The sequence below is a fragment of the Euphorbia lathyris genome, chromosome 1 (genome assembly GCF_963576675.1).
Source record: "Euphorbia lathyris chromosome 1, ddEupLath1.1, whole genome shotgun sequence".
Lineage (NCBI taxonomy): Eukaryota > Viridiplantae > Streptophyta > Magnoliopsida > Malpighiales > Euphorbiaceae > Euphorbia > Euphorbia lathyris.
This window is the reverse complement of record NC_088910.1, coordinates 101,328,899-101,400,987: the sequence shown is the minus strand read 5'-3', so window position 1 is coordinate 101,400,987 and position 72,089 is coordinate 101,328,899. Positions and strand designations below refer to the sequence as shown.

The 72,089-nt window shown below is 33.4% G+C and overlaps 3 protein-coding genes and 1 pseudogene across 5 annotated transcripts; 3 read left to right on the top strand and 1 right to left on the bottom strand.

Moving 5' to 3' along the window:
• The first annotated feature begins 34,907 nt into the window (after positions 1-34,907).
• LOC136212452 (amino acid transporter AVT1I-like) lies at positions 34,908-38,749 on the top strand. Its single transcript, XM_066002771.1, has 3 exons — positions 34,908-35,173; positions 36,001-36,596; positions 37,426-38,749. Exons 1-3 carry the CDS (start codon positions 35,011-35,013, stop codon positions 37,945-37,947), a joined length of 1,281 nt encoding a protein of 426 aa, XP_065858843.1. The 5' UTR covers positions 34,908-35,010; the 3' UTR covers positions 37,948-38,749.
• A 10,524-nt stretch (positions 38,750-49,273) lies between these two features.
• On the top strand, positions 49,274-57,664 carry LOC136209132 (amino acid transporter AVT1I-like). Of its 3 annotated transcripts, XM_066000514.1 has the most exons (4): positions 49,279-49,539; positions 50,367-50,537; positions 56,096-56,691; positions 57,108-57,664. In XM_066000514.1, the coding sequence occupies exons 1-4, from the start codon at positions 49,377-49,379 to the stop codon at positions 57,627-57,629; spliced, it is 1,452 nt and encodes a 483-aa protein (XP_065856586.1). In that variant the 5' UTR covers positions 49,279-49,376; the 3' UTR covers positions 57,630-57,664. The 3 variants fall into 3 exon arrangements, with proteins under 3 accessions (XP_065856595.1, XP_065856586.1, XP_065856602.1); XM_066000523.1 differs by lacking the exons at positions 56,096-56,691; positions 57,108-57,664 and adding an exon at positions 51,792-53,115 and having other exon boundaries at positions 49,274-49,539; positions 50,367-50,962; XM_066000530.1 differs by lacking the exons at positions 49,279-49,539; positions 50,367-50,537 and adding an exon at positions 54,557-54,920.
• A 3,003-nt stretch (positions 57,665-60,667) lies between these two features.
• Positions 60,668-61,204, top strand: LOC136209151 (amino acid transporter AVT1J-like; the record flags this gene model as incomplete). The annotated part of the gene is made up of 1 exon (XM_066000540.1): positions 60,668-61,204. A coding segment is annotated over one exon (537 nt), but the record flags the coding sequence as incomplete, so codon positions are not given.
• Positions 61,205-66,682: 5,478 nt separating this feature from the next.
• The window catches only part of LOC136209123 (pentatricopeptide repeat-containing protein At2g36730-like), a 13,450-nt pseudogene continuing 8,043 nt past the window's right edge, over positions 66,683-72,089 (bottom strand).

Sequence of the window (72,089 nt, the reverse complement as noted above, 5' to 3'; positions counted from 1 at the left end):
GAAGTTTAAATTTAGGGATCGCCTAAATTGGGTCCAAAGCTTCAATTGCAGTGTGAGGATGGGAAAATACAGGGCTCTGACGCAGAATCGGGTTTTGAATCCTCTAACATCAAGTCTTGGGCGGATCTGGTTGATGACGAGGAAAGTAGCTGGAGTACTGTCAGTAAGAAAAAGCCCAGAGAACAGATTATGTCTAATACGGAAAATCTACCAGCTCGGTCCAAACGAGCCAGTAAACCGCCGGTAAGGTTTAAATGATAGTGCTCTATTGGAACTGCAGGGGTATCCTGAATAGGGACACCCAAAACTTTCTCTTTAATTTATGTTCTTTAAACAAGCCTGACATTCTTTGTCTTGCGGAACCCATGGTTAGCTTTGATTCGGTTCCTAAAAATTTCTAGTCTCAGCTGGGTTTTTCGTTACTTGCTATTAATAATAGAGGCTTGCCTTCTCTCTGGGTTATGGCTACCTCTCGTTTTTTGTCTGCTTCTGTTGTAAAGCTGCATGAGCAGTACATCCTATTATATCTTCAGAATCTGGATGTGCATATTTGTGCTGTGTATGGTAGCGTCTGGTCCAATTGCAAGGCTGTGATGTTTGACAACATTATTGAGCAAATGAATGATAGGGCTGGGAATTGGATTGTTGTTGGAGATTTTAACGCAGTTTTGGGGGCTCATGAAAAAACAGGCAGGGTTCCGGGTGCCAGGTCTTGCAGAGATTTTGCTAATTTCATTGATGAGGGCTCTCTCATGGATTGTCAGGCCAGCGAAGCCTTATATACTTGGTCCAATGGCCGTTCTGACCTGGCTAGAGTGGAAAGTCGTCTTGATAGAGTTCTGCTCTCCTCTGATTTTGGGGATTGGTGGAGTTGTTACAGCTGTGTTGTTTTACCCAGGCATCATTCGGACCATAGCCCAATGCTCTTCAGATGTTCAAATGAGACCAAGTGTCCTGCGCGCTTCAGATTTCAAGCAATATGGACTCACCATACTGGGCTTAGGGATCTAATCAGAAGTTCCTGGATGACTGAGCAACCGGCTCTTCCACCGATGCAGCTATTAGGGGCTAAATTAAAGAGACTACGTCCAATCCTTCGTCAATGGAACCGGGAGGTGTTTGGAGACTTTAACAAGGATATTGCCTTAGTTGAGGGTAAGCTTGGGCAGGTTCAGCGGGAAATGTCGGATCAAGGTCACTCGCCGGAGCTCCAGCAAACGGAATTACGGTTACATGCTGAAATGGATGATCTTCTTCGACGGAAAGAAACATACCTCAAGGAAAAATGTCGTATCAATTGGCTAAAGGGCGAGGATCATAATAGTGCCTTCTTTCATAGAATGGCCACTATCCGCTCGGCCTCTGCGGGGATTTCCTCTCTGCATATTAAAAACAGTGTGGTGACGGATCCTGATAGCATAACTCAGCATACTGCCTCCTTCTACGAATCCCTCTTTAAGAATGACTTACCTTTGAGGGATCTGAATATTGTGCATGAGATTATCCCTAAATCGGTCAGTGATGCGGATAATGCTGAGTTGACCCGTTGTCCGGACCACCTGGAGGTGAGGAAAGCTGTGTTTGCTATGGATGGTAGTAGCTCCCCTGGTCCGGATGGTTTCACTGGGATATTTTTTTAGACTTTCTGGGAGATTGTGGGTTCGGATGTTGTCAGAATGGTCAAAAGCTTCTTTCTCTCTGGTATCATTATCCCGGGCATATGCTCTAGTATCATGACTCTTATTCCTAAGGTTGAATGAGCTATTTCTCTTGAGCAGTACATACCGATTGCAATGAGTAATTTCAGCTATAAAATTATTGCTAAAATCTTGGCTGACAGGCTGGCTATGGTTGCGGCTCAGATTGTTTTAGATAACCAGTTCGGATTCATCCCTGGTAGGAGTATTCATCAGTGTATCGCTCTGGCTTCGGAAGAAACAAATTCACTTCGTAAGCATTGCTTTGGCGGCAACATGGCGATTAAGGTTGACATTAGAAAGGCATTTGATACCTTGGATTGGAACTTCTTACTGACGGTCTTGGAGGCCTTTGGTTTTTCCCCTCAATTCCGAGATTGGATTTTAAATATCCTATCGGCAGCTAGAATCTCTATCATTAATAATGGCACTATCAGTGGTTATTTTAGTTGCTCTAGAGGCGTCAGACAAGGGGATCCACTGGCTCCGATACTCTTTGGGCTTGCGGAAGATTTTCTTAGTCGGTGGATTACATCTCTGAGAGAGAATGGTCAATTGGATCCGATGATATATACGAATTCCATGGCTTTCCCGACTCATCTGCTATATGCGGATGACATTCTTCTATTTTGCAGGGCGTCCAGCCGTAATCTCCACAGGCTACATAGTACCTTTGAAACCTACAGTGCTCTCTCTGGCCAGAAAGTGAACTGGCACAAGTCCAATATCTTCCTGAGCCCTTCGGTTTCTCCAAGACGCGGAGGGATATTGGCGGCTATTATGGGCATCTCTAGAGGGTCTATACCCTTCTCCTATCTTGGGGTTCCTCTCTTCTTTGGTGCTCCAAAGAGCAGACAGCTTTCGGGGTTGTCAGACAAGATCGTGGCAAAGCTCAGTAGATGGAAAGGTAGTTGCTTATCTATGGCAGGGAGGGTCGCCCTGGTGAACTCGGTAATTATTGGGAGCTTTATGCACTCATTTATTGTTTATAAATGGCCTATCGCTTTACTCTCTCGTTTAAGACGGTGTATGCAAAACTTTGTCTGGACTGGCTCTATCGGTAATAGAAAGCTGGTCGCTGTGCCTTGGAAACTCTGTTGTTTCAAGCCTGCAGAAGGTGGCCTTGGGGGTCAAAGATTTAATTTCCCTTAATAGAGCTCTTATGGGTAAAATTGCCTGGGGACTGATCCAAGAAGACTCTCTGTGTTTTCGAACCTTAAGATCGCGGTTCATCAGCAGGATTGGAAAGCCTAGGAACTGGATTTATAATTCTTCTGTCTGGTCCTCTATCAGATCAATTTATTCTGTCATCCGAGATAATTGCTTCTGGTGGATTGGTTTAACCTCAAACTTGAGCTTTTGGTTTGATTCTTGGATTGAGCCACCGGTGGCTACTCAATTGAGCCTCTCTGCGGAGCAGTGCAGGGAGAGGACTGGCTTAGTGGATGATTTCCTCCTGGAAAATGGTTGGATTCTTCCAGAAATGAATGAAGAGGTTCGTATGAGAATTTTTGAAATTAAGCGAGGGGCCGATGCGACTGATCTCTGCATCTAGAAGCCTGCGGTTGGTGGCACTCTCACTGTCAATCTGCTCTATGCTTGGCTTCGCCCGCACACGGAGGTTAAGGATTGGTGCAGATTCATCTGGTGTTTATCTATTCCGCCGGCTCATTCACTTGTCTGCTGGAAAGCCGTTCTAGGCTATCTTCCCACTTTTGATCAGCTTCGGAAGAGAGGGTGCATTATTATCTCTCGTTGCCCTTTGTGTCAACAGGACAATGAAACTATTAATCATCTTTTTCTTAACTGTAACATTGTGCAGCACATCTGGGTTGGGGTTGCGTCCTTATTTGGCTGCCGTTTACCCTTGGGGTCCTCTCTGCAGGATTTGGTTGAAGCAGCTGCTAAGTTCCGTTTCAGCTCTCAGATTTATGAGCTTTGGGCCTCGGCTATGGTCGGTTGCGTCTGGGCGATCTGGTACACTCGAAACCAAATTATCTTTGAAAATGAACCCCTGAAGGCCTCCCTGATTTTGAGAAGAATTTGGCGCTGCATCAGGGAGTCGGCTTGTCTGGGAAAGGGGCACATGTGGAACTCCGCCGTTGAACTTCACGTTCTTAATAAGCTGGGAATTTCAAAACGTCTACTTAGAGCCCCTCGGATTTTCCCGGTCTGCTGGAAGAGGCCGCCCTGTGCTTGGATCAAGCTAAACACTGATGCGTCGGTAGTGAGGGGTACGGCTGGCTGCGGAGGAGTTTTACGATCGGCTGACGGACTGTGGTTAGGAGGATTTGCTTACTCGCTGGACTGCCAGTCGGTACCTATGTCGGAACTCTCAGCTGCAATTAGAGCTGTCACCTTGGCGATCAAGCAAGGCTGGTCGAATATCTGGCTAGAGAGCGATTCAACCTATGTGGTCTACCTTTTCAACAGTAAATGCCGTGAAGTTCCCTGGCAGATCCGTCAGAAGTGGCTAAATTGCATTCATCTTATGAGCTCTGCTAATCTGGTTGCTTCTCACATCTTTAGGGAAGGCAATGCGGTGGCTGACACCCTTGCTAACTATGGCAGACTTTCTTCCAGCTACGCCTGGTGGGATTCAATCCCGGATTTCTGTTGCTATATTTTTTTGAGGGATATTAGGGGAGGGACCATTTTTCGCTTCTCTTAGTTCCTGTAATCTTTTGGTGACTCATTCTTTATTCTTTTTTCTTTGCCTTGAGCCTTAATAAAGGGTTCGGGGGTTCAGTTTGGGGGTGCCAGCCTAGCTGGGATGCCCGTCGCTGCCCTCGGTAATCAGTTTCTTTTTAAAAAAAAATTAGTTTAAGAGTGTAAACATAATAAATATAAAAGAAATAATGGACCAAAATAAGTTTAATATTTTTGGAAAAGTATCAATTTAGATTTTTCGGGGTTCCATCCCCTCTTCTGTAAACCAAAAAAATTTAGACTTTATGTATAAAATAGCATCAATGCATGTTTAATGTTTAGAAAAGAGTATAAATTTAGGTATCGATAACAAAACGTGACATGTCATTCATATTATTCAATTAAGTTATGTCAGTTGTATGTGGAGAGAGAAATCGGAACTTAACAGAGTAATATGAATACATGTCATATTTTGTTATCCAGCCTAAATTAATACTATTTTTTAAAGGGTAATTAATTTATTAGTCCCTATATTTTGACAAAACACACTGTTTAGTCCCTGTATTTTCAAAAATATACGGTAAAATCCTTAACGTTTTTCTCGGTGAACTATTTAGTCATTGCCGTTAGACTCTGATGAAGATTCTGTTAGTCAATTTAGATTTGCGTTCTTCTTTTCCTTTATTTTCATTTCCTTTAAACTCTAATGCATCTGAAATCAACTTTGAGTATTCTTCTTCTTGATTTTCTTCTTAATCGTTCAAATTCGTAAACATTGGGTCTGTTCTTTTTCTTGTTCTCCATACAAATAGCTTCTTTTTCTAAATTGGATTTCCTCTTCTGAAGTTTGAAGGTAAATAGTAAAGGGTAATTTAGTCATTCCGAAGTCATAAACGGTAAAAAATCTAACAAACAGACGGAAGGACTAAACAGTTCACTGAGAAAAAGGTTAGGGACCTTACCATGTGTTTTTGAAAATATAAGGACTAAACAGTGTGTTTTGTCAAAATATAGGGATTAATAAATTAATTATCCTTTTTTAAATGTTAAATCCATATTAGTGTTATTTTTTACGTGAAGTCTAAATGATACTTTCTCGAAAACCTTAACCCTATTTCAATACCTTATGCGGAATCACGCTGTAATTGGTTTATACATGAGTCACGGGGTGGTGGTAGCCTGACTGAGGGACACCACTGCATGCTCTTATATGGAAGTTTCCTTTTCCAAATTTATTATTGTTGTCTTTTATTTACCAACCTATCACATTGACATAGCCTTACCCTATTATTTGTTTAAAACGATTAGATATGTAAATAATACTATTATTATGGAAAATCCTACTATTATTTAGAAATGTTAGATATATAAATAATCCTATTATTTAGGAAAATCCTATTGTTTAGGAAATAGATTATTTCCTTATTATTCCTTTAATTGTAGGCTTAATTGTAGGCTTAATTGTGTATTGTGTTGTGTATATAAACACTTCTTAATCAATGAAAACTTCAAAGGTTATACCTCTATTAAAAACGTTGACCTATCTGTTTTCTACCATATTTATTATTCATCTGTTATTTGATAACATGTAATATGTTCGTTCCTCTTCTAACCTTGTCAATAATTTGAAAAGGGATTAATAGCAGGTTCGAGAGGTGCGAACCTCCGACGAACTCATTCCGACGCTTTTAAGAGAGTTGTAAATAAAAAAAATATTGATAGTTGTAACAGAATATATCTTTTTAAGATGTGTGTCGTCTTTCGATTGGTCACAAGGATCCTTGACCCTTATAACCTCGGTGGTGTACCCGCCATGTGACAGTTATCCTTTATTAACCGTCTCACAAGATCCAATGACTCCACTTCATTCATTGTACTCAGGGGCGTCTCCAGTATTTTAGAGGCTCTAAACAGTTTGCATACATCAATTTTTTACGATTTAAATTTAATATATATGAAATATAATCAATTCTTGACTCAACAATAAGAACCAAATGAAGATCAATTTTTTGGTAATATGTAAAAAATGAAACAATTAATTGCTCCATTATTATTAGATTATGTAAAAATTTATCTCCATGGTTATTGGGTGAAAATTGATTTAATTCTTATGTACAAAACAATCCAATTTCAAGCCTTATTAATGAAAAATGAGTTTTTGTTTCATGTGCAATTTTATGTTCTAGCTATCCTTCAATCTGACCATCCAATAAAGCTTTTCTGTTACCGGAAAAAACTCATCATTCGTTAATGACGTTGAATAGTATCGTCTGGTGAATCTTAGGTTCAAAATTGTACTATTTTGTACATAGATGCTAAATTTGTTTTCCCCCAATAGCCATATGGCTAAATTTGTAATGGATCCCTATTATTGTTAAGAGAAAAGTTGTGAAATAAATTTTGAAATCACTTGTTGTGCTATTTTGCTAAGAGACGACGACTAACAAAAGATGAGACAATTTGTATTACTTTTATCCATTTTCGATGAAGTGTATTCTTGTTTTTCTATATATGATTACTATTAAATTCAGATATCATATAATAATTATTTACGAAGATAATTTTTGAATAATAATTTTTGTATTATAAATTGAAATTAATTTTGAATTAAAAAAAATAAAACTCTTTTTTGGATTGGATGACCTCCTAAGAGCATCTCCAATAGAGGGTGCCCAAAAGAGTGCCAAAACTTGACACATAATCTTAAAATATAATATTTTATTGTCTCTCTAATCCACATCACTTTTGGCAACTTTTACTTAAAAAAGCCTCCAATAGAGGTTGCTTGAAAAGTTGCCACAAATGATTATTTTAATATTAAACAGAATCTTAAATGAAATTTAAGTAAATGTATTGCTTTTAAAAAAATTTACGAAAATGTTAATTGAAATTTAAATTACATCCAAATGTGTTCCTTAAAAAAAATAACTAAATAATATTAAATGAAATATTAAATATAAATAAATATAAATTAAATTGAACTTGCATATAAATTTATTTGAATAGTCATAGTTGCCGGAAATAAATAACTACATAACATTAACCATAATCAATAATTTTAAAACAAATAAATAAATACTAATTAGAATTATTTTGTCATTCTATTATGTTCCGCTTCCTTCTCCTTTATCTTCACTAATTTTTCAAGTGCAATTGCTTTCCGTTCATTAATCTTTATAAATTCAGTATGCGACTAATTTTTCTCCTTTCCTTTTCTCTTTGCCGCCTTTTGACCGGTAGGACGCACCTCACGTACTTCATGGTCACTAATAATGTCCGCGTTGGATGATGACGTATATGTCCCCGATTCGGACACCTTTGTTCTCTTACCACCTTGTGGTTGGTAGACTGTATTCCATTTCGACTCATCCTTTATCAATCTCCAATAATGTACCAAAAGAAAATTTGAGTTATTCTCAGATTTATACAGTTGATGTGCATTCTCAAGAATTTGCTCATCAGACCAACCACTATGATGTGCTTGTTGTACTCGTTTATAACATCCATTAAAACGTGACACCTTTTGATTCACTTTGTTCCAATGGTCTTTGCATTGCTTTCCAGTTCTTCGTTCCCCACCTTTATGGTTGGTGTTGAAGTATTCCGCAATCCGATCCCAAAATTTTGCAGAAGTTTGGTCATTCCCCACGATTTCATCCTTAGATGTATTAAGCCATCCACTTATCAAAAGTATAGTGTCTTCCATGCTCCATTTGAATTTACCTTTTCGGTTTGGTTCCTCTTCATTGTGTATGACCACATTTTCCAACTCTTGATTCAGATCAATACTAGACTTTTCTATGCTTGGCTTATAAATATTTGAAGCCATTTCGGGTTTGTGTGGGGAAGGTGTGTGAAAGTTATATGGTGGTGAATTTCCTAGTGTGACGAATGGGGCATGTTGGGATGAATCAAAAGAGCCAAAATTTTGGCAAGCAAATGAGGACATTGGATAAATTTGAGAATTAGAAAATTTTTGATTGAATTGAGAATATTGAAAATTCGGACTTTGGGGGTTGGTAGAGGAAGAGTTTGGGAAATTTTGATTATGGAGAATATTGAAAATTTGGATTTTGAGAGTTTGTATGTGGAGAATTTGATGAATTTGGATTGAATTGAGCATATTGAAAATTTGGATTTTGGGAGTTCATTTGAGAATTTTGGGAATTCATTTGTACTGTAAAAAAAATAGTGTATAAAATGGTGAAATAGTGATTATTTATATATAGAAGGCTGGAATTGGTTATTGTTACAATTATTTTAAAGAATAAATTACACCAACGGTATAAAACAACGGTAATATATATTTATTGTTCTCTAGTGTTCCAACTACAACTATTCAATTCATGCAGGTGAAATTTCTAAATTTCCACACATACAGCACAATTAATTTAATATTGTAACTAGTTTTTGACCCGTGCGATGCACGGATTCATCTTAATATATAAATATTAACAAAATATAATTTAATAATTACAATTAATGATATAAAGGTGCTATATAAATTAAATATTATTATTTTATTTTCACGTTTAATTTAAATAATCTTTTTATAGATAAATATAATAATATAATTAAAATTAATATATTATATATTATATTATATTTTTTATCAGTACAAAATAATGAATTGACACCTCAGCTCCATCGTTACTGTTTTATATTATATATAGATATGCAGAGAATTAGAGAGATTTTAGGGATTAATTTAAATTATTTAGAACTTTTAGATATATATATGCAGAGAATTAGAGAGATTTTAGGGATTAATTTAAATTCTGTAGAACTCTTAGATATAGTACGGATAAAATAATATTTTTATAAATAAATATAATAATATAAGTAAAGTTAATATATTATATTTTTTATCAGTAAAAAAGAAGGAAGTGACACCTCAGCTCCATCGTTACTGTTTTATATTATATATAGATATGCAGAGAATTAGAGAATTAGAGAGATTTCATGGATTAATTTAGATTATATAGAACTTTTAGATATAATATGCTGAGAATTAGAGAGATTTTAGGGATTAATTTAAATTTTGTAGAACTCTTAAATATAGTACAAATAAAATAATCTTTTTATAAATAAATATAATAATATAACTAAAGTTAATATATTATATTTTATATTATATTTTTTATCAGTAAAGAAGGAGGAAGTGACACCTCAGCTCCATCATTACTGTTTTATATTATATATAAATAGATAGATATGTAGAGAATTAGAGAGATTTTAGGAATTAATTTAAATTATGTAGAACTTTTAGATATAAATATGCAGAGAATTAGAGAGATTTTAGGAATTAATTTAAATTCTGTAGAACTCTTAGATATAGTACGGATAAAATAATCTTTTTATAAATAAATATAATAATATAACTAAAGTTAATATATTATATTTTATATTATATTTCTTATCAGTAAAATATGAAGAAGTGACACCTCAGCTCCATTGTTACTGTTTTATATTATATATAGATATGTAGAGAATTAGAGAGATTTTAGGGATTAATTTAATGTAACGTCCGTGTCTAAAATTCTAATCTTTGATATATTATAATGTAATTTTTATAATGTTAATTAATTACAAATTTAAATATACTATCGGGTTTAATTTAATGTGTTTAGGAGTAAATTAAAAGTTTTGGATAATTTTAAAAGAAATTATAAATAAAAAGGTACCTTAATTGATATTTTATCAATTGTGTTAAAAATTGATTTACGGTTTTATAAATAAAAAATAAAAAAAATTGAGGAGAATAATGTAAATTAAAATTTACTATTAATAATAAATTTTTTACTATTCTTCAATCATCACCATCACCATGTGCATTTACTATCCAAAATCAAAATAAAATTAATATAGGTATTGATATTCTTATCATGATAAGAATTAAAAAACAACAATAATAATAATAATAACTAAAAACATGTTTTATGACACATTACTTATGACATGTCAATATTTAACTAATCCAAAATCCAAATGTCACTATTTTAACTATACATGTATACATGTGTCATAATTATAAACTCCATTATCTTACAAATGATTTTTATGTTGCCATATATATGGCTAGGTGTAGGAAAATTATATTTTTAAGGTCTTTTATAAGTTTATATATACAATTGTGGGGGTTAATTATCAAAAAGGGGAGGGAGTGATTACAAATAAAAATAGAAATAAAGCTATTATGTTTGAAAGTGTTCGGTTCGACGTCATGTACCGACGATGTTTCACCTACGAATTTTTGATGACCGATGACATTTCAGTGACGAATTCTCGGTGATCAATGATGACATTCGGTAACTGTATTCTAGATTCAAATTATTTTAAAAATGTTTTAGGTACGATTTTGTATAAGTTTAGTTTTGGTAGTTTCCCTGAATTTTAACAGGGTTAAAATTAGTAATTTATCAAGCCTATGAGTTACTAAGAAAAATACAATAAAATTTAGACAGTTGTCCTTTAAGGTGAAAGTTAATTCGGTATTAATGAGCTTTTAGCAACGTCATAAGTTTAAACGTACAATCGGTCGGAATTAACGATGTCAGTTTAAATAGTCAAAATCCGAATATTTATAGATTTGGACAATTACAACAAATTTGAAGATAAAAATTAGTAATATTAGACTCCTAGCAGTGTCACGAGTCTAACTGAACCTTCAGTCATAATTAACGATATCAGTTTAGTGTGACAGTTTACAATTTCGGTGACGAACATAAATAGTCTAATAGAAATGTTCCGTTTAAAATTTTATTCTATATAATAATTAAGTGACGTTAATTTATCGAATTAAAATAAGTTATAAAATTAGAAGGAGTAATACCGATATTTGTCAATTAGGTCGGTATAAAGTTAAATATAAAATTGGTACGTGAATACATGAATTTGAATATAAAATTAGTTCAAATAGACTTATGATAATAAACGAGTCTAACGGTACGTATATTCGGTCTAAAATAGCTGTTCGGGGTGACAGATAAAAATAAGTTTCAGTTTTAAATGATTTACGTGGTTTTGAATATATTTTATTAAATCGTTTAAGATATATTGTTTAAAATATTTATATACTTTTGATTTTGATTATTTGAAGAATAATTATTTATTATCGTGGTATTTTGGAATTTTGGTCGAGAAAATGAATTCGATGATCTTATACGAATTGTTTTTAGATTGAGATAGTTATTGCGGTTGTTATTATTTTAGATGATTTTCATGAGTTGTATAGTTTGAAAGATAAATAAAATGTTTTGTCCATCTAGGATTGTCCGGGGTAGGAGTTGTAAGTTGTAAGACCATACCTAAGGACGGTATGGCCAGAGTGCATGTCACGTTCGGGTCTAAATTTCTAGAATTTATACCTAGACATTAATATATATTATAATTATTAGGTGTATGATTTTTATTTGGTGTTATAGGAAAAGTTTGGAGTTAATTCGATGGTTTTATGTGTCAATTAAAAGTTTAGAGTAATTTTTAAAAGATTATAGAAAGATGGAGGATCAAACGTGATATTTATCAAACTTTTCTAAAATATTACAGAGAACATCGGATGATCACCATCATCATCTATATCTTTTCCTTTTCGATTCCTTTTATATTTATCAATTTTTTCTAAACCGTTTCTCCACCGTTTCTTTGATTTACGGAGATTCGATCGTCCGAATCACTCGAAATTTAAAACATAGTACCCTTATGTATAGATCTAAGTCCTAACCGAAGAGTTTTTGAGTTTCGGCGGTGTTTAGAGAGGAAACGTCTTAGACAGAGTTTAGAGGCGAATTGAACGATAGTGTTTTCTTCAATTAGTAGCCAAGGTAAGTAACTATCAACTATATTTGGAGTTTTATGTATATAGATATATATAATCAAAGAATTTTCAGAATTTGATATTTTAGGGTTATGCAGGAATTTTGTAAAATTGAGATTTTTCATGATTTTGCTTTTTAATTTGAAATTACGGTTCAAATGAAACTATTGATTATGCTTCTATGTGAATTTCAGATTTTACTTGATTATGTTGATTTAAGGTTTAATTTGGTTGATTTACGTATATACATATATGTTTTTGGTTTCAATATATATTTATATTGAACAAAATGAATTTGATGATTTCTTACGAATTGTTTTTGAATTGAGAAATCTGCTATGGTTATTGTTGTTATTATTTTGGATTGAAGTCCAAATATGATTTTTATGATACAAAATGGCTAATTGAAGCCAAATGATTTATGGTTATGAAATAGTTTGGAATTTGATTGTGAAAGGAAATTTAAGCACGTTATGATTTAATGATTTTATATCCATCGAGAGTTATCCGGATCGGTGGTTTTATATTTGAAGACCATGTTCAGTGAGGGACATGACCTGTGTACACAGTCTGAAGACCTATTGGGTATGGCAACGAAGTGTTGGGTAAGACCATATGGGATAGACAATGTTAAGAGACGTCTCAACTATATATGTGGTTATGGATTGATACTTAAGGGGATAAACTCGAGGATGAATTCAATGTTTTAAGTTCATTTGGATTATGTTTTCGGTTATGATTGATTTTGATATAAAGTTTTACGTTTGATTGAATACGAGTTGGTTTGATAAAACACTTATTTGATTACAAGTTGGTTTGATAAAACATTTATTTGATTACGAATTGGTTTGATGAATCATTTATTTATTTTGATTCGTTTTGAGAAGGTACATTATATATAAAGTTATATGAACTTAAGTTTTGAGTATATTTTATAAGGTTTTGATTAAATCCTTTATCAATGTATATATGTAGCTATGTTAAGTAAAATTGGTTTTTATAGCTGATAGTTTCTTACTGAGATTTTTGTCTCACGTTTTTAAATGTTTTAATGTTTTTAGGTAAGAAAGTACAGGATATAGAGAAGGTTACCGACCGTTTAGGCGGGGTTTGGAAGTTGGCTGCTTATTGTGAGAATTATGGTTAGAACTTTGGTAGTTCAATTGTAATATAATGGCGTTGGATAATTTGGAGACTCTTAAGTATTGATTATGATCTTTCTATTTCACGCCCGATTCCGATTGAGGTCGTTTAGGGTCGGGTGTGACAGTGCACGGCTGGTAGTCCTAACGTTAGGCAAGGCGAGATATGAATGAGATATCTCGATTATTGATATGATTGATGTTATGATAAGCTACACGGGTGGAATTCGAGGATGGACACACACGCAAATTTTGTATTACATTTTGATAATGTTTGATGATTTGAATTATAATGTTTTACGATTTATTTGATTATGAGTTGGTTTGTTAAAGCGGTTTATTCGATTTGATTCGTTTTGATAAAACGTTGTTTGATTTGATTCGTTTTGATAAAACGTTATTCGATTTGATTCGTTTTGATAAAGTGATTTATATATATTAAATTATATAATAATAAAGTGAGATATACAATTATGTTATTAGCGAATCAATCAACGTGTCAATAAGTTAAAATGAGTTCATAAGTTAAGAGAACTACCTAATTAAGAGAACTACCTAAAATAGGTAGAACTACGTGACTTTGATTCCCGATTTAAAGATTAAAAGACGTTCGAGATACGTAGGAAGTTCGATAGAATTATCGAGTTCAAGCCAAATAATTAATAAAATTTTAGGTAGTCTTTATGAAATTTTTAGCTATTAGAAAATAAGTTCGGCTTTCAGGCTGTTAGGCGTTCATTATCCTATTTTCGTTCATACCCGATGCCGTTTAGGATCGGGTGTGACATTTAAATTATGTAGAACTTTTAGATATAGATATGCAAAGAATTAGAGAGATTTTAGGAATTAATTTAAATTCTGTAGAACTCTTAAATATAGTACGGATAAAATAATCTTTTTATAAATAAATATAATAATATAACGAAAGTTAATATATTATATTTTATATTATATTTTTTATGAGTAAAAAAGGAGGAAGTGACATCTTAGCTTAATCGTTACTGTGTTATATTATATATAGATTATGTAGAACTCTTAGATATAGTACGAATAAAACAATCTTTTTATAAATAAATATAATAATATAACTAAAGTTAATATATTATATTTTATATTATATTTTTTATCAGTAAAAAATGAGGAAGTGACACCTAAGCTCAATCATTACTGTTTTATATTATATATAGCTATGCAGAGAAATAGAGAGATTTTAGGGATTAATTTAAATTATTTAGAACTTTTAGATATAGATATGCAGAGAATTAGAGAGATTTTATGGATTAATTTAAATTCTGTAGAACTCTTAGATATTGTACGGATAAAATAATATTTTTATAAATAAATATAATAATATAAGTAAAGTTAATATATTATATTTTTTATCAGTAAAAAAGAAGGAAGTGACACCTCAGCTCCATCGTTACTGTTTTATATTATATATAGATATGCAGAGAATTAGAGAGATTTTAGAGATTAATTTAGATTATATAGAACTTTTAGATATAGATATGCTGAGAATTAGAGAGATTTTAGGGATTAATTTAAATTTTGTAGAACTCTTAGATATAGTACGAATAAAATAATCTTTTTATAAATAAATATAATAATATAACTAAAGTTAATATATTATATTTTATATTATATTTTTTATTAGTAAAAAAGGAGGAAGTGACACCTCAGCTCCATCGTTACTGTTTTATATTATATATAGATATAGATATGCAGAGAATTAGAGAGATTTTAGGGATTAATTTAAATTATGTAGAACTTTTAGATATAGATATGCAGAGAATTAGAGAGATTTTAGGGATTAATTTAAATTCTGTAGAACTCTTAGATATAGTACGGATAAATTAATCTTTTTATAAATAAATATAATAATATAACTAAAGTTAATATATTATATTTTATATTATATTTTTTATCAGTAAAATAGGAGGAAGTGACACCTCAGCTCCATTGTTACTGTTTTATATTATATATAGATATAGATATACAGAGAATTAGAGAATTAGAGAGATTTCAGGGATTAATTTAGATTATATAGAACTTTTAGATATAGATATGCTGAGAATCAGAGAGATTTTAGGGATTAATTTAAATTTTGTAGAACTCTTAGATATAGTACGAATAAAATAATCTTTTTATAAATAAATATAATAATATAACTAAAGTTAATATATTATATTTTATATTATATTTTTTATCAGTAAAAAAGGAGGAAGTGACACCTCAGCTCCATCGTTACTGTTTTATATTATATATAAATATAGATATGCAGAGAATTAGAGAGATTTTAGGAATTAATTTAAATTATGTATATATATGCAGAGAATTAGAGAGATTTTAGGGATTAATTTAAATTCTGTAGAACTCTTAGATATAGTACGGATAAAATAATCGTTTTATAAATAAATATAGTAATATAACTAAAGTTAATATATTATATTTTATATTATATTTTTTATCAGTAAAATATGAGGAAGTGACACCTCAGCTCCATTGTTACTGTTTTATATTATATATAGATTACTGTTTTATATTATATATAGATATGTAGAGAAATAGAGAGATTTTAGGGATTAATTTAAATTATTTAGAACTTTTAGATATAGATATGCTGAGAATTAGAGAGATTTTAGGGATTAATTTAAATTTTGTAGAACTCTTAGATATAGTACGAATAAAATAATATTTTTATAAATAAATATAATAATATAATTAAAGTTAATATATTATATTTTATATTAGTAAAAAAAGAGGAAGTGACACCTCAGCTCTATCGTTACTGTTTTATATTATATATAGATATGTAGAGAATTAGAGAGATTTTAGGGATTAATTTAAATTATGTAAAACTTTTAGATATAGATGTGCAGAGAATTAGAGAGATTTTAGGGATTAATTTAAATTCTGTAGAACTCTTAGATATAATACGGATAAAATAATCTTTTTATAAATAAATATAATAATATAACTAAAGTTAATATATTATATTTTATATTATATTTTTTATCAGTAAAATAGGAGGAAGTGACACCTCAGCTCCATTGTTACTGTTTTATATTATATATAGATACGGATAAAATAATCTTTTTATAAATAAATATAATAATATAACTAAAGTTAATATATTATATTTTATATTATATTTTTTATCAGTAAAATAGGAGGAAGTGACACCTCAGCTCCATTGTTACTGTTTTATATTATATATAGATATGTAGAGAATTAGAGAGATTTTAGGGATTAATTTAAATTATGTAGAACTTTTAGATATAGATATGCAGAGAATTAGAGAGATTTTAGGGATTAATTTAAATTCTTGTGAACTCTTAGATATAGTACGGATAAAATAATCTTTTTAAAAATAAATATAATAATATCACTAAAGTTAATATATTATATTTTATATTATATTTTTTATCAGTAAAAAAGGAGGAAGTAACATCTCAGCTCCATCGTTACTGTTTTATATTATATATAGATTTTCCATACAGAGCTCCAACTACACAACAACAATTAAGTTCAGCAGTAAATAAGAAATTAAAGGTTTTTTTATGGTGCTACGAAGTGTTTGAATTTAAAAAAGAAAAATTTAGTTCAGCAGTAAATAAGAAATAAAAGGTTCCACATTTTATTATTTCTAGGAGAGGGACCACAACTTTTGTATTAAAAAATAATAAACAAGGTTGCCAAGAGGTTACCCAAAATTGGCAACTTTTCTTGGCAATTGATAGGGATATTTTACCCCTATCTTTTAGCGTGATTTACGAGTTAATTTTTGATGAAATAAATAAGTTTAATTACAAAAATAGAGTTTTTTAATAAAATAACAAAATAAAAATAAATTCCGTACTTTCAGTTAATTTTCCTTATGTTTGATTAATATTAGAAAATAAAACGTCAAGTTAACTCGGCTCTCGAGAATTGTATTTCAGGTACGAGCAAGGAGTGGAAATCTACCAAAATACGCGGGGCGTGGAACACTTAGTCAGAAATAATTGCCTTATCCGCAGACTCCACGTGGGATCCAACCATTGATACGCGGGGCATACCCCAATCCACACGGGGCGTAGATGCAATGATGAGCCCAATCATAAACGTCAGACTGCATTGTCCCCCGAAGTCAACCATCGGTACGCGAGGCGTGTTTCAGGATACGCAAGGCGTAAATGGTGTATTTCAAGCAATAAAACGCCAGGAGCTCAAACACGCGCGATGTATATCACTATACGCGGGGCGTGGTTGAGACAACAAGACCCGGATTAAGTCCACATGCAGGAAATTATTGAAGGAATGAGTCATTATGATCATGTTGCTCTATGCTTTGCTCCATGCTTGTAGGAATGGGAAATATGCACAAAATCATGTTGCTCCATGCTTTGCTCCATGCTTGTATCTTGTGGAATTATGATTTTGCCCCTAGCTTGATGTGTATAAATAAGAGTGACTAGCACTCATTTGAGACACCCCTTTTGATATACAACTTTTGTATAATTTAAGTTCTTGTTATTTTAGTTTTAGATTCAGATTTTAGTTAGCAAAACGCTCCCACCTTGAGAGCTTGTTCGTTTATTCCGGCATTCCGTCAAAGTTCCGTTCCACCTCCATCCACCAAGCTCGAGAGTTCCACCTCCAAGTCCTAAGAGACGGTCTTGAGTCCGGTTAGCTAGTTCCGAGGGCCGATTCTTCCCTCTCTACTTGCTAATTAGCTTGTACTCTTCCTATGTACTAGGCTTGGTTGTATTCCGCATTTACGCTTTCCATATTTATAACATATGATTTGCAATTTCCGTTTCTATATACGTGTTGATGTTTATTGCTTGTTTTGATACTCGTAATTGATTATTGTGTAGGGGAACGCGATTTCCGACGCCATCCGGGCTATCTTTAGGGATTCATATAGGTGTTGCCTTACCGAAAGTGACGCTCCGGAAACCGTAGGAATTGACAAGCCACGGAACTTACAGGCCCTAGTTTCTGATCCCCAGCATTAGACACGCCTTGACTAGGAACCACGTAGTCTAAGTACTTCACGGGTTGGTCAAACTACACATAGTCGTCTTTGCAAGAGTAAATCGTTAATCGAATATATTCAGAGTTATTGCTTATTATATTTATAACTTATCGTCACCCATATCATTCCGTGGAGTTTTCCGTTACATAAATCTGTCTCACCAATAGTTTAGGAGTAGCTTGTAGTTATCCCTCAAACCAACCTAAAGTATTTACCGCTTAAATAACGTATAAAACCGAGTCGTTTAATACTTGCAATTATAAATCCCGTGGATTCGATACCCGGTCTTAACCAGATTATTACTTGATACGACGGGGTACACTTGCCCCTAAGTAGTGACGTCTAGTAAAGATAGAGCATTTAAAAAGATCATATCCATAGTCATAATGCACTTAACGTAATATACATTTCATCGTAGAAAACACTACGCTAGACGGATCTCGCATCAGCAACCACAATCACTCCAATAGTGGGCACCCTTTAAAGGTTGCCAAACCCCATGCCACATCAGCTGGCACTCTTTTAGGCACCCACTATTGGAGATGCTCTAAACGGGGGGCCCTAGGCGGCGAACAATAGATATTAATCCACATGGTCTGAAGGTACTTTAAGTATTCTTTAACTGAGGTTAGGCAATTCTCCTTATTCCCTTGCGAGTTATCGGGTTGGAGGAAGAATATAGATTTATGTTTACTATATATAATTATGGAAGCAGAGAGAAATGAAAAGAAGTGTTTTAGAGGTCTTTTTGATGAGTTGTCAACGTAGTAAAAAATCAGATTAAAAATATTTAATTAATTAAAAATAAATATTTAATTAATTAAAAATAACAAATTTATATTTATAATATATTAAATAATTACTAGCCTATTAATTAAAATAATAAAAGAAAGCAAGAGTTACGGGAAGATGAAAAAACACAAAGCAAAGGAAATCCAAAAGTCACAAATAAAATTCTATATAAAGCATGATAGATGGTATTCCACCATTATATTCATTGGTCACGATAGATAGTATTATATTTCTGAAGGTAAATATTCGATTTTTTTTCATATGTTGTAGTTATTTTGTTCTCAATTATGTTGTTGTTTTATTTTTATTAAACAATAGTTGTTATAGTTTCATCTTTCAGATTCATTTCTGTTGTTACCCAGGTTCTATACCTCTCGCTATCTTATCAATGTTTTCTTTTTTATTTTTCTTTTTTTTTCCAAAATGATAGTTTCAATTGAAGAAATCCGACAAAAATCGAAGATGCATGAACAACTAAAACCGGAAAACACAAAAGTGTCAAAAATTACAAGAAATTCTTATGTTTCTCAAGGTAATTATTCGATTTTTTTTTCATATGTTGTAGTTATTTTTGTTCTCAATTGTGTTGTTGTTTTCTTTTTATTAAACAATAGTTGTTATAGTTTCGTTTTTCAGAGATGAAATTCCATTTTTGTCGTTACCCAGGTTCCATACCTCTCGCTACCTTATCCATGTTTTCTTTTTTATTTGTCTTTTTTTTCAAAATGACTAAAATAAAGATTTTGTAAATTTGTATTCTTTTTTAGTATATGTTGCTAGGTGTTATCGTTTCGATTGCTAACTCTTAACTAAAATTTAGATTTTCGGCTTTATATGAACTCAATTTTTGGCTTTCTCAATTGTGATGTTGTTTTATTTTTGTTAAACAATTGTTATTATAGTTTCATTTTTCAGAGATGAAATTTCATTTCTGTCGTTATCCAAATTCCATACCTCTCGCTACCTTATCCATGTTTTCTTTTTTATTTATTTATTTTTCAAAATGACTAAAATAAAGATTTTGTATATTTGCATTCTTTTTTAGTATATGTTCCTAGGTGTTTGTTTTTTTTGATTGTTAACTCTAACTAAAATTTAGATTTTCGGCTTTTTATGAACTCAATTTTTAGTTTAATTGAAGTTAGATTAATTTTTCTAATTCGGAACATGTTGAAATCCACTCATTTTTTTAGTTTGAGTTTAGCTAATTGATATGGATTGTATTTTTTATTTTTATGCATTTTGGTACAAATAGATATAAAGTTTCACACGATAATTGTTCATTGAAGTTTGAGACATATTAAATAAAATATTAAAGAGATATTGGAATATTATACTTACAATAAAGTTTATTTCAATATAAATTATGTTATATTATTATTATTATTATTATCAAGAAGTTATTTTTTCCCAATTTTCTAGACAAGGAGATTGTAAGCGTCTAATACGCTTGATAAGATGTTTATTCTTGAAGAATGTGGATTATGCTAGATACGAATTCAAAATCAAGATAAATAAAAATAAATTTTGATGTTCAAAATCCTAAAAATGTACATTAATTATGGATATTGAGATAATTGCTTTTGCAACATTGGCTTATATAATTTTTAACTATTATATTATGGTTCGTATAAAATTATTAGTAATTCAAGAGTTTTTAACAGATGAAAATGAAATATGATCATAGGACAAATTATTGAAAAATATTAATTAAGAAAATATTATTATTTGAATCTCTTCAAATTCTCAAATGTTGAGCATAATGATTCTAATTAATATAATTAATTTCACATATTAATTATAAAACGTTTTTTTTTGTACTGAGTGGTTACAATTGCAATTCAATTCTATTTAACTAAAATTAATTTATGGACTTAATACTTCATTAAGAAAAAATAAAATGTTTAATTAATGGGTAAAAAATATTTTCACTCTCCTCTTTATACGCTTATGTCTCGACATTCTCTCTTATTTTCAAAAAAAAAAAAAAACCCGAGAGGAAGCTGGTTCTCTCCTAATTATCTTTTTCGTCCCTTCATTTTTTTTCAATTCTTTTGTTTGTTTTTCTTACTTACAAAATTCAAGAATATATAATTATTAGAAAATATTAATGAAGTCAAATAAGTGATATATGCGAGTATGACTGATATTCTATATAGTGAAAGAATGAAGAACAAATTGATCGAATGTCTTGATGAGATATTACGAGATGTAAATAGGAGAAATCATCATCTTAAACTGATTCAATTAGATATATTGGGTTATTGTAGCAGAATGAATAATTGAATTCGAATACTTGGTGATCATGAAATTCCATCAACCAAAATAATTATCATCAAGATGAATTTGTGACTAATTCTTACGAATTTTATTTTTTTATATGTAACATATTGAATTGATAAAGTTTCTTCATATGCAACATTAGAAAAATATTGATTGTAATAGTTTATAGAATAATATATTGATGTTGCTTCCATTTTAACATAGATTGTAATTCTTTTGTACCGTAGATATAATATTTAATTTTAATTGTAGTTTAATTCAAATTTTGTTTAACCTATATTGTAATTCTTTTGTATCGTAAATATAATATTTAATTTTAATTATAATTTAATTCAATTTTTGGTATTTTATTATATTCTAATATATTTCTTAATTAATCTGCTATTTTATTATTATTGTTTCACAGAATATTTGGAATATGAAAATGTATTAAAATTCCTAAAAAGTACAAATCATTGAATTTTGTAAAAATAAATAAATCATTCATCTTTAATTAAAATTCTATAAAAAAAGTAGTCAATTATTTTTAAAATTAATTTAATTTGAATTATTATTAAAAAATATATATTAATTTCAAATATACATAATAGAAATTTTTTTCATGGCATGATATAAAATTATTTAAAAGTAAATATATCAATTTATTTATTTATCTAAATTATATAAAAGTTTGATACCCCGTGCATCGCACGGGTTTTCGACTAGTATTCTCTAAAAATATATTAAAAAATATTGCCAAGGGTTTAATAACATTTGCAGTCTAATCTATTAAAATTGTCAAAATCTCAACCAGTTTAAATACTAAATTAATAGTTGTATTCATGTAGTCTATGCATAATTTTTCTGTTAAGTATGTAAATTTTTTATTTTATTTTTATAAGTTAACTTTTTTTTTTTGACAAAGTTAACTTATTCACATATTTTGTGCATGTATTAAATTTTTATTAATATGTTGCTACATGTATTATCCTACGTGTCAATGTGTCAATTTTTATTGATATATTTCCACATGTATAATTTGTGTCAAATTTAATGAAATTGTTAACATATATTACCACATTAGTTGAGATTTCACTTATTTTTTTTTATAGTTCATAAAATAAGTATTGCTAAATAATAAATAAGTAAAGATGAAATTTTTGGATGGATGCCATAAAAATAACCTAAAGTACACATATATATATGCTATTAAAGTTACTCCATCAATATCATTTACAATCTTCATTAAATTAAATGTTAATAAATGTCACGACGATAATGCAGTGGATTGGTTGGGGTTAGTATTTAAGTCTTTGTTTAGGAATTTATTTTCGATTTTTACTGCCACATTTTGGTTAATATAGTTCAAACAGAATATGAGATTTAGAGAAGGAGAGAGAGGTGAAGTCAGCAATTGCGTTGCTCGAGCCGAGTCTCTGGTGAAGGAACGAACTTCAGCGTGGCAAGTGTTGATGATTGAGTAAAACAAGTTGTTGTCTCGCTTGTGAAATGGTAGCCCCCTTCGCCTACGAATTTAAAATGAATGTTGATGTTTCGTTCGGTTAGGATGGAAAAGTATATGGCGGTAGAGCGGTAATCCGTGACGAGAAAGGACAGGTTATGTTGGCTCTTAGGATTCCATTAGGTCCATGTGTGAATCCAGAAGTAGCAAAGCATCAATATTGAGGGAATGTCTTGAAATTGAAACTGCAGCTGCATTATTGATGGAGTCAAATGCTAAAACCTAGTTGATATGTTGAATGAGGAGCTAATCTTGCTGATGTTGCGTTTCTAGTAGAAAATATTGCAGAAAATGAAGCTCAATCCCATGAACTGAGCTTTACTCATATCAAGTCAGTATAAGAGTTTGCGTGATTGGGATCAATGCTCGATGATTTTCAAATTCTAATTGAAAAAATTCTTAATTCAATTTTATCTTCTATAATTGAGAATCTTATGTTGGTTATTAAATAAATGTTTAAACGTATAAATTAACTTTTATAATAAGAAAAACCTATACATTAATTAATTTGTCTATGCATCACCTTATCATTTCAATTTTAATAATAATAATAGAAATTAGTTTGATGGAGGGATATATGTACTATCTTCTTCTTAAAGACGTGGGTTCAAATATATTCGAATTAATTTTATTGTAAATAAATAATAATAATAATAATAATAATAATAGTAATAATAGCTGCAAAAAGGTCTGTAAGAAAGTCTCCCGTATGAGGAGTTAGGGTTTCGACAAATCCACTGTTTGATTCATCCCTTGGCTGCTGTTCACCCAAATCCCCACCGATTTCCCTTACTTTTCTGCCTTTCACTATGGTGTTGCAAATAAACATGGATGAGGATAGCTTGGAGACAGGTCTGGAATTAGGGCTCACGTTGTCTGCGGCGGATATTGTCACAACGCAACCTACCCAGCGATGGTGTATCCTCGGGACACTCCTGACTGAACGAATAATCAGAACCCATAATTTATCTAATATTCTGGTAGACCTGTGGCAGCCGGCAAAAGGGATGAGCGTGGAAATCTTAGGCCCGAATCTGTTTAGGTTCGATTTCTACCATCCATGGGAAAGAGAGAGAGTTCTGAAGGGAAGTCCTTGGACGTATGATCAACATCTGCTACTGCTTGCTAAAATGGAATCAGATAAGGTGCGTGGAGACGAGGACCTGAATAGGGCAGACTTTTGGATATAAGTTCATCAGTTACCTTCAGGGTTCATGCTAGAAAGAGTGGCGGTTTTGATTGGTAATTTACTCGGACAATTCATTGAGTCGAATCCTAACAATTTCAATGGAATTGGACGAGTGTATATGCGTATCCGTGTGGCTGTTGATGTCCGGAAATGTCTCAAGGATTCAATGCCAATTGGGAAGGAAGGTGAAGATCCTCATATTGTTCTATTTAAATATGAGAGGCTACCTGTGTTTTGTTTCTACTGTGGTTGTCTTGGGCATGCAGAGAGATTTTGCTCGAGAATCCTTGAACATCCTGATCCGGCAAATGCCATCCGCCCATACTCTGCGAGTTTTCGTGCTCTTCCCCATCAACTCCAACCGCAACAGACATCGAAGTGGCTAATCCCACAACAGGTTTCATCTAATGTTCGCCAGAGACATAATCATAATTCTGAAACATATGGATCAGTGGCTGGGGGATCCTTTGTTACAGGGAAACCGCAGGGGTCTATCTTGGGCAGGGTATCTATGTATGAAAATCAAGCTAATACCTGTATTGCTGGAGATGCATCTGATGAGGGGATTTTTGTGTCTGATCAAAAGAGAAGATGTCAGGAAAGCTCTTCCATTTTACAGGATATTGGGATGGAAGGGGTAAAAACTGACAATGGTTCCGACCCAAAAAATGGAAATATAGCGGGTTCTGCTGCGCAGGCCCGCGAAGGGAGATGAGTACACTCAGTTGGAACTGTAGGAGAATTGGCAACCCCCCAACAGTTCGAATGTTACTAGACCTAGTGTCCCGTTTTCGCCCGGAGTTTATATTTTTAATGGAGGTTAAATGTAGTCGATCGAAGATTGAGTTAATTAAAAAGAAGCTTTCATATTCAGGTCTTTTTTATATTGATCCTGTGAATTGTAGGGGGGCTTGGTGCTGCTGTGGAAAGTGAATGGTTCTGTTAACTTACTTGGATCTTCCAGTAATTACATTGATGTTCGTGTCTCATTATTGGGTTTGCCAGAGTATTGATTAACCGGTTTCTATTGTTTTCCTGAACGCACTCACCGCTCCGACTCTTGGAACTTGCTAAAACATCTATCAGGGGCGTACAGGATTCCTTGGCTTATCATTGGCGATTTTAATGATTTGTTGGCTCATTCTGAAAAACGGGGAGGTAGGCGCCACCCGTCATCACTGATTAATGGTTTTGCTGATACGATTGCTAGTTGCAATTTATTTGAGGTCCCTATGTTTGGTCACAAATTTACCTGGGAGAAGAGTCGTGGTTCGGATAATTTTGTTGAAGAAAAGCTTGATCGCGGGTTTGCCTCTTCTTCTTGGATGTCTCTTTATTCGAAGGCAAAATTTTTTAACGAGGAAGCTCATTGTTCAGATCATTCGACCTTGTTCTTGCAAATCGCATAGGGTACTTTTGCATGGAAGCGGAGATTTCGCTTTGAAAAATCGTGGCTGTCTGAACCGAACTGTTTGGAAAAAATCGAGGAGGCATGGAATAGTGGTCTTTCCCTTGACATTGTTGAGAGACAAGACATGTGCGGGGAGAAGCTGTTTGAATGGGGAGAGGTGATCAGAAAAAGGTTTAAAGCAGAAATTGCAAGGTGCTGGACTCAGATTTATATTTGTCATTCTTTTTGAATGATTTCTTGCTATCTTTGTCATTTTTGTGGAACAACCTTTTCATCTTTCTGATGAACATGGTCATTTCTTCATCATCCGATGAGCTCCCATCGATAGAGTCAGCTTTTATGACAAGAGACTTTTGCCTTTTATCTTCAGACTTTTCTTTCACCTCAAAGTTCTTCATTGAGATCTCGTGGGTTAGCAGAGATCCAATGAGCTCATCATACTTGTAGGTGGTCAAGTCCTGAGCTTCTTCAATGGCAGTTTTCTTTGCCTGCCAGCTCTTGGGAAGACTCCTCAGTATTTTCTTCACTTGTTCTTCCTCAGTGAAGTTCTTGCCGAGTCTCTTGAGCTCATTGATTATGTTGGTGAATCTTGAGTTCATCTTAGAGATGCCTTCACCATCGTTCATCTCGAACAACTCGTACAACCGTATGTGTTGGTTCACCTTGGATTCCTTGACCTTGCTGGTTCCTTCGTAGGTGACCTCTAGCTTCTTCCAGATTTCTTGTGCTGACTCACAACCTGAAATCTTATTGTATTCTGCAGCATCTAAAGCACAGTGAAGCATGTTTATAGTCGAGGCATGATTTTGTAGTTTCTTGAGGTCATCCTCTGACCACTTAGCCTCTTCCTTAACAACTTTCACGCCGTCAACAGTTTCATAGGGAACAAATGGGCCTTGAACTATAAATAGCCATGCACTCATATTTGTTGTCTGAATAAAATTTTTCATCTTGTTCTTCCAAAAGGTATAGTTAGACCCGAAGAACATTGGAGGTCTAGTGATAGATAATCCCTCGAGGAGTATCTAAGTTGTTTGTTTTCCAGGGAGGAAACGAGTGCTGTTTTCAGCCATTACAGGGATCAGCTCAAGATAGCTTTCAGGTAGAGCACAAACCTTTTACAATAGTCACTGAGTATACAAGAGTACCTTCCTCTCTTCTTCTACTCAATACTATCTCTACTCAATACTATCTCCTTTCTAAACTCTAGAAATGATAAAGTCTTTGTTCTAACAGATTGAAGAACACTTTAGATGAATTAACAATCTAGGCTTTTACACAAAGAATAAGAGTTGGTGTAAGAATTGCTTTGCTTTTCAAGACAGAAACTTCAAGTTGCTATTTGGTCAGTGTTTCGACTTGGTGAAGATCTGCGTCGAATGAAGCATTCGAGAGGCCTATTTATAGTGACAGCTGAGACTCCAGTCATTTTGAATTTCGAAATAACCGTTGGAGGGAAACGACTTTCCGTCGCTTTCACTCGGTCAGTGCTCATCGTCTTCGGCCAATAAGAACGTTGCATCTTCTATCTTCGCCAGGGATCAGTTGCTTTTGTTCAAGTTCGTCAGAGTGTCTCCACATTTAAGGAAAAGTCTTCCAACAGCTTTCTGCATCGTCTGAATATTTCTCAAAGTGGAAAGACTTTGTCTCCAAGTGTTCAGGTCAGCTGCTGACCTGACTTCCTTGTCTCTTGACTCAGCAGCTTCGGCATGAAGCAATTGAGAGTCCTTCTCGATCCTTCTTGCTGCTGGGCTGAGCTTTGTTATGCTGGGCCGCAAGGCTTAAATACATTGACTGGGCTTTGACCTTCTCTTGTTGGCTTTTGAGCCTTGATCTTTTAATGTCTTTGGATTCTTATAATTTAATTAACTCAACATTGAACAAACACATTAGTAAAAGTAAATCAAAGCATTTAAATTTTATGTGTTAAAATAATTTCTCATGGGAATTTAAATCTAACTTAGATAATTTTGTCAAATCAAAATCATTGTGAAAATTGTGTTTCAACAACCATATCTAGTATATTCATCAATAAAGGTGATGGAGTAGTAGGCATCACATTCATTGGACCACAAACATCTAAATGGATTAATTGTAAAGGGTAGTTGGCTCTAGTAGCCTTTTCGAACGGTTTTCTTGACATCTTTCCTTTTAGGCAAGTCTCACATGGTGGTAATTTGACGTGATTCAAACTACATAAGAGGCCTTCTTTAGCTAATCGATTCATACGATCTTGGCCTATGTGATTCAAACGCGCATGCCATAATAATGCATCTTTATCAATAGAAGAAGAAGAGACAATATTACGAGAAATGGATTTATTATAAGTACTTAACTCAACATCCATGGCAATCAAACCATTCGTAAAATAACCAGATCTATAAAAGGTATCTAGCAAACACAACTTCAAGCTATTATCGTTAAAAAACAAATTAAAACCCATGTTCATCAATTGTGAAACAGAAATGAGATTTCGACGAATCTCAGGAGCATAAAGAACATCATGTAGGAAAAGAGTCTGGCCTCCTCGTAGAACCAGCCTACAAGTACCAATTCCTCGAACTTCGACCTTCGAGTTGTTTCCTACATACATCCACTTTGATTCCTCTGGCAAGCGGCGGAAATCTACGAAGGCTTCACGATCCTTCGTCACATGGTTTGTTGCACTTGAATCAATTATTCATAAAGGATCTAATTCACTCTTCTTGTTTATTTCTCTCTGCTTCTGTTATTATATATAGTATAAATATGAGGAATGAATAAATAACTTTTCAATTTTGATCCAATACTAATATGCAGTGAATGAATTCAATTTATTATAAATTATATATATATATATATATATATATATGGCTTTTTAATTTTCCTTTGTTACTATTTTGACAACTCATCAAAAATACATTTAAAACTCTTTTTGTTTATTTCTCTCTACTTCTATTATTATATATAATATATATATGAGGAATGAATAAATGACTTTTCAATTTTGATCCAACACTAATATGCGAGGAATGAATTCAATTTATTATAAATAAATATATATAAATGATTTTTCAATTTTCTTTTGTTATTATTTTGATAACTCATCAAAAAGTACGTTTAAAACTCTTCTTGTTCAGTTCTCTATATTTCTGTTATTATATATATATATAGCATATAGATAAGAGCATCTCCAATAGAGGGTGTTTGGAAGAATGCTTGGATTTGATAACTTTTGAAGAGTGTCATCTATTGGAGTGATGGCGAGTGTTTGAAATTTTGAACCAATGTTGTTACTTTTTGGCAACCTTCTAACAAATGTGCTTAACTCTTTTTTAATATAAACAAATAATTTAGTTGTCAAGTCCATTTTTGTAATATTTATGATGAAGTTAAATTATATATAAAGTAATGGTGCTTTCTATGGTTACTTTGTCAATAAAATAATAGGTTGTGAGATTATTATGGTAATTTTTAGAGTTGTTTATTATTATAGTGTTTTTTTTAATAAAAGTTATAAAAAATGATATGAATAAATTAGAAAATAAAATATTATATTTTAATATAATATGTTAATTTTAGTCTTGTAACAAAGACATGCTCTAAGCAAAGCATTGTGTAGGGCAGAAGTTGGCGAGTTGGAATATATATCTCTAGAAATCTGCAATAGAAATTGACTCTGCTGCCACGTGATTTCCCCATCATATATTATATCAGTTTATTTGGATGCAAGTTCTATAATAAAACTACTCTATTATAATATACTCCATGTGATTCTTGGAAAATCTGTATTATAATATACTCTATATCATTATCTAAATTCAACCTTAAAAAAATATAAGATATGGGGTCATTAGTCTAAAATGGACCTAATATTCGAAATATCTTTTACTGTTTCCAAACAAAATTGTGGTTACCATTATTTTAGCAATTTCCCCATTTGTGTTAAGATCGTCTTGAATCTGCTCCGAACACAAGTTTTGAATAAATTGGTCGCGAAAAGAAATAATTTAAGGTATAGACTATGCTTACTTTGTGTTGACTGACATTTTTATTAATCCTAACATGTTATAATCATTTAGGTGTACCAATCACTCATATAATTACATTTTGCTTAAATTTATTGGTAGATATGATTAAATAAAAAAAACAAATACAGAAAAGTATAAACAATAAAATTAGAAACTAAAAAACATAATTATACAAATATGAGATCCATATTAACAGTCTTTTTAAGACAGATTTCGTCGCTATTAATGATTATCTCCCAAAATACAACAGATTACGCAAGTGTATATTTATTAATCACTTCATCCTAGATTGGCGGGCCCTCAATCATGCATACCACATAAGGACAAAGGTCAAACACATGGCCATGGATACCACATTCGAAACAAATATTATGAAAACCTGGGTAAATTACATACGTGGTGTACAACCTTTACTCGCAATCACACTTTGGTGTACAACCAAAATTTTGTCACACTAAACTGTACAATGTTCCAGTGACCTCTCACTAAAGTGTACAACCGGTTTTTATAACCGGTCATGTTGGTCAACCATGACACATCATCAATTTGACCACTTTAAAAAGTCAAAAATTTACACTCTATTATAAAATTACTAAAATACCCTCATCCATTTCCTTTAACTCCTCCCTCACACTCTTTTCCTTTCTCTCTCTAAATTCTCTCTCCACCTTCTCTATACCTCCTCCCATACCTGTAATCCGCCACGATCTCAACCTCTCTGATTCTGATATTAGCAACGCCGCCATTGCTTCCTTCGTCGGTTCCATCTTCTCTCTGTCTCTCTCAAAATAAAATAACCATACCCCGTATCTGTAACTCATAAAGTAAAAAGTTTCTATTACACATAAAAAAAAACCAGCTGCCAATTTCTCATGATCCCACTTCGATCACATCAAAATCCATTGAGGTTTAGTTGAAGGCCTGTTAATGTCGTTTTAAGTTCTAATGCCTAAATCCCAGTTGAAGAACCATCATTGAATCGAAGATGAGACTATACCTGACGCTCAGCTCAAACCAGGGATTATTCGCCGTCGCCAGAGTCTCGACAGATCCAACAAAAAAGCAGCAAATGTAGTAGCTAAGATTAATGAGTTGAAATCAGATAGGAATTGAAGGATTCGAACACGATGAGAATTTTGATCCACTTTATAAATCTGGATCTTGTATCTTTGTTGAATATTTTGAAATTTTAATCTAATATTGGGTCTTTGAAAAGATGAAATGAGTAATCAAATGGAGATTTAATATATATGATTAGAACTGATAAAAAAATGAGGTGTGTGAAGGAAAAGCTTTGGCCTTTTGTCAATGATTTTTTACTGTTCTAATGGTTTTAAAGTAGAGGGAGAGACAAAATGCTTGTTGCAATTCATGGAGTTAACTAGAGAAATTTAGAAAGAACGGAGGAGTTAAAAGAGTTAGATAGAAAGAAATAGACAAATGAAGTTGCAAAGAAAAATGGAAGGAAGGACAAGGATGAATGAGGAAGAAACATCAATAGCTATAAAAGTAATTAAATTATTAGGGGACAGATAGAGAGATTAAAAGCTTTTAGAGAGAGGGAAGAGTTAGATAGAGAAATAGAGTGAGTTTTTTTTTTCAATTTGGAAGGGATGAGTGCATTTTAGTAATTCCATATTAGGGATGTGAATTTTTGACTTTTAAAGTAGTCAAAATGCTGATGTGTTAACGTTGACTTGCGTTAACCGGTCATTTTTACCGGTTGTACACTTTAGTGGGAGGTCACTGGAACGTTGTACAGTTTCGTGTGACAAAATTTTGGTTGTACACCAAAATGTGATTACGGGTAAAGGTTGTACACCACGCATGTAATTTGCCCATGAAAACCTTTATAAACAATTCAGTAAGTTTTATATCGTAACCTATTTTTGGAAAGAAGAGGCTTGGCCAAATCAACTTCCACACGGACTTTAGTAAATTTTCCACGTTCTACCTCAACCATTTTCTTGTTAACATGGCGAACTTTGCCAGCAAGATTACCCAATCAAGCAATGAACTTCTCATTATGATACTCAACATGTAATCTTGGAAAATGAACGCAAGTTAAAATCTTTTTCACTTCATCATTTATGGGGTCAAAATTTGGAATCCAAGGTTGAAGAACGACACAATGGGTGTCAATGAGATAAAAATCACCTTCAATAGCCATCTTGTAATCGTCATGATTAGAGAATTTTACCACTTAAAAATCATGCTCAAGATCAATAATATCAGTGATACCATACCTGACCTAGAACTGCTTCAATCGGAGAGATAAAGAACGGAACACAATTCGATGTCCCAATACATTTACAATTAAAGACTATCTGCATTTACCCCATAAAGATCGCTTCTCTTCAGTCGAAAGATGAACAGTGGAACATTTAGGATCGTCTTACTCATCTCCGTCAAAATCAGAGTCAACCACAGCATCCTCAAACCATCCATCGAGGTATCAACCTTTCCTTGTCTGGTGGTGAGAGTGTACCGGTAAATATTTTTTATGTTTCAAATGGAATAAATAATAATAGATTATGTCTACATTTAACCAATTAAACAATAAATCACGTTTTTCTAAAAAAATAAAATAATAAATCACGTTTTTCTAAAACAAAAATAAAAAATAAATCACGTTTAACTGAATTTTTTTTGTTTAAAAGTTCAAAATTAACACCCAAATTGGGGGAAAAAGAAATCCGAGGAGACAAAACTGTTATGACATGTGATTTGGACCACCATACTAGTTCACCACCTCATTTTTGGAAGTATTCAGATTCAGTTCAGCAAATGTCTGCCTCACAGTCCTCGGTGGAAGCTCCGTTGGATTCCTAATCTTTTTTTTTGTTGGCTTTGTTAATATTTGGGTAAATAATTATAAGGTTTTTGAGTTTTTATTTAATACATTAGTCAGTCCTTCTATTTTTAGAAATAATTATATAGTCACTCAGTTTTTGTGTTCATCAACTTCTTAGTCTTTATGTTTAAGTCAATAGTCAAATTATACCAAATAAATTTTAAAATACCAAAATTACCCTTTACTTTATGTTTTAATAATAAAACATCTATTTTTTCTATTTTATGTTTTTTTCTCTTTTTTTTTCTTACATAATTTCTACAATATTGAGTAATTAATTTATTGAATTTTATATAATTATAGAACTGTAACTTAGCAGCCTAAAATTTATTAACTAAAAAAATGAATGAAAAATATTTCAAAAATTATCAAAATAGGAGGAAAACTATATAACTTTTGTAAAAAGTAATCTTTATTTATCTCTAATAAATTTTATAAATGGAGAAAAATAATATGATTTTTTTAAAAAAATAATTAATATTTAATGTTAGTTTAAAAACATTATATTAAAAAATAAAAATTTAAGAGAAAAAAAAACATTTTTAATGATTAGTATATACAATTATATAAATTTTGGTGTATATATACTTCATAAACTTTATTAAAACTATTTACATTAAATTTTGGTATTAAAAGGTAAGTTTTTTTATGCAAATAATTAGGAGCAATTTGGACTTTCATCTACAAAAACAGATGGAAGGACTAAAGAGTTGATTAAAATAAAACTTAGGGACCTTATAATAATATGGTGTACCTACTAATATGTTAAGTAAAAACATAAAGACTTTATAATTATTTACTCTTAATATTTTGTTTAATTACGTTAAATATTATTTAGGTAAACCAAGGAAAATTTTGGGATAAGTTAAAGCCTAATATACAAATAACCTCCTAAACTTGTTCAAATGTTGCAACTGTCTCCCTTAACTTTCAATTGTAACAATTTACCTCTTAAACTTGTCCAATTGTAAAACATAACCCCAAATTGAGAATTTTTTTACCCCGTACTTGGAGCAACCGTAAAAATGTTTCCCTGTATTCGTATTACGCCAAAAATCTGATTATCACACTCCACGAACGTTGCAACTTTTGTATTTTACGTGTTTCTTCAATTGCAGTCCATGTCAGCAATTTGGGGTTATGTTCACAAATGGCCAAGTTTGAGGGGTTACGTTTTACAATTGGACAAGTTTAAGGGATAAGTTGTTCCAATTGAAAGTTGAGGGGGGCAGTTGCAATATTTGGATAAGTTCAGGGGTTATTTATGTATTATGCCTAAATTAAATAAAATAAAAAAACAATAAAGAACACTCGGTCATGAAATTTTGAGAATTAGGACTTTTTTAGAACAAAAGGATATTTTTATTTTTTATTTTATAAAAAAATAAAATTTTAGTAATACTTGATATTTTTATTCAATCAGTCTTATCTGATATGATATTTTATCATTAAATTCATTACTGATATAAAAAATTCCTCTGAATTTAACATGTTAACATGAATTTCATTCTAAAATTGAAAACTGCATGTATCATTTTGTAAAAATAAAAATAAAAATTATAAAGTGGGAAATTATAAAAATAGTAATTCCTAACTGCAAAATTGATTTTCCTAAACATCAGAAAAGAAAAAAACCCCACTTTTAGCATATTTATAACGGTTTTGATATATGCAGCCCTTAGGACTGCATATAAGCATTAAATACAAATAGAATATTCTTTTGTATTTTCAAGATGTTTATTTATTATGTATTGAACTTTTAAATACATCAAAATTCATCTAATGCAATCATAAATTTTTTTAAGTTTTCTATATTTGTATTAATTTTTTATTTTTTAAAAAGATGTCTGCATTTATTATTTCAACAGGTTATTTGTAACTGTGTTATTAACAGAATAAAAGTTACAAATAACCTGTCGAAATAACACAGTTACAAATAATCTGTCGAAATGATAATGTTTAAGTCTGACAGATAAAAGTTACACACAAAAAACTGTATATAACCGGTCAAAATACAATTAACTGTATGCAGATACAAACATTATCATTTTAACAGGTTATTTGTAACTGTGTTATTTCGACAGATTATTTGTAACTGTGTTATTAACAGAATAAAAGTTACAAATAACCTGTCGAAATAACGCAGTTACAAATAACTTGTTGAAATAATAAATGCAGACATCTTTTTAAAAAATAAAAAATTAATGCAAATATAGAAAATATAAAAGAATTTATGATTGCATTAAATGAATTTTGGTGTATTTAAAAGTTCAATGCATAATAAATAAACATCTTGAAAATACAAAAGAATATTCTGTTTGTATTTAATGCTTATATACAGCCCTAATGGGCATATATCAAAACCGTATTTATAATATACTATTTACCAAAGCATTTATGATTTTTCCCGAAATACTTATATACAGAAGAGAAGAGATTACATGAATACAAAAACTGTTTGATTTTTTGCGCCGAAGACACGTTATGGGAACAGAAATAGGGCCTGCCTCGCTACTGATATTATATAAGAGTGCTGAAAATTGAAAACATGTCCACCTTTTATTAGGAAGGAGCCTGCCTGACTTTATCTTTTTCCGCATCCCTTTTGTTTTTATATTCTCCGCTCGCTTATCTCGTTTCTCTGTAATGGAGTCCAGGCCTGAAGATGCTTCATTGTCTGCGCCTCTTATTGTTGATGAAAATACACACAAAGACAAACTACAAGATTCTGAATCTTTCTATCATAATTCCACTAAAACGGGTGCCTCCTCTTTCAAAACCATTGTTAATGGCCTTAATGCTTTATCAGGTTCTTCTTCATTACACCCTTATTTCATTCTTTCAAAACTTCCTGTTGAGGTTTATTATTATTAACAAGGTCTAGAAGTGTTTTAAAATCGTGAGGTTCAAATGGTTCAATTTGGATAAAAGCTACAATATCTATATTTATATAGGATATTTAATGTTAGGTTGTTACAATTGATATTTTAGTTCGTAGACTAGCTAGATGAAAGCTAATGAGCCATGATATGTCGTTCAATACTGTGTAGTTATCGCCAGCTCTAAGAGCAACTCCTTCGATTTTAAGGTTTTAGTTTATCCGCCTTATTGCCATATTTTAGGTGCTACAGGTCATTGTTGTCTGGTTTGCCTATGTAGTAGATAAAAATAAAAGTTATTGTTGTGTCAAAACCATTAAAATTAAGTACTTCATTTACATGAGTTCGAATTCTGGTGAAATTTCAAGACATGATACGATAATACTGTTCAAGTCCAGAGACAATTCGTGAATTGCGGTGTTTATTAATTTAAACTTTTAGTTCAAATGATTTCTTGACCGACTCAAACAAACTAGTTATATATAACTCGAATACTAATTATATACATATTGTATGTTTTGGTTCAAGACTAACTTTCAGGGGTTCGCGGGTTTAAAGCACTTGGAACATGTATTGAGAACACACCTGAATCTAGTTATTTCTTTTACATTTCTGATGAGAGATTCATTTCATTTTTGAACAATTATCATCTTTTAAGATCGTTAATCACTTAAACCTTCCATCCCGCCGCCACCTCTAATAACTTGGTCTTTACATGATGGTTGCTTGACATGTATGTATGTGTTAAACTTTTCAGGAGTAGGGATACTTTCAACCCCATATGCATTAGCATCAGGAGGATGGTTAAGCTTGATTCTTCTCTTTATCATAGCAAGTGCAGCCTTCTACTCTGGTTTACTCATTAAAAGATGTATGGAAGCAGATTCACATATCACAACTTATCCAGACATAGGCCAAAAAGCTTTTGGTAACAAAGGAAGAATCTTAATTTCTGTTTTCATGTGCACAGAGCTCTACTTAGTAGCAGTAGGCTTTCTGATTCTGGAAGGAGATAACTTGCACAACTTATTCCCAAATGTGGATATTGTTAACATTGGTGGAAAAAAGAGCTTTATTCTCATAGTTGCCCTTGTTATCTTACCTACTGTGTGGTTGGATAATCTGATCATACTTTCTTACGTATCGGCAAGTGGAGTTTTAGCTTCTGCTATCATTATTGCTTCAATTTTCTGGGCTGGAGCAGTTGATGGAGTTGGATTTAAACAAAAGGGGAAACTCATTAATTGGAATGGAATTCCTAATGCTGTGAGCTTATATGGTTTCTGTTATTGTGCACATCCAGTTTTTCCTGCCCTCTACACTTCCATGAAAAAGAAGCATCAATTCTCCAATGTAAGTTAACAATAAACATCTCAGTTTTCTTTTCCCTTTGAATCCAAACATTTCAGAGGATAAGTGGAATCAGAGGGGGCAATGTGGTGTTGTTGCAACCCCGGCCACTAGGAACCACCCCTGAGAATGGTGATTTCGTGTTCAATCCTACAATTTCGATGTGCAATTTGCACCCGGAGATGCCAAATCCTTTATGGACTTGACATCTCTTGTTTTTTTCCACCACAGACAAAAAAGATGTCAGGACAATAATAGGAGGCTTATAAAGTTATAAAGATGTCAGGACAATAATAGGAGTTTCTTGAACATTTCAAATAATCTGATTTTGTGAACTTATAAAGTTCATCCTAAGTCTTTTAAAATTGCTTAAAGTTACATGATTAACCCCTTACATCCGGGTGATAAAGCAAGAGAGAATTTGGATAAAACTGAAATGTATATCACTTTATGCAAGTTTAAGCGGCCAATAAATCAATAGATCACTCTAAGGAAGTTGAAGAAGTTAAGGGTAATAAACTTTTTTGACCAAATTCAGGGACCTATTATCTATAAGTCAATAATATAATTAGCTTTGTCCTAAACGAGGCTTTTTTGATCTTCCGTTGGATTATTTAATTATCAAACAACTAGTTAACTCAAAAGTTAAAGTGTGCATAATAAGGGCAAGTTTACTTGAAATTTAATTAATAAATAGAATTGAAACTCCAAACTCATGTCTTGTCCAGTTATGAATACAAAATTGCTCTGCTGAGCTTCCAATTTTACACTAATTACACGTTTTTTGGGGCCAAAATTATATCTAACACTTCATTCTCCTATTACATTACAGGTCCTATTGATATGTTTCATTGTGTGCACCTTGAGTTATGCATCAATGGCTGTGATAGGGTACTTGATGTTCGGATCAGATGTTGAATCTCAGATAACCTTAAACCTTCCTACCAAAACATTGAGTTCAAAAATAGCAATATACACAACTCTGGTGAATCCCATAGCCAAATATGCCCTGATGATTACGCCAATTGTGAATGCTACTAAGAACTGGTTTCCATGTATTAGTAGCAACAAGAAGAAGCCATTGAACATGTTCATGAGCAGTGCACTGTTACTAAGTACAGTGATTGTAGCACTTGCTCTTCCCTTTTTTGGTGATTTAATGTCCTTGGTTGGAGCATTTCTGAGTGTGACAGCTTCAATTATAATCCCATGTTTATGTTACCTGAAAATATCAGGAATTTATGGGAGGTTTAGTTGTGAGTTGGTATTAATTGGGGGAATTGTGGTTTTAGGTGTTATGGCTGTAATTTTTGGTACTTATACTTCTGTTTTGCAAATTGTAGGGCATCTGTAGTTTGTAGAGCTATTGACTTCTTAATACTAAGTAGGATCTTAACTTGAGTAGAAAGAATCTGTGATAGTGCTTGGTTCTCCTTTTTATGGTTAAGTACATTGTACTTATTGTTACTAAAGTTTGGGAGAGTGTAAGAGAATTGGGTTGTAGGCAGATTCAGCCCTCAGTAAAGACTAGGTTATGAGGAGTTTTCATGAAGTAGTAATGAATGGAATATATCAACGTCGGTTGAGAGCAGAAGTCGAAATGGTATAAGGAATACTATAGGAGATAGGGACTCTTTTGGCGTTGAATCTCTGACATCTTGCAATTCACCTTAGTCCATCAGACTAAGGAGTTAGACATTTAGCCTATGGAAAAGAGAGGCGAATGTCTTCATACGGTAGCATGCTATGGACACTTTGGTATCCGAGATAGCTCATACTTTTTGTCCCTTCTGAGACGAGTTTTTCTATACAGGAGGCCTTCCGGAACGGAATGCCGATATGCATTGACGGGACGCGTTACGCATATAGGGGATAAAACCCTCTCAGTATCGGTTGGATGACAGAAGGTTTGGGGAATGTTTTGACGCCAAATGTATATTTGGGATAGTCCAGATTTGTTCTTGTGACATTTGTTATTTCAAGAAGTTTATTAAATTTCATTTTTTTTTCAATAAAATTATTTTGTCCAATTCAGATAGAAAAGGACACCGTTATAATAACGTAGTAGTTGTGTTGAAAAATATTAACGTTTACTTATGATTCGAAGAGTTACGTGGCAAAAGAAAATATAACTTTTATTTTTTGAGTTATCATGTGGTATGCAAATGAAAGTTATATGACATATGTAAAATAATTCTTTGCTTTAATACATCAGTTGCTCTCTGAACTTATTTAAAAAGTTTGATTGGCCTCCTGAACTTACATGACGTCTCATTAGCTCCATAAACTTGCTTAACGTGTCATGATTAAGTCCCTAAATCTATAAAAACGTCATAAAGATGTACAAAATAGAAAGTTAATTTGTTTTAAATTTTTATCATAGATTTAGACAAATTGCATTGTATATCACTTTAAACAAGTTCAGATGGCAAATGGATCACTGTAAGCAAATTCAGAGAGTTAATAGACGATTTTAAAAAAATCCAAGTGACCAATAAGTTATTTTAAACAAGTTGCGGGACGAACATACACCATATAAATTAAGGGATCAATCAAGGTTTTAAGACAAGTTGACAAGCAACTAATGTATTAAGCCTAATTCATTTCAATATGGGCATCACGTCATATTCTAGTAACTTTTTCTTCTAAATTTGTTCGGAATAATTTTATTAGAATAAAAACTTAATGAATTATTGAAATAAAATGAAATTTAGTTCTTTTGAAATAGAAACCAAACATCAAATTTACTTGTGTTTGTGTTTGTTTGCAATACACAATAAATAAACTGGTTTGAAGCGGTGATGTCTTGTTCTCAAACTATCAAATATCAAGGATGCGTCACTTTATCTATTTTTGTATGATTCATGGTTTTGTTATCCGGACAAGACATCAATTAGAGCTGACTTGCCTCAATCAAATGACTCGAATTAGATCGGATGGCAGAGAAGTAGAAGAAGGATATACACAGACTCCAAATTTAAAGAGTTTAACTTTTTTTATTATAATTTATCCAGAAAATTAATCGCTTTAAGAGTTTTAAGGATCCAATCTTTTTTATTGTTATTTTACCATATCTAAACTGATTCGGTGGAATTTAAAAATAAACATTTTTTAATCTTTATGGGGTGTTTGTTAGAAGGAATATAGAAGGTGGGATATGGATAAAAAACACGAGATAAGTTATCCCGTGTTTGTTTGAGAGATAGAAGAGTGAGACAGATGAGGGATAAGTTTCTTATCCCTCAAATCCTATACCCAGGAGGGGGTGGTATAAGAAGATGGGATAAGCTCCTGCGATTTTAATAGGATGGAAAAATCCATCTTATCTCTCAAATTAACCTTATGTAGTTTAAATAAGGTTAAAATAGTAAAATGTATTATTTTATCTCCATTCCTATTCCACGTACCAAACATTGAATAATAATTCTCAACTATCATATTTTTATCTTTATCCCAACCATTTATCTTTATCTCTATTCCAACTTTTATACTTATCCCAGTAGAATACCAAACCGCCAGTTAATTCTTACGAAGCTGATATCAAAATTTTCCCCCAAAAACATAACCCCACCTTTTAGAACTTTTATTAGGTTGATATTCTCGATTTAGAGTTTTTTCCATTGATCACAGGCAATAACAAATTGTTGAACCTTTTGTTGTTTGCTTTTCTTAGCGCCGAACATGCATGATGATGAAATGCTGAAAAGTGAAAAGATGTTCACGTTTATTAGGAGGCTTAACTTTATACTGTTCTGCAACACTTTCCATTTTATCTTCTCTCGCTTATCTCTTCAACTCCACCGCTTTCTCTGTATGGCTGCGCAATTCTGCAGCTCAATGGTGTCCAGGCCTCAAGATGCTTCTTTAACTGCGCCTCTTTGATCAAGATAGTCTAACACACAAACTAAAATGGGTGCCTCCTCTTTCAAAACCATTCTCAATGGCCTCAATGCTTTATCAGGTACTTCTTCATTTTTTTTTTCTTTCATTTGCTTGAATTGGATTGATTTTCATCGTTTGAAAACTTTCCTGATTTCTCTTATGTGCAAAATAAAAGAGGTTAACTTTAACTAACTCTGTTTAGAGTAGGTGGCACCTAGATAGAATGAGGTTTAATAGGTTAGATTTGGGCAAAAAGGGATGAGCCAAACGAAAACTCCTCTTAGATAACTTTAACTTTATATTTCAGATTGTTAGGATTGGTATTGGATACAAGTCTCCAGGTATAATCTGTTGGTTCAAGGATGAGCCGAAGAACATTGGAGGTCTAGTGATAGATAATCCCTCGAGGAGTATCTAAGTTGTTTGTTTTCCAGGGAGGAAACGAGTGCTGTTTTCAGCCATTACAGGGATCAGCTCAAGATAGCTTTCAGGTAGAGCACAAACCTTTTACAATAGTCACTGAGTATACAAGAGTACCTTCCTCTCTTCTTCTACTCAATACTATCTCTACTCAATACTATCTCCTTTCTAAACTCTAGAAATGATAAAGTCTTTGTTCTAACAGATTGAAGAACACTTTAGATGAATTAACAATCTAGGCTTTTACACAAAGAATAAGAGTTGGTGTAAGAATTGCTTTGCTTTTCAAGACAGAAACTTCAAGTTGCTATTTGGTCAGTGTTTCGACTTGGTGAAGATCTGCGTCGAATGAAGCATTCGAGAGGCCTATTTATAGTGACAGCTGAGACTCCAGTCATTTTGAATTTCGAAATAACCGTTGGAGGGAAACGACTTTCCGTCGCTTTCACTCGGTCAGTGCTCATCGTCTTCGGCCAATAAGAACGTTGCATCTTCTATCTTCGCCAGGGATCAGTTGCTTTTGTTCAAGTTCGTCAGAGTGTCTCCACATTTAAGGAAAAGTCTTCCAACAGCTTTCTGCATCGTCTGAATATTTCTCAAAGTGGAAAGACTTTGTCTCCAAGTGTTCAGGTCAGCTGCTGACCTGACTTCCTTGTCTCTTGACTCAGCAGCTTCGGCATGAAGCAATTGAGAGTCCTTCTCGATCCTTCTTGCTGCTGGGCTGAGCTTTGTTATGCTGGGCCGCAAGGCTTAAATACATTGACTGGGCTTTGACCTTCTCTTGTTGGCTTTTGAGCCTTGATCTTTTAATGTCTTTGGATTCTTATAATTTAATTAACTCAACATTGAACAAACACATTAGTAAAAGTAAATCAAAGCATTTAAATTTTATGTGTTAAAATAATTTCTCATGGGAATTTAAATCTAACTTAGATAATTTTGTCAAATCAAAATCATTGTGAAAATTGTGTTTCAACAACCATATCTAGTATATTCATCAATAAAGGTGATGGAGTAGTAGGCATCACATTCATTGGACCACAAACATCTAAATGGATTAATTGTAAAGGGTAGTTGGCTCTAGTAGCCTTTTCGAACGGTTTTCTTGACATCTTTCCTTTTAGGCAAGTCTCACATGGTGGTAATTTGACGTGATTCAAACTACATAAGAGGCCTTCTTTAGCTAATCGATTCATACGATCTTGGCCTATGTGATTCAAACGCGCATGCCATAATAATGCATCTTTATCAATAGAAGAAGAAGAGACAATATTACGAGAAATGGATTTATTATAAGTACTTAACTCAACATCCATGGCAATCAAACCATTCGTAAAATAACCAGATCTATAAAAGGTATCTAGCAAACACAACTTCAAGCTATTATCGTTAAAAAACAAATTAAAACCCATGTTCATCAATTGTGAAACAGAAATGAGATTTCGACGAATCTCAGGAGCATAAAGAACATCATGTAGGAAAAGAGTCTGGCCTCCTCGTAGAACCAGCCTACAAGTACCAATTCCTCGAACTTCGACCTTCGAGTTGTTTCCTACATACATCCACTTTGATTCCTCTGGCAAGCGGCGGAAATCTACGAAGGCTTCACGATCCTTCGTCACATGGTTTGTTGCACTTGAATCAATTATTCATAAAGGATCTAATTCACTCTTCTTGTTTATTTCTCTCTGCTTCTGTTATTATATATAGTATAAATATGAGGAATGAATAAATAACTTTTCAATTTTGATCCAATACTAATATGCAGTGAATGAATTCAATTTATTATAAATTATATATATATATATATATATATATATATGGCTTTTTAATTTTCCTTTGTTACTATTTTGACAACTCATCAAAAATACATTTAAAACTCTTTTTGTTTATTTCTCTCTACTTCTATTATTATATATAATATATATATGAGGAATGAATAAATGACTTTTCAATTTTGATCCAACACTAATATGCGAGGAATGAATTCAATTTATTATAAATAAATATATATAAATGATTTTTCAATTTTCTTTTGTTATTATTTTGATAACTCATCAAAAAGTACGTTTAAAACTCTTCTTGTTCAGTTCTCTATATTTCTGTTATTATATATATATATAGCATATAGATAAGAGCATCTCCAATAGAGGGTGTTTGGAAGAATGCTTGGATTTGATAACTTTTGAAGAGTGTCATCTATTGGAGTGATGGCGAGTGTTTGAAATTTTGAACCAATGTTGTTACTTTTTGGCAACCTTCTAACAAATGTGCTTAACTCTTTTTTAATATAAACAAATAATTTAGTTGTCAAGTCCATTTTTGTAATATTTATGATGAAGTTAAATTATATATAAAGTAATGGTGCTTTCTATGGTTACTTTGTCAATAAAATAATAGGTTGTGAGATTATTATGGTAATTTTTAGAGTTGTTTATTATTATAGTGTTTTTTTTAATAAAAGTTATAAAAAATGATATGAATAAATTAGAAAATAAAATATTATATTTTAATATAATATGTTAATTTTAGTCTTGTAACAAAGACATGCTCTAAGCAAAGCATTGTGTAGGGCAGAAGTTGGCGAGTTGGAATATATATCTCTAGAAATCTGCAATAGAAATTGACTCTGCTGCCACGTGATTTCCCCATCATATATTATATCAGTTTATTTGGATGCAAGTTCTATAATAAAACTACTCTATTATAATATACTCCATGTGATTCTTGGAAAATCTGTATTATAATATACTCTATATCATTATCTAAATTCAACCTTAAAAAAATATAAGATATGGGGTCATTAGTCTAAAATGGACCTAATATTCGAAATATCTTTTACTGTTTCCAAACAAAATTGTGGTTACCATTATTTTAGCAATTTCCCCATTTGTGTTAAGATCGTCTTGAATCTGCTCCGAACACAAGTTTTGAATAAATTGGTCGCGAAAAGAAATAATTTAAGGTATAGACTATGCTTACTTTGTGTTGACTGACATTTTTATTAATCCTAACATGTTATAATCATTTAGGTGTACCAATCACTCATATAATTACATTTTGCTTAAATTTATTGGTAGATATGATTAAATAAAAAAAACAAATACAGAAAAGTATAAACAATAAAATTAGAAACTAAAAAACATAATTATACAAATATGAGATCCATATTAACAGTCTTTTTAAGACAGATTTCGTCGCTATTAATGATTATCTCCCAAAATACAACAGATTACGCAAGTGTATATTTATTAATCACTTCATCCTAGATTGGCGGGCCCTCAATCATGCATACCACATAAGGACAAAGGTCAAACACATGGCCATGGATACCACATTCGAAACAAATATTATGAAAACCTGGGTAAATTACATACGTGGTGTACAACCTTTACTCGCAATCACACTTTGGTGTACAACCAAAATTTTGTCACACTAAACTGTACAATGTTCCAGTGACCTCTCACTAAAGTGTACAACCGGTTTTTATAACCGGTCATGTTGGTCAACCATGACACATCATCAATTTGACCACTTTAAAAAGTCAAAAATTTACACTCTATTATAAAATTACTAAAATACCCTCATCCATTTCCTTTAACTCCTCCCTCACACTCTTTTCCTTTCTCTCTCTAAATTCTCTCTCCACCTTCTCTATACCTCCTCCCATACCTGTAATCCGCCACGATCTCAACCTCTCTGATTCTGATATTAGCAACGCCGCCATTGCTTCCTTCGTCGGTTCCATCTTCTCTCTGTCTCTCTCAAAATAAAATAACCATACCCCGTATCTGTAACTCATAAAGTAAAAAGTTTCTATTACACATAAAAAAAAACCAGCTGCCAATTTCTCATGATCCCACTTCGATCACATCAAAATCCATTGAGGTTTAGTTGAAGGCCTGTTAATGTCGTTTTAAGTTCTAATGCCTAAATCCCAGTTGAAGAACCATCATTGAATCGAAGATGAGACTATACCTGACGCTCAGCTCAAACCAGGGATTATTCGCCGTCGCCAGAGTCTCGACAGATCCAACAAAAAAGCAGCAAATGTAGTAGCTAAGATTAATGAGTTGAAATCAGATAGGAATTGAAGGATTCGAACACGATGAGAATTTTGATCCACTTTATAAATCTGGATCTTGTATCTTTGTTGAATATTTTGAAATTTTAATCTAATATTGGGTCTTTGAAAAGATGAAATGAGTAATCAAATGGAGATTTAATATATATGATTAGAACTGATAAAAAAATGAGGTGTGTGAAGGAAAAGCTTTGGCCTTTTGTCAATGATTTTTTACTGTTCTAATGGTTTTAAAGTAGAGGGAGAGACAAAATGCTTGTTGCAATTCATGGAGTTAACTAGAGAAATTTAGAAAGAACGGAGGAGTTAAAAGAGTTAGATAGAAAGAAATAGACAAATGAAGTTGCAAAGAAAAATGGAAGGAAGGACAAGGATGAATGAGGAAGAAACATCAATAGCTATAAAAGTAATTAAATTATTAGGGGACAGATAGAGAGATTAAAAGCTTTTAGAGAGAGGGAAGAGTTAGATAGAGAAATAGAGTGAGTTTTTTTTTTCAATTTGGAAGGGATGAGTGCATTTTAGTAATTCCATATTAGGGATGTGAATTTTTGACTTTTAAAGTAGTCAAAATGCTGATGTGTTAACGTTGACTTGCGTTAACCGGTCATTTTTACCGGTTGTACACTTTAGTGGGAGGTCACTGGAACGTTGTACAGTTTCGTGTGACAAAATTTTGGTTGTACACCAAAATGTGATTACGGGTAAAGGTTGTACACCACGCATGTAATTTGCCCATGAAAACCTTTATAAACAATTCAGTAAGTTTTATATCGTAACCTATTTTTGGAAAGAAGAGGCTTGGCCAAATCAACTTCCACACGGACTTTAGTAAATTTTCCACGTTCTACCTCAACCATTTTCTTGTTAACATGGCGAACTTTGCCAGCAAGATTACCCAATCAAGCAATGAACTTCTCATTATGATACTCAACATGTAATCTTGGAAAATGAACGCAAGTTAAAATCTTTTTCACTTCATCATTTATGGGGTCAAAATTTGGAATCCAAGGTTGAAGAACGACACAATGGGTGTCAATGAGATAAAAATCACCTTCAATAGCCATCTTGTAATCGTCATGATTAGAGAATTTTACCACTTAAAAATCATGCTCAAGATCAATAATATCAGTGATACCATACCTGACCTAGAACTGCTTCAATCGGAGAGATAAAGAACGGAACACAATTCGATGTCCCAATACATTTACAATTAAAGACTATCTGCATTTACCCCATAAAGATCGCTTCTCTTCAGTCGAAAGATGAACAGTGGAACATTTAGGATCGTCTTACTCATCTCCGTCAAAATCAGAGTCAACCACAGCATCCTCAAACCATCCATCGAGGTATCAACCTTTCCTTGTCTGGTGGTGAGAGTGTACCGGTAAATATTTTTTATGTTTCAAATGGAATAAATAATAATAGATTATGTCTACATTTAACCAATTAAACAATAAATCACGTTTTTCTAAAAAAATAAAATAATAAATCACGTTTTTCTAAAACAAAAATAAAAAATAAATCACGTTTAACTGAATTTTTTTTGTTTAAAAGTTCAAAATTAACACCCAAATTGGGGGAAAAAGAAATCCGAGGAGACAAAACTGTTATGACATGTGATTTGGACCACCATACTAGTTCACCACCTCATTTTTGGAAGTATTCAGATTCAGTTCAGCAAATGTCTGCCTCACAGTCCTCGGTGGAAGCTCCGTTGGATTCCTAATCTTTTTTTTTGTTGGCTTTGTTAATATTTGGGTAAATAATTATAAGGTTTTTGAGTTTTTATTTAATACATTAGTCAGTCCTTCTATTTTTAGAAATAATTATATAGTCACTCAGTTTTTGTGTTCATCAACTTCTTAGTCTTTATGTTTAAGTCAATAGTCAAATTATACCAAATAAATTTTAAAATACCAAAATTACCCTTTACTTTATGTTTTAATAATAAAACATCTATTTTTTCTATTTTATGTTTTTTTCTCTTTTTTTTTCTTACATAATTTCTACAATATTGAGTAATTAATTTATTGAATTTTATATAATTATAGAACTGTAACTTAGCAGCCTAAAATTTATTAACTAAAAAAATGAATGAAAAATATTTCAAAAATTATCAAAATAGGAGGAAAACTATATAACTTTTGTAAAAAGTAATCTTTATTTATCTCTAATAAATTTTATAAATGGAGAAAAATAATATGATTTTTTTAAAAAAATAATTAATATTTAATGTTAGTTTAAAAACATTATATTAAAAAATAAAAATTTAAGAGAAAAAAAAACATTTTTAATGATTAGTATATACAATTATATAAATTTTGGTGTATATATACTTCATAAACTTTATTAAAACTATTTACATTAAATTTTGGTATTAAAAGGTAAGTTTTTTTATGCAAATAATTAGGAGCAATTTGGACTTTCATCTACAAAAACAGATGGAAGGACTAAAGAGTTGATTAAAATAAAACTTAGGGACCTTATAATAATATGGTGTACCTACTAATATGTTAAGTAAAAACATAAAGACTTTATAATTATTTACTCTTAATATTTTGTTTAATTACGTTAAATATTATTTAGGTAAACCAAGGAAAATTTTGGGATAAGTTAAAGCCTAATATACAAATAACCTCCTAAACTTGTTCAAATGTTGCAACTGTCTCCCTTAACTTTCAATTGTAACAATTTACCTCTTAAACTTGTCCAATTGTAAAACATAACCCCAAATTGAGAATTTTTTTACCCCGTACTTGGAGCAACCGTAAAAATGTTTCCCTGTATTCGTATTACGCCAAAAATCTGATTATCACACTCCACGAACGTTGCAACTTTTGTATTTTACGTGTTTCTTCAATTGCAGTCCATGTCAGCAATTTGGGGTTATGTTCACAAATGGCCAAGTTTGAGGGGTTACGTTTTACAATTGGACAAGTTTAAGGGATAAGTTGTTCCAATTGAAAGTTGAGGGGGGCAGTTGCAATATTTGGATAAGTTCAGGGGTTATTTATGTATTATGCCTAAATTAAATAAAATAAAAAAACAATAAAGAACACTCGGTCATGAAATTTTGAGAATTAGGACTTTTTTAGAACAAAAGGATATTTTTATTTTTTATTTTATAAAAAAATAAAATTTTAGTAATACTTGATATTTTTATTCAATCAGTCTTATCTGATATGATATTTTATCATTAAATTCATTACTGATATAAAAAATTCCTCTGAATTTAACATGTTAACATGAATTTCATTCTAAAATTGAAAACTGCATGTATCATTTTGTAAAAATAAAAATAAAAATTATAAAGTGGGAAATTATAAAAATAGTAATTCCTAACTGCAAAATTGATTTTCCTAAACATCAGAAAAGAAAAAAACCCCACTTTTAGCATATTTATAACGGTTTTGATATATGCAGCCCTTAGGACTGCATATAAGCATTAAATACAAATAGAATATTCTTTTGTATTTTCAAGATGTTTATTTATTATGTATTGAACTTTTAAATACATCAAAATTCATCTAATGCAATCATAAATTTTTTTAAGTTTTCTATATTTGTATTAATTTTTTATTTTTTAAAAAGATGTCTGCATTTATTATTTCAACAGGTTATTTGTAACTGTGTTATTAACAGAATAAAAGTTACAAATAACCTGTCGAAATAACACAGTTACAAATAATCTGTCGAAATGATAATGTTTAAGTCTGACAGATAAAAGTTACACACAAAAAACTGTATATAACCGGTCAAAATACAATTAACTGTATGCAGATACAAACATTATCATTTTAACAGGTTATTTGTAACTGTGTTATTTCGACAGATTATTTGTAACTGTGTTATTAACAGAATAAAAGTTACAAATAACCTGTCGAAATAACGCAGTTACAAATAACTTGTTGAAATAATAAATGCAGACATCTTTTTAAAAAATAAAAAATTAATGCAAATATAGAAAATATAAAAGAATTTATGATTGCATTAAATGAATTTTGGTGTATTTAAAAGTTCAATGCATAATAAATAAACATCTTGAAAATACAAAAGAATATTCTGTTTGTATTTAATGCTTATATACAGCCCTAATGGGCATATATCAAAACCGTATTTATAATATACTATTTACCAAAGCATTTATGATTTTTCCCGAAATACTTATATACAGAAGAGAAGAGATTACATGAATACAAAAACTGTTTGATTTTTTGCGCCGAAGACACGTTATGGGAACAGAAATAGGGCCTGCCTCGCTACTGATATTATATAAGAGTGCTGAAAATTGAAAACATGTCCACCTTTTATTAGGAAGGAGCCTGCCTGACTTTATCTTTTTCCGCATCCCTTTTGTTTTTATATTCTCCGCTCGCTTATCTCGTTTCTCTGTAATGGAGTCCAGGCCTGAAGATGCTTCATTGTCTGCGCCTCTTATTGTTGATGAAAATACACACAAAGACAAACTACAAGATTCTGAATCTTTCTATCATAATTCCACTAAAACGGGTGCCTCCTCTTTCAAAACCATTGTTAATGGCCTTAATGCTTTATCAGGTTCTTCTTCATTACACCCTTATTTCATTCTTTCAAAACTTCCTGTTGAGGTTTATTATTATTAACAAGGTCTAGAAGTGTTTTAAAATCGTGAGGTTCAAATGGTTCAATTTGGATAAAAGCTACAATATCTATATTTATATAGGATATTTAATGTTAGGTTGTTACAATTGATATTTTAGTTCGTAGACTAGCTAGATGAAAGCTAATGAGCCATGATATGTCGTTCAATACTGTGTAGTTATCGCCAGCTCTAAGAGCAACTCCTTCGATTTTAAGGTTTTAGTTTATCCGCCTTATTGCCATATTTTAGGTGCTACAGGTCATTGTTGTCTGGTTTGCCTATGTAGTAGATAAAAATAAAAGTTATTGTTGTGTCAAAACCATTAAAATTAAGTACTTCATTTACATGAGTTCGAATTCTGGTGAAATTTCAAGACATGATACGATAATACTGTTCAAGTCCAGAGACAATTCGTGAATTGCGGTGTTTATTAATTTAAACTTTTAGTTCAAATGATTTCTTGACAGACTCAAACAAACTAGTTATATATAACTCGAATACTAATTATATACATATTGTATGTTTTGGTTCAAGACTAACTTTCAGGGGTTCGCGGGTTTAAAGCACTTGGAACATGTATTGAGAACACACCTGAATCTAGTTATTTCTTTTACATTTCTGATGAGAGATTCATTTCATTTTTGAACAATTATCATCTTTTAAGATCGTTAATCACTTAAACCTTCCATCCCGCCGCCACCTCTAATAACTTGGTCTTTACATGATGGTTGCTTGACATGTATGTATGTGTTAAACTTTTCAGGAGTAGGGATACTTTCAACCCCATATGCATTAGCATCAGGAGGATGGTTAAGCTTGATTCTTCTCTTTATCATAGCAAGTGCAGCCTTCTACTCTGGTTTACTCATTAAAAGATGTATGGAAGCAGATTCACATATCACAACTTATCCAGACATAGGCCAAAAAGCTTTTGGTAACAAAGGAAGAATCTTAATTTCTGTTTTCATGTGCACAGAGCTCTACTTAGTAGCAGTAGGCTTTCTGATTCTGGAAGGAGATAACTTGCACAACTTATTCCCAAATGTGGATATTGTTAACATTGGTGGAAAAAAGAGCTTTATTCTCATAGTTGCCCTTGTTATCTTACCTACTGTGTGGTTGGATAATCTGATCATACTTTCTTACGTATCGGCAAGTGGAGTTTTAGCTTCTGCTATCATTATTGCTTCAATTTTCTGGGCTGGAGCAGTTGATGGAGTTGGATTTAAACAAAAGGGGAAACTCATTAATTGGAATGGAATTCCTAATGCTGTGAGCTTATATGGTTTCTGTTATTGTGCACATCCAGTTTTTCCTGCCCTCTACACTTCCATGAAAAAGAAGCATCAATTCTCCAATGTAAGTTAACAATAAACATCTCAGTTTTCTTTTCCCTTTGAATCCAAACATTTCAGAGGATAAGTGGAATCAGAGGGGGCAATGTGGTGTTGTTGCAACCCCGGCCACTAGGAACCACCCCTGAGAATGGTGATTTCGTGTTCAATCCTACAATTTCGATGTGCAATTTGCACCCGGAGATGCCAAATCCTTTATGGACTTGACATCTCTTGTTTTTTTCCACCACAGACAAAAAAGATGTCAGGACAATAATAGGAGGCTTATAAAGTTATAAAGATGTCAGGACAATAATAGGAGTTTCTTGAACATTTCAAATAATCTGATTTTGTGAACTTATAAAGTTCATCCTAAGTCTTTTAAAATTGCTTAAAGTTACATGATTAACCCCTTACATCCGGGTGATAAAGCAAGAGAGAATTTGGATAAAACTGAAATGTATATCACTTTATGCAAGTTTAAGCGGCCAATAAATCAATAGATCACTCTAAGGAAGTTGAAGAAGTTAAGGGTAATAAACTTTTTTGACCAAATTCAGGGACCTATTATCTATAAGTCAATAATATAATTAGCTTTGTCCTAAACGAGGCTTTTTTGATCTTCCGTTGGATTATTTAATTATCAAACAACTAGTTAACTCAAAAGTTAAAGTGTGCATAATAAGGGCAAGTTTACTTGAAATTTAATTAATAAATAGAATTGAAACTCCAAACTCATGTCTTGTCCAGTTATGAATACAAAATTGCTCTGCTGAGCTTCCAATTTTACACTAATTACACGTTTTTTGGGGCCAAAATTATATCTAACACTTCATTCTCCTATTACATTACAGGTCCTATTGATATGTTTCATTGTGTGCACCTTGAGTTATGCATCAATGGCTGTGATAGGGTACTTGATGTTCGGATCAGATGTTGAATCTCAGATAACCTTAAACCTTCCTACCAAAACATTGAGTTCAAAAATAGCAATATACACAACTCTGGTGAATCCCATAGCCAAATATGCCCTGATGATTACGCCAATTGTGAATGCTACTAAGAACTGGTTTCCATGTATTAGTAGCAACAAGAAGAAGCCATTGAACATGTTCATGAGCAGTGCACTGTTACTAAGTACAGTGATTGTAGCACTTGCTCTTCCCTTTTTTGGTGATTTAATGTCCTTGGTTGGAGCATTTCTGAGTGTGACAGCTTCAATTATAATCCCATGTTTATGTTACCTGAAAATATCAGGAATTTATGGGAGGTTTAGTTGTGAGTTGGTATTAATTGGGGGAATTGTGGTTTTAGGTGTTATGGCTGTAATTTTTGGTACTTATACTTCTGTTTTGCAAATTGTAGGGCATCTGTAGTTTGTAGAGCTATTGACTTCTTAATACTAAGTAGGATCTTAACTTGAGTAGAAAGAATCTGTGATAGTGCTTGGTTCTCCTTTTTATGGTTAAGTACATTGTACTTATTGTTACTAAAGTTTGGGAGAGTGTAAGAGAATTGGGTTGTAGGCAGATTCAGCCCTCAGTAAAGACTAGGTTATGAGGAGTTTTCATGAAGTAGTAATGAATGGAATATATCAACGTCGGTTGAGAGCAGAAGTCGAAATGGTATAAGGAATACTATAGGAGATAGGGACTCTTTTGGCGTTGAATCTCTGACATCTTGCAATTCACCTTAGTCCATCAGACTAAGGAGTTAGACATTTAGCCTATGGAAAAGAGAGGCGAATGTCTTCATACGGTAGCATGCTATGGACACTTTGGTATCCGAGATAGCTCATACTTTTTGTCCCTTCTGAGACGAGTTTTTCTATACAGGAGGCCTTCCGGAACGGAATGCCGATATGCATTGACGGGACGCGTTACGCATATAGGGGATAAAACCCTCTCAGTATCGGTTGGATGACAGAAGGTTTGGGGAATGTTTTGACGCCAAATGTATATTTGGGATAGTCCAGATTTGTTCTTGTGACATTTGTTATTTCAAGAAGTTTATTAAATTTCATTTTTTTTTCAATAAAATTATTTTGTCCAATTCAGATAGAAAAGGACACCGTTATAATAACGTAGTAGTTGTGTTGAAAAATATTAACGTTTACTTATGATTCGAAGAGTTACGTGGCAAAAGAAAATATAACTTTTATTTTTTGAGTTATCATGTGGTATGCAAATGAAAGTTATATGACATATGTAAAATAATTCTTTGCTTTAATACATCAGTTGCTCTCTGAACTTATTTAAAAAGTTTGATTGGCCTCCTGAACTTACATGACGTCTCATTAGCTCCATAAACTTGCTTAACGTGTCATGATTAAGTCCCTAAATCTATAAAAACGTCATAAAGATGTACAAAATAGAAAGTTAATTTGTTTTAAATTTTTATCATAGATTTAGACAAATTGCATTGTATATCACTTTAAACAAGTTCAGATGGCAAATGGATCACTGTAAGCAAATTCAGAGAGTTAATAGACGATTTTAAAAAAATCCAAGTGACCAATAAGTTATTTTAAACAAGTTGCGGGACGAACATACACCATATAAATTAAGGGATCAATCAAGGTTTTAAGACAAGTTGACAAGCAACTAATGTATTAAGCCTAATTCATTTCAATATGGGCATCACGTCATATTCTAGTAACTTTTTCTTCTAAATTTGTTCGGAATAATTTTATTAGAATAAAAACTTAATGAATTATTGAAATAAAATGAAATTTAGTTCTTTTGAAATAGAAACCAAACATCAAATTTACTTGTGTTTGTGTTTGTTTGCAATACACAATAAATAAACTGGTTTGAAGCGGTGATGTCTTGTTCTCAAACTATCAAATATCAAGGATGCGTCACTTTATCTATTTTTGTATGATTCATGGTTTTGTTATCCGGACAAGACATCAATTAGAGCTGACTTGCCTCAATCAAATGACTCGAATTAGATCGGATGGCAGAGAAGTAGAAGAAGGATATACACAGACTCCAAATTTAAAGAGTTTAACTTTTTTTATTATAATTTATCCAGAAAATTAATCGCTTTAAGAGTTTTAAGGATCCAATCTTTTTTATTGTTATTTTACCATATCTAAACTGATTCGGTGGAATTTAAAAATAAACATTTTTTAATCTTTATGGGGTGTTTGTTAGAAGGAATATAGAAGGTGGGATATGGATAAAAAACACGAGATAAGTTATCCCGTGTTTGTTTGAGAGATAGAAGAGTGAGACAGATGAGGGATAAGTTTCTTATCCCTCAAATCCTATACCCAGGAGGGGGTGGTATAAGAAGATGGGATAAGCTCCTGCGATTTTAATAGGATGGAAAAATCCATCTTATCTCTCAAATTAACCTTATGTAGTTTAAATAAGGTTAAAATAGTAAAATGTATTATTTTATCTCCATTCCTATTCCACGTACCAAACATTGAATAATAATTCTCAACTATCATATTTTTATCTTTATCCCAACCATTTATCTTTATCTCTATTCCAACTTTTATACTTATCCCAGTAGAATACCAAACCGCCAGTTAATTCTTACGAAGCTGATATCAAAATTTTCCCCCAAAAACATAACCCCACCTTTTAGAACTTTTATTAGGTTGATATTCTCGATTTAGAGTTTTTTCCATTGATCACAGGCAATAACAAATTGTTGAACCTTTTGTTGTTTGCTTTTCTTAGCGCCGAACATGCATGATGATGAAATGCTGAAAAGTGAAAAGATGTTCACGTTTATTAGGAGGCTTAACTTTATACTGTTCTGCAACACTTTCCATTTTATCTTCTCTCGCTTATCTCTTCAACTCCACCGCTTTCTCTGTATGGCTGCGCAATTCTGCAGCTCAATGGTGTCCAGGCCTCAAGATGCTTCTTTAACTGCGCCTCTTTGATCAAGATAGTCTAACACACAAACTAAAATGGGTGCCTCCTCTTTCAAAACCATTCTCAATGGCCTCAATGCTTTATCAGGTACTTCTTCATTTTTTTTTTCTTTCATTTGCTTGAATTGGATTGATTTTCATCGTTTGAAAACTTTCCTGATTTCTCTTATGTGCAAAATAAAAGAGGTTAACTTTAACTAACTCTGTTTAGAGTAGGTGGCACCTAGATAGAATGAGGTTTAATAGGTTAGATTTGGGCAAAAAGGGATGAGCCAAACGAAAACTCCTCTTAGATAACTTTAACTTTATATTTCAGATTGTTAGGATTGGTATTGGATACAAGTCTCCAGGTATAATCTGTTGGTTCAAGGATGAGCCAGACGAAAACTCATGGAACCTCGTTCAATACTAAGAACAACAAGTATCAATTTAGATTTCACATACAAAATAGTACTAAAATAGGTTTAACTTTAAAAAATGATACCGATTTAGACATTGATAAGAGAACGTAACACATGATTCATATTACTCTGTTAAGTTCTATAAAGAGAGAAATCAGAACTTAACAGAGTAATATAACACATTTAGTTATCAAGACTTAAATTGGTACATTTTTTAAACGTTAAGCTTATATTAGTGAAGTTTAAATTGATACTTCTCCGAAAATCATAGACCTATTTTAATACGTTATCCTTTTAATTTATTCGTGCCTCATTATCATTTATTAGAGTTCCTCCATGCTAATGCCCTGACCCCACTCTCAAAAGCAGGTCATTACTCACCAGCTTGTGTGTGTGGTTCATATCCGTGAGACATAATAATGAAAGTTTTGTTGTGTCTTAACTATTGATTTAAACTTTTAGTTCAAATGGTTTTCTTAGCATGACATGATATCAGAGACTTAGACTAAGTGGTCGATGCTTCAAGTCCGAAGGGAATTAGCATGCATGAGTATGTTAGAGATAATAATAAAACTTTTCCGAACCTTAACTCTTAGCTTATGTTTTTCATTCAAATGGTTCCTTGACAAGACTAAGTCTTGGAGTTCACGGGTTTAAAATGCATCTGTTTTTTTATTCGAAACACACCTTTAGTCTAGTCATTTCCTCTACATTTGTGATGTGAATTCATTTCATTTTTGCGTGATCATCATCCTCTAGGACTGTTAATTACTCAAAATTTTCACCCTGGCACCACCCATAATTACTTAGTCTTTACATCATGCTTGCTTGACATGTATATGATACGTATTAAACTTTTCAGGAATAGGGATACTTTCAATCCCATATGCATTAGCATCAGGAGGATGGCTAAGCTTGATTCTTCTCTTTATTATAGCAAGTGTAGCCTTCTACTCTGGTTTACTCATTAAAAGATGTATGGATGCAAATTCAGATATCACAACTTATCCAGACATAGGCCAAAAAGCTTTTGGTAACAAAGGAAGAATTTTGATTTCTGTTTTCATGTGTGCAGACCTCTACTTAGTAGCAGTAGGTTATTTGATTCTTGAAGGAGATAACTTGCACAAGTTGTTCCCAAATGTGGATATGGTTAACATTGGTGGAAAAAGGAGCTTTATTATCATAGTTGCACTTATTATCTTACCTACTGTGTGGTTGGATAATCTCATCATACTTTCTTATGTATCTGCAACTGGAGTTTTTGCTTCTGCTATCATTATTGCCTCAATTTTCTGGGCTGGAGCAGTTGATGGAGTTGGATTTAAACAAAAGGGAAAAGTAATTAACTGGAATGGAATTCCTAATGCTGTGAGCTTATATGCTTTCTGTTACTGTGCACATCCAGTGTTTCCTTCCCTGTACACTTCCATGAGAAAGAAGCATCAATTCTCCAATGTAAGTTAACCATAAACATCACAGTCTTTCTTTCCCTTTGAAGTAGAGGGGGGTGTTGTCGCAACCCCAGCCGCTAGGAACCACCCTTGAGAGTTGTGGTTTTGTCTTCAATCCTACAATTTCATGTTTGCAATTGACCAAATGTTTGCAACACAGGCCCATATTATCATGTCCTACAATTTAATCAACAAATGGGGTTGTCAGGAATCGAACTTGACCATTTGGTTAGGGAGGTTCTGATACCATGTCATGAAAACATTTGAACTAAAAACTCAAACTAGTAGTTAAAGATCCACTTCATATTAATATCTGACATCCTACGATTCAATTTAGGATTGATCCATTATCAACTTCAGAGCTCAGTTTGCCGCTTGATTCATTTTTCTTATATCTAACACTGAATTCACCTATTACAGGTCCTACTCATATGTTTCATTCTATGCACTTTCAGTTATGCATCAATGGCTGTGATAGAGTACTTAATGTTCGGATCAGATGTTGAATCTCAGATAACCTTAAACCTTCCCACCAAAAAATTGAGTTCAAGAATAGCAATATACACAACTCTGGTGAATCCCATAGCCAAATATGCATTGATGATTACACCAATTGTGAGTGCTACTAAGAATTGGTTTCCATGTATTAGCAGCAACAAGAAGAAGCCATTGAACATAATAATTAGCAGTTCACTGTTACTAAGTACAGTGATTGTAGCACTTGCTCTTCCTTTTTTTGGTGATTTAATGTCCTTGGTTGGAGCATTTCTGAGTGTGACAGCTTCAGTTATAATTCCATGTTTATGTTATCTGAAAATCACTGGAATTTATAGGAGGTTTAGTTGTGAGTTGGTATTAATTGGGGGAATTGTGGTTTTAGGTGTTATGGCTGTAATTATTGGTACTTATACTTCTGTTTTGCAAATTGTAGGGCATTTGTAATTTACAGAGCTACTCACTCAATTTCTTAATACTAATTCGGATTCTAACTTCAATAGAAAGAATCTCTGATAGTACTTTTTATGGTTAATGAAGTTTGGTGTCAAAAAGTTCATTGAAGGATTAAATTTTAATGAAGTCATTTTGATGGATTCAGACAGAAAAAGACACTGTAATAGTAACATGGCAGAAAATTGATTGTTTTGAAGTCCCAATTCACATCCAAGAAAAAAAAAAAAAAAAAAAAAGCTGATTTGCAGTGGGGACGTATCATTCTGAGACTATCAGATATGAAGGACGTGTCACTTTATATATTTGTATGATTGATTGTTTTGTGATCTAGAAAGGAAACTTGAAAAAGTTGATAAATCTTGTACAAAATTCTTTTCAAGAAAGGGACAAAACGGTCAATTCAAGCAGCATCATACTGGTGTTTGCAAACGACTAATCAAATGGATGACACCTCCTTTAACCGACATTCTCACGTTCTCCAGTAGTGAAACGAACGGCAATTTGATTACTTCTTATTGTTTTAGGATATTCTGCAAGGAAATGATAAAGATACTGCCTTTTTTTTTATTGTTATTTATTTCCTATGGATTCTAAATAATGATATATGGAGTTATCAATCCTTATCCTAGTTGCCTATTAGGATACAATTACTGTTTTTTCCCTGAATATATCAACCACCTGGGTGCCCTTTGAGTTGGAGTTGGATTTCTTCACTAATAAGTTGCACAAAAGATAATATAAATATATACACATTAATTGATGCAGAAAGGGATTGATACAAAGAAATAATGAAAGGTTTTAACTCCAAACTAATAAAGAAAGGGACTATAAATGAGTCAAGACACTTATAAACGGTTCAGTGTTCAGCACTCGATCATGTTTAGTTCGATTTATAAACAAGTCGAGTTTGAGCAAGACGAAACTCGGTTCGAAAGCTTGCGATTATAGATTCATAAACATTCTCATGAACAAACTTAATTGTAATGTTCATGAATATATTCGTGTGCAAGCTTGGTTCAACGTAGTTTTGTGTAAACTTTAGTGTTATAGATTTCAAAACTATATAGTTTTGTGTTAAAGAAATTTCAAATCAATATAATTAATGAGTTGTTCGCGAACGAAGTTCATGAACTGAATTAACAAACTTTTGGAAACAACTCACAAACAGAATGTCGAGGAGTTTGTGACCAAAATATAAATTTAAAAAGTAAATAAGTATATGGACCAAAACGAAAAATAAAAAATAAAATAGAGATTAAAGTAGAATTTAGAGAATTTACTAGATTAGAGAAGTTTGTGATAAACCTAAAACTAACTAAGGGCAAATGAAATGATTGCATTGATAAAACAAACATCAACAAAAAAAAATGAAACCTCATATTTCTCTTACTGTTTTCTAAAACACCACAACAAAAGCCCGATAAGAGTCTTGATTTTCTCTATTATTAAGGTGTCCATCTCCACTTTTTTAGAAAATTCTTTATTTCATTTTTTATTAATAATTTATTATGGAAGTCGCCTCTCAATATTAGTAAATATGAGGAGTATTGTTGGAGATGATATATATTTTAATACTCTTAAATGACTAAAAGTTAATTGTTTATATTATTTTTAGCTAAGTGAACTAAAATTCTATTAGAGTGCTCTAATCTTAAAAGTGTAAATTTCCACAAAGTTCCAACTACTTAAAAGATAAGAAAACACAAAGAAAGGGTGGTAAAAAAAACAAAAGTAACATCATAAAACTTGACTCGTTGAGTCAAGGTTGTGTGGGAGGTAACGAGTCGGTGACTCAAATATTTACTCGGCAAGGCATATACCTAGACTCGGCAAGTCAATATTTACGCAGCAAGGGAGAGATGACAAGAATGTATTTGAAGAACATACTTATACTTACCCAGTTAATCTACTCCATTTTAGTTCCTCAATTGGAATCGCTTAAGTTGGCCCTTCCACTTTATGCGCATATGGCTGCTTATAATTTATATCCCACAATTTCCTGCACTTGAGATTCTCAAGCAAATGCAACTCTCATCAAGTATATATATGGATGCAGGGTTACAGTTTTCTTCCTGTTGTTCAAAGCTTCGCCTTCTTTGCATAGATTATCACTGAATTTGGGATAGCATACATTTCCAACACTATAATGTGAGTTCAATGATGATTGTGCAGAACATCAATGTCTTAAGCTGATAGAAATATATAGGTTCGGTGGGTGACTAGGAGTGATAATAAGGTAGAACTTGTGATATGCATAGCTCAACATTCTTCATCACTTGAGAAGATATTAATCCATCTAAACTTTCCTAAGTACTCATATCTTAAAATAGGTAGGAGTACCCTAAGACAGAATATGTCACAAGTGTTGTTCTAAAGTCGCAATCAAGGCTATCTTGGAAATATTGTAGTCCAGTATTGCAATATATGCTTTGATTTTATCATTTTCTGTGAAAACTTGACACAATACATCTTAACTCTATAACTAAGTTAACCATAAACATCACAGTTTTTCTTTCCCTTTGAAGTAGAGGAGGGCAATGGGGGTGTTGTCGCAACCCCGGCCTCTAGGAACCACCCTTGAGAGTTGTGGTTTTGTCTTCAATCCCACAATTTCATGTGTTGGAGGTGCAATTTGCACCCAGAATAGATGTAGGAGACGGAAATAGAGATTTTGACAAACTAAAATATGTATCACTTTATGCAAGTTTAGACGGCCGTTAGATTATTGTAAGCAAGTTAAGGAAAATCTAACTTTTAAGTCGATAATATAAGCAACTCAGTCAAAAAATGATTCCTAAAAGTTGTTGTTTGGATCAATTTAGTCCAAATTGAATTCTAGGTATCAACTTGGTCAAATTTCAACAAGTCATCCCAAATTTTACAAACTTTAGATATTGAATCGGAGTGTAAGTGGATCAACTTGTCAAAATTTAACAACTTAGAGAGGTAATTTAATTCCTACATTGATCCACAATCAACTTCAGAGCTCAGTTTGCCCCTTGATTCATTTTTATTATATCTAACACTAAATTCACCTATTACAGGTCCTACTCATATGTTTCATTCTATGCACTTTCAGTTATGCATCAATGGTTGTGATCGGGTACTTGATGTTCAGATCAGATGTTGAATCTCAGATAACCTTAAACCTTCCTACCAAAACATTGAGTTCAAAAATAGCAATATACACGACTCTGGTGAATCCCATAGCCAAATATGCATTGATGATTACACCAATTGTGAATGCTACTAAGAATTGGTTTCCATGTATCAGCAGCAACAAGAAGAAGCCATTGAACATAATAATTAGCAGTTCACTGTTACTAAGTACAGTGATTGTAGCACTTGCTCTTCCTTTTTTTGGTGATTTAATGTCCTTGGTTGGAGCATTTCTGAGTGTGACAGCTTCAATTATAATCCCATGTTTATGTTACTTGAAAATATCAGGAATTTATAGGAGGTTTAGTTGTGAGTTGGTATTAATTGGGGGAATTGTGGTTTTAGGTGTTATGGCTGTAATTTTTGGTACTTATACTTCTGTTTTGCAAATTGTAGGGCATTTATAATTTGCGGATCCTAACTTAAAATAGAAAGAATCTCTGAAGTTTGGTTTCAAAAAGTTCATTGAATGTGTTTTTTTCAATAGAATCATTAAATTTTAATGAAGTCATTTTGATGGATTCAGACAGAGAAAGACACTGTAATAGTAACATGGCAGAAAATTGATTGTTTTGAAGTCCCAATTCACATCCAAGAATGTAGTATTTAATATTTAAGAGTTTGGAACCAACATGTATTTCTTTTGAACTTCAGGAAATTTATACAGAATACAGACATCAGTTACAACTGACTTCCATAACTTCTCCTAAATCTATGCAATAACTAAATAACTTCTCCTGAATTCAAAATAATTAAATAAAACATTATCTCATAATAAATTAACTAAGGCATATTTCCAACAAACTCCTCCTTGCCTTAGTATTTACAAAACCTTCTGGCTGCTCAACAAAAATTTCTTCATGAAGATAGCCATTTAGAAACTTGACTACCCTTTATCAACTAGCCTCGCTTTGTGTTTGTTGATAGAACCATCAGCATTGAGTTTGGTTCTGAAAACCCATTTAACTCCAATTTTCTTTCTATTTTGAGGCATGTCAACTAGCTTCCAAGTGTCATTCTTCTCAATCATACGAAGCTCCTCTTTCATGGCTTCTATCCATTTGTCATCCTTCTCATCTTCTTTAAATTCTGAAGGCTTAAAAACAGCAACATTACTTCTTTCATAGATATCAGATAGAGATCTTGTGCCACGAACAGGAACATCATCAATATTTTCATCAATAATCTGCAAATTAGTTGGTGATTGCATTTCAAGTGACTCCTCCCAACTCCATTGTTTATCTTCCATGAACTTGACATCTGGGCTCACAATAATTTTCCCATTTAGTGGGCAGCCTATTTTGTAGAAAAACTGCAGTACTCGTTGCTTCTGTCCAAAGATTTTTTGGCAATTCCTTTTCATGAAGCATGCATCTATCCATCTTCATGACACTCTGATTCTTTCTCTCACTTACACCGTTCTGTTGTGGTATGTAAGGTGTTGTAAGTTGATTGCTAACATGACTTGCTGGTATTGCTTGCTTATCCTCCATCAAATTCAAGGCAAAACTTTTGGCTTTCATCTTCACTTTAAACACATCTTTGCCCCTTGTATCCTTGATGAAGCACCACTTGTCTTCAAAAATAACTTTGAAGCCCTTTTCAACAAGTTGTCCAACACTAAGCAAGTTTTTATCAATGTCAGGCACGTATAAAACATCAGTAATATGTTTTACACCTGCTAAGCTTTCAATGCCCACTGTTCCTTTTCCTTTCACTGAAATAAACTCACCATTTCCAATTTTGACTTTAGAAATGAGAGTTTTATCTATTTCTGTGAAAAGAGTTTGATCGTTGGTCATGTGATTTGTGCAACCACTATCTATCAACCACGCATCACTGGAGGTGTTGTTAATTGCAAAACACGTTGCCACAAAGAGTTGCTCTTCATCTTGTTCTTCTGTAACTTTTGCGGCTTCAGTTTGTTGTGATCTGCAAACCTTTTCCATGTGGCCCATATTACCACATTTCCTGCACTTGATGTCAGGCCGCCACCAGCATCTTTTTGCCATATGATTCATCTTCTTGCAATATGGGCAAGGTGTGCTCACATCATTTTTGTTATCACTGCTAAACTTGTTATTCTTCTTCTCCATGTAATTTTTGTCTGTGCTGCCTCCTGAACTTTCCGTTTTGGCCTTGAAAGCACCCTCTACCATTTCTTCTTTTCTCATCATTCTCCTTTGCTCTTGAGCCTGTAAAGCATTAACTAATTCTGCCAAAGATATGTTTGACAGATCTTTAGACTCCTCCAAAGAAGAAATCTTAGACTCATATTTTTCTGGCAAAGTAACAAGGATTTTTTGGACAATTCTCTCATCAGAGAACTCCTTACCAAGTAGCCTGACTTTGTTAACAATGCCCAACATCTTGTCAGAATAGTCTTTAATTGTTTCTGACTCCCTCATCTTCAGCATCTCAAATTCTCTAATCAAATTGAGAACCTGCATGTTCTTGGTTCTTTCATTTCCCTGGTACTCCTTCTTGATGTAGTCCCATATATCTTTTGCTGATTCTAGACTCATGATTCTCGTAAATATGGTGTTGGAAACAGAAGAAAAAAGACAGGCTTTAGCTTTTGACTTCCTTGTCTTTCTCTCCTTATGATTCTTTATCTGTGCCATTGTTGGATTTTGTGGAAGCGGAGCAACTTCATAATCTTCTTCTACAGGCTCCCAAAGATCCAATGCATCAAGATACACCTTCATTTTAATAGCCCAAGCTTGATAATTCTGGCCATCAAAAACTGGTACAGTAACATGATTAAAAGAGACTGCATCTCCTTCCATTCTCACAGATCCCTCAAGATAATTTGCTCTGATACCAATTTGTAGTATTTAATATTTAAGAGTTTGGAACCAACACGTATTTCTTTTGAACTTCAGAAAATTTATACAGAAATACAGACATCAGTTACAACTGACTTCCATAACTTCTCCTAAATCTATGCAATAACTAAATAACTTCTCCTGAATTCAAAATAATTAAATAAAACATTATCTCATAATAAATTAACTAAGGCATATTTCCAACAAAGAACAAAAAAACAAACAAAAAAAAAAGCTGATTTGCAGTGGTGATGTATCATTCTCAGACTATCATATGAAGGACGTGTCACTTTATCTATTTGTATGATTGATTGTTTTGTTTTGTGATCATTAGTAGTGGAAAGGAAACTTGAAAAAGATAAATCTTCTACAAAATTATTTTTAAGAAAGGGACAAAACGGTCAATTCAAGCAGCATCATACTGGTGTTTGCAAACGACTAATCAAATGGATGACACCTTCTCTAAACGACATTCTCACGTTCTCCAGTAGTGGAACGAACGGCAATTTGATTACTTCTTCCTATTTTTTTAGGATATTCTGCAAGGAAACGATAAAGATACTGCCTTTTTTTTATTGTTATTTATTTCCTATGGATAAATAAAACATTTTTCTTTTCTACATATGATATATTCTGGAGTTATCAATCATTATCCTAGTAAGCCCATTAGGATACAATTACTGTTTTTTCCCTGAATATATCAGCCACCTGGGTGCTCTTTGAGTTGGAGTTGGATTTCTTCACTAATAAGTTGCACATAAGATAATATAAACATGTACACATTAATTGATGCAGAAAGGAATTGATACAAAGAAATAATGAAAGGTTTTTTTTTGTTCTCGAAATAATGAAAGATTTTAACTCCAAACTAATAAAAAAATCCGTAGGACTATATATGAGCCAAGACACTTATGAGCAGGGGCGGAGCTAGGGGGGTAGGGGAGGGTCTCCCGACCCTCCGACCCTCCGGAACACCCTTGACGAATAGTGGTTCAATCCTGAGCAGCCCCCAAAATAGTAAAAATTAGTACTTATAATTTAGAATGTGATTATATGACATAAAATTAAGTTAGCATAGCTGGTTGTAGCGACAATTAAAGGATTCTTTGTATCCAATTGGTCCTATGTTCAAATCTTGCTCTCTACACTTTTTATCTCATTTTAATTTTTTTCCCTTAAACCTTATTCTCCTTTAAAAATATTAAGTATCATTTTTAATCATTATTAACCTCATTCTCCTTTTTTTTTAAATTGTATTTTTTTTTGTTACAAAATTCATAACCGAGAAGACAATTTGATGAATAATTTCTCCAATTAACCAAACTTGTCAACATTAGGGATAAAATTGCTCTTGGCTGCCAACGTTAAGGTAAAATTGCACCATTTTAGACGTTAGTGGTAAAATTGTTCTTAGGTGTAAACATTAGATTATTTTTGCACCTTATCCTTACTTTATATTGTATCTCAGTTGTTTTGTAACTTAATGTTTCCAATTATTATCAAATTTACTCTTATATTGTCAAAAATTTGAAAATTTTGAATTGACTACTATGAATCAAAGCCTTAAATCGTTAGTAAAAAAAAAAATCTTCATACAATGGAGCCCCTCCGGACTTTGAGCTCTGGCTCTGCCACTGCTTATGAGCAGTTTAGTGTTCAGTTCGATAAAAACTCGATCGTGTTTGGCTTGATTTATAAACAAGCCGAATTTGAGCACGACAAAAGTTGGCTCAGAAGCTCGTTAGCAAAGTTCATGAACTGAATTAGAGAGCTTTCGCGAACAGCTTACATACCGAATGTTGAGCTCGATCTCGTCAATTTTCTGAGAAGCCTAGTATGAACAAATCAAAATTTGGGTTGGTTCGATTACAGCTCTACTTCAAGGAGTTGAAAAATTCTAAAAACTCATGTATAAAGCCTAACTCTCGAAGAGAGATTTTGAAATTTGATTAATGATAAAAAAAGAAAAGGTAGTTATTCATTACAAAGAGATCAATTTATACCCCTCCAAGTGCATCTCTTAAGAGACTCGTTTGTTGGGCTCTTAAGTTAAATTATGAAAAGTTTGGATTAAAAACCAACTCTAAAATAACTATTAGTCACTTATCAAATCACTAAAGGAGAGTTTGGTTCGCACCGGGTGACAAAAATGAATCCAGAAAAGTAAACAAAGAGAAAGGAGTAGAATGACTCTAAATTCCTTTCTCTGTTTGTTTCGATTCCGGAAAGGGAATGATACATCTGTTTCTCTTTGTAACTGTTCGAGGAGATAATAAATTAGTGGTGTGGATTGTTTTCAACTACAATTTTTATACATACATGTTCTAATAAATTAAGGGATAAGGTACTAAAATAGGCCTATGGTTTTTGGGAAAGTATCAATTTTAGGCTCCACCTACAAAATAGCACCAATATATCTTAACGTTTAAAAAAGGGTACCAATTTAGGCCTCGATAATGAAACGTAATACATTATTTATATTACTCCGTTAAGTTCTATCAATTGTACCTAGAGAGAGAAATCAGTACTTAACCGAGTAATATGAATGACGTGTCACGTTTCATTATCGGGACCTAAATTGCTACCATTTTTTAAACGTTAAGCCTATATTAGTACTATTTTGTACGTGAAGCTAAATTGATACTTCTCCAAAAACTATAGGCTATTTTGATATCTTATCCCATAAATTAATCACATGCAAAAATAGAAATTAAAATCAAAGACGGTGAAACAGAGGAACCTGAATAAAGTTAATCAAAGAAAATGCATAAACCTATGAAGCACGGACACGGATACGGACACGGAAAACAGCATTTTTAGAAAATATGAGACATGGGTGCGGTGGAGACAAGGCAAATGTTATATAATTAATTATACATATATTAAATATAAAAAGAAATCCCAGGAAGAAATCGTTTCTTTTTATTATCCCAAAAGAAAAAGAAAATCGGAATCCCAACCCAGAGAAGAAATCAGGAGAAGAACCCAGGAGCAGAAATCAGGAGAAGAAATTAGGAGAAGAAATCGCAAGTTTGCGCAGTGCAGGAAGAAGACCTAATTCGTTCGAGTAGGAGGTGAGAAATTACACATAATTTAGGATCTTTTGGCAAATTGGTAATTGATCCCTATATTTTATAATTTTTAGAAAAAAACCCTAATCTTTTACCCCAGCCGAGTCCCACCTGTGTCCCGCCGTGTCCCGATCCGTGTCCAACTTTCCGGCCGTGTCTCCGGGGAAGTGTCCGTGCTTCATAAGCATAAACATTCTATTTTAAAAAGAAAACAATCATTTCAAAATAATTATAAATAAATATTAAAATCGAATAATATGATAAAATAAAAAAATTGCTCAAAAAAAAATTCAATGCAAAAAAAAAGTAAAAATAAATAAGTATAAGAATAAAAAATGAAATTAGTCTAGGAATAAAAAAAAGTATAATAAAAGGTAAAATTTTGGTCAAAATATTTTTTGAGGAAAAAAAGCAAAAATATACAAGTACAATGATCAAAACTGAAATTATTTTAGGAATACAAAAAATAAAAATAAATAAGTATACGGACCAAAACAAAAAGTAAAAAGTAAAATAGAGATTAAGTAAAATTTATGAGATTAGAGGAGTATGTGGTAAACCTAAAACTAACTAACCACAAAGGGAATGATTATATTGGTAAAACAAACGCCAACAAAAAAAATGAAACCTCATGTTTCTTTTACCCTTCTCGGAAACCCCAAAGCAAAAGCCCCTAAGAGTCTTCATTCTCTCCATTACTGAGGAGTCTCTCTCCACTTTTTTCGTCCATTCCTTATTTCATTTTTTATTAACGATTTACTCACAAACAATTCATGGTTAGATAATTTTCTTAATGAACCAAGTTCAAAGAAGATTTTGGGCTCGAAATAAGTACAAAACTCGGCTCGAGCTCGTTTATTTTCTAATGAGCTGAGCTGAGTTTGAGCAAACCAAAGCTCGACTCGGGCTCAAGGTCATTAATTTTATAGAGAGCTGAGCTTGAACAGGCCAAAGCTCAGCTCCGCTCGATTACACCCCAATTTTCAACACCAAAATGTGAGTTCAATGATGATTGTGCAGAACATCAATGTCTTAAGGTGACTGGGAGTGATAATAAGGTAGAACTTGTGATATGCATAGCTCAACAGTTGATAACATCGAGATATTAGCCCGAGGACTAAAAGGGATATTCACCTCAAGAACGCCGCGTAGTGATCCCCAAAGGGGAGCTGTCAGGCGGATCTCCACGGATCTGCTCTGAGAGATCCGCTGGCGGACCTATGAGGCGAATCTCTTCATTCACCTGATTCGCCATTATAACGGCTGGCCGCCGACTCGGCCATAAAGATCATTAATGAGTTATCAATTAGCTAACTGCCAGGTTAGAGATAACTCGTAACCGCCATTAATGGAGACTTTCTAGTTACCTGAAGGTTACGACTTCTCAGCTATATATAGCCTGGTTCCCTAGGCTATCAAGGTACACATTCTCACAACCTTTGTCAATTCAGTTTGTTTCCTTGAATCATCTTACTGACTTTGGCATCGGAGCTTCCCCCCGTCGAACCCAACGACGCCCCCACAAGGACGGAAGTTGATCAAAATTTCTCTACTTGTTATCAATTGGTGCGGTGAACGTGGAATCCTTAATCAAACAAAGGGTTTTTCATTCACACTAAAAAACTATGACAAATGGAGATCAAAATCCCTCCTCAGGGATTGAAACACCTTTAGTTACACCGTCTAGTGCTGGCCGCACCGATTCAACTGCTCCTATAACGCACGTCGACAGTAGCATGCCCCCGGATGCTTTCATCAATATGTGTGCTCAAGATATTGGAGAGCGGTATGGATCCGAGGTAGGGAATCGCCTCCGATCATTTATGACCCTTCCTCCGCATTGGAGCATGGCGTCCACATCGGCCGTTTCATCTTGGCCTCTGTTAAACTTCGGCCTCGGATCGGGCGCCCAAAGTTCTTCGTTCCTCCAAGCTCACAACACGGATTCTATGGTGACCACCACGGCACCGATTGGCGAGCGACCAATTAATCGGGAGTTATTCCCTAGTGGCGCAGAAGGAAGTCAAAGAAATGATTTGACCCTTCCTGGCGGATCTAAGGGTCCGGGGTTAAATCTTGGTGGGTCCAATGTACCAAGGCGTCCACGGACGAATTCATCCCTTGGCGGATCTAAAGGGCGAACACACAAGAAGCATAGAAAGGAGAAAAATAGGCGGTCAAGGTCACCCTCGCCCCGACGAGTGAGATCCTCCCGTCGTGGCAGATCGCCCCCATCTACTGGTCGTAGACAGAGTAAAAGGCCAGAAAAGACACCCCATTCAAGTGGACCGCCGCCGTCGCCACCTCCAGGAACTGTTGGACACACCCCGTCGAGAAGCCAAGGGGGAGGTAATGGGCCGGCTCCCCCAGGTGGAGGGAACGGAGGAGGAGGTGGTGGTGGAGGAGGAAGCGGAGGAGGAGGCGGACGCGGTAATGAAGGAGGGCGTTCGCCATCAGATCCATCGTCTGATTCAAGTTCTTCTTCTTCTTCTCCAAGCAGATCGCCACAAAGAGGTCATCCCAGGGTGGATCCGGAAAATTTTGATGATAGAGTTAGGGCCCTGGTGCTCCGTATGAATGAAGAAAATGCTAGGCATAACCCGTTCGCCAATAGGGATTCGCCTTTCGCAGCTTGGATTGAGGCGGAGGAAACAGATAGAGCTTTTAAAATTCCCAATCTTGCAATATACACATGAAGTGACAATCCAGAAGCTCACGTTAGAAAATATCGAATACTGCTTAGGCTCAACCGTGCCACCGAGCCCGTGCTCTGCAAAATGTTTGTTACCACGCTGGGGGGCCCAGCCTATTTGTGGTTTCAATCTTTGCCTCCAGGTTCGATAAACAGCTTTGATCAATTGAGCAGGGAATTTTGCGCTAAATTCGCCGGCTGTATTCCTGCAGTGGTGAAATCTGGGAAGCTTTTTGAGTTAAAACAGAAGGCGAATGAATCCCTTCGGGAGTATGTAGACACTTTCAACCAGTTGTGCATACAAATCGTTGATGTGGATATCTCCGTAGCTGTGGAATGTTTCGTAAGAAACACCACCTGTAAGAGTTTGCAGGAAGATCTCATTCGAAAGAAACCCACCAGCATGGCAGAGTTGATGGAGCGTTGTAAAGATTTTATAGAGTTGGATGACATTCGTCGAGGTTCACCATCATCACCGAAGAGGGACAAGGGCGAATCTCGTCCCCGAGATAGAGACAGGGACAAGCGTCAGGACTCTTCCTCTAGAAACAGGCGGAGAGATTCTAAGAACAAATCAACATTTGTCACCTCTTTCACACCTCTCAATGCTTCTAAAAGTGAAGTCCTTATGTGGATCGAGAACAGTCAACACAAACGGAGCATTTCATACCCCGAACCGAAGGGAGGGGAGTACACTAATAATGGTAAAAATCCTAAAAACTATTGTAAATATCATAGGAAAAATGGCCATGACACTGACGCATGCTGGGAGTTAGCTCGAGAAATCGAGCGTCTCATAGAGAGGGGCAAATTGGATCAGTTCATCCAAACTGAAGGCAAGAGAGGAGATGGTGATAGATCCAAGGAGGACCCAAAGAAGAAAGGAAAGGGTACCATCAATGTCATAGCAGGCGGACCTGGATACCAACCAATGCTAAAAAAGGCAAGGACTGCCGCCCTTGACAGGACGTCGTTAAATCGCCCCTTTTCCGATGTAGGTCCTGAAATATCTCCCCATACGGATGCACTGGTCGTCACTATGATGGTGGAAGGCTGGGAGATGAAAAGAGTAATGATTGATACTGGGAGTTCATGCAATGTCATCACTAGAGGAGCTTTTGCCAAACTCATGATTGATCCTGTTCAAGTAGAGCCAACTGTGGTCGATATCTTGGGAGTGACGGGACATACTATCCAAACAAAAGGTCAAGTCACTCTGGATCGTGAGCTTATAGACGATGATCAGGTCTAGAAGGGTGATCTGGAATTTTCTATCTTGGATGGTCAGTTAGCTTACAATATCATCCTCGGACGGCCCTTTATCTCCGAAGTTGCAGCCCTTATCTCCATACGCCACTTAACACTTTACATTCCCACGGCCAAGGGAGGCGTAATGATCAGAGGTAGCCAAAAGGTGGCCCAGGAGACATATTCGGCATCACTAATGATTCGCCCACAATCTAAGGAGGAAGATAAAGAGGAGCGCGTCACAATGGCCTTGGGCGAGACCGAAATGTACCTTATGGCGGATGAAAAGCAGGTGCGAATGGCTAAAGGGCTCAAAGGCGAAATTAAAAATGCAATCACCAAGGTACTCTGTGAGGTGGAGGATGTCTTCGCATGGAAGGATGAAATTCTCCCCGGAATCAGTCCAGACGTGATCACTCACAAGCTCAACATTGATAAAGATGCAGTTCCCGTGGCTCAGAAGCGGAGAAACCATGGTCCGGAAAGGCAGAAGGTGATAGAAGAAGAAATCACCAAGCTCCAGCGGGCGGACGCCATTGAGGAGGTGCTTTACACACAGTGGTTGGCGAACGTCGTTTTGGTGAAAAAAGCGGGCGGATCTTACCGTATGTGCATTGACTTTACGGATCTCAACAAAGCTTGCCCCAAAGACAACTATCCTTTGCCATGTATTGACATGCTTGTAGACGGAACCGCCGGTCACGCCATGTACTCCTTTACTGATGTGAAGTCAAGTTATCATCAGATCCCCATGGAGCCCTCAGATAGAATCAAGACCTCGTTCGTAACACACCAAGCCACTTATTGTTTCAAAGTTATGCCCTTTGGGCTTAAGAACGCGGGTGCAACTTATCAGAGGATGATGAACAAGATATTCACAGATAGTAAAGGGGACAACTATTCTGTCTATGTAGATGATATGATCATCAAAAGTACGACTATAGAAAAGCATGCGGATGATATAAAGGAGGTACTGGACGTACTCCGACGCCACAACATTAAACTGAACCCAGAGAAGTGCACTTTTGGTGCGACGTATGGGAAATTCTTAGGGTTCATGATCAGCGAAAAAGGAGTTAGCCCAAATCCTGACAAGGTTAAGGCTGTCCTAGAAATGTAAGCACCACGGAATATCAGAGAAGTACAATGCCTTAATGGGCGTATCATAGCCTTGGGCAGGTTTATCTCTTGTTCAGCTCGCAGATGTCAGCCCTTTTACGAGGTCATTAAGAAGAAAAAGGCATTCGAGTGGAATGAGGATTGTGAAAGAGCCTTCGAAGGAATCAAGCGGTTCCTCAAGGAGCCACCCATGATGAGTCGACCTTTGAAGGGAGAGGACCTCTACATGTATGTATCAGTTACGGATAAAGTCGTATGCACGGTCATGATACGAGAGGAGGATGGCCAGCAATTTCCAATTTATTATGTGAGCAAGATTCTGAAAGACGCCGAA

Bases quoted from the DNA above. Each gene is read 5' to 3' on its own strand.
- LOC136212452 (XM_066002771.1), top strand. From the start codon at position 35,011: ATGGAGTCCAGGCCTGAAGATGCTTCATTGTCTGCGCCTCTTATTGTT. The intron at 35,174-36,000 runs GTTCTTCTTCAT...TAAACTTTTCAG, and splicing joins TGGCCTTAATGCTTTATCAG to GAGTAGGGATACTTTCAACC. The intron at 36,597-37,425 runs GTAAGTTAACAA...ATTACATTACAG, and splicing joins AGAAGCATCAATTCTCCAAT to GTCCTATTGATATGTTTCAT.
- LOC136209132 (XM_066000514.1), top strand. From the start codon at position 49,377: ATGGAGTCCAGGCCTGAAGATGCTTCATTGTCTGCGCCTCTTATTGTT. The intron at 50,538-56,095 runs GTAACAAAGGAA...TAAACTTTTCAG, and splicing joins CATAGGCCAAAAAGCTTTTG to GAATAGGGATACTTTCAATC. The intron at 56,692-57,107 runs GTAAGTTAACCA...CACCTATTACAG, and splicing joins AGAAGCATCAATTCTCCAAT to GTCCTACTCATATGTTTCAT.